This window comes from Ochlerotatus camptorhynchus, unplaced genomic scaffold (assembly GCF_037179485.1).
Source record: "Ochlerotatus camptorhynchus isolate MF236.1 unplaced genomic scaffold, CSIRO-AGI_Acam_v1.1 ptg000323l, whole genome shotgun sequence".
Classification (NCBI taxonomy): Eukaryota; Metazoa; Arthropoda; class Insecta; order Diptera; family Culicidae; genus Ochlerotatus; species Ochlerotatus camptorhynchus.
The window spans coordinates 1,559,448-1,631,212 of record NW_027040811.1 but is presented as its reverse complement, the minus strand read 5'-3'; the positions used below and the strand labels follow the sequence as shown (position 1 = coordinate 1,631,212).

Sequence of the window (71,765 nt, the reverse complement as noted above, 5' to 3'; positions counted from 1 at the left end):
ATGCACGTTCACCAACTCGATGTGAAGACCGCATTCCTCTACGGTGAGCTTGAAGAAGACGTCTACATGGCCATACCCGAAGGAGTTGCAGCACCGCCGAACTTCGTTTGCAAGCTGGATCGATCGCTGTACGGACTCAAGCAAAGCCCCCGCTGTTGGAACAACAAGCTAAACGACCTTCTACTGGATTTCGGCTTTTCCCGTTCCCGGCATGATTACTGTCTATATACCAGGATCGACGATCGAGGGGGGGTATACATAATCATCTACGTGGACGATTTGCTCATTGCTGGCGATCGACTGGACCTGGTGAAGGAGATCAAGCGTGCTCTTTCCAAGAAGCTCCAGATGACGGATTGCGGCGTGGTTAATCATTTCCTTGGAATGAAGATCCGATACGACCGCGCCACCGGATGCATGTACCTGGCGCAAGAAGCTGCTGTGGACCGTGTGCTGACGAAGTTCGGCATGCAAGACTGTAACCATGTCAAAACCCCAATGGAGAAAGGCTGTTTCCTGCCACCACAAGCTGCGAATCCTGTGTCGCATCCATACCATCAATTGCTGGGCAGCCTGATGTATACGATGCTGTGTGTTCGACCGGACATATGCTACGCTGTTGGATACCTAGGGCGCTTCCAAGTTCAACCTGATGAGGCCCACTGGCAAGCCCTGAAGAGAGTGGTCCGTTACGTGAAGGGGACGAAGAACTTGAAGCTCCAGTACAAGCAAAACGACGACGCCGAGGCACTTGTCGGGTACGCAGACGCTGACTGGGCATCGGATGCTGAGGATAGGAAATCCGTTAGTGGCTTCGTCTTTAAGGTCTTTGGGAACACCGTGTCTTGGGCAAGCCGCAAGCAACAAACCGTTGCACTGTCGTCGTGTGAAGCCGAGTATGCAGCTTTAAGTGCCGCGGCCTCCGAAGGGCTGTGGCTGCACGGAATCCTTGAAGACCTGAAGCAAGTTCGACCGGACACGGCATTCAAGGTGTACGAAGACAACCGTGGGTGCATTGCAATGGTCACAAACACCGAAAGCAAGCGTGTCAAGCACATCGATGTAAAGCACCATTTTTTGCGCGACCATGTGGCACAAGGAAGACTTCAAATCGAAGCAATTGATACAGCAAACCAAATAGCGGACACGTTCACCAAGCCCCTGGAACCTGGACGTTTCCGCGAACTGAGGACCCTCCTAGGACTGACCGATTCAGGGGGGGTGTTGGAGTAAATCGGTAACACAGTGTGCTGATCACCTCCTTGGAGACCAAACGTCACCCCTAGCAACCTAAGTTTTCTTAAATAAACAACGGTGAAAAACTTTTCATTCCTGTTCAAGACTCCACTCAAGCTAGTCATTAAATAAAATCCATTCTACTTTTAAACTTTGCTGTTCCGGTTCTTTCTAACCATCAAGAACGTGAAACTCAACTTGGTTTGGTTGTTGGAGGTGTGTGCGGTAGAGTGGTGAATGCGAACTTCACTCATTCACACGCGGTAACATTGGAAGAGTTAAGTGAAACGATCCAACGCTTCTGGGAGTTCGAAGGCCTACCGGAAGACCTGAAGAAAACTAGTGAAGAAGAAGAATGCGAGGCGCACTTCATGGCAACCCATTGGCGTGATGCGTCTGGCAGGTACGTGGTTCAAGTTCCCCTTCGGGATTGTGTGGATAAGCTTGATGACGGTCGAGCTCTTGCGTTGCGAAGATTTCATGCTCTGGAAAGAAAACTCGATCAGCAATTAGATGTCAAGCAACAATATGTGGATTTCATGGAAGAATATCAAAGGCTGGGACATTGCAGAGAAGTCAATGAAGCCGACGATTCGCCTGGTATGTTGAAGTGTTACCTACCCCACCACGCCGTTCTTCGGCCATCGAATACTACAACTAAGTGTCGTGTGGTGTTCGATGCTTCGGCCAAATCGTCCGGCCTCTCGCTGAATGAAGTTCAGAAGGTAGGTTACAACGCACAAAATGACTTGAATTCCATCGCTATGCGCTTTCGCATACCACGATATGCTCTTACGGCAGATGTGCAAAAAATGTTTCGTCAATTTCTGTTGGATAATTTGCACACTCATCTGCACCGTGTATTTTGGAGAAATAATCGCAACGACGTCCTGAAGGTCTTGGAGCTTATCACAGTAACCTATGGTACTGCTTCGGCGCCTTTTCTCGCCACGAGGGCACTCAAGCAATTGGCCAACGACGAAAGAGGAACGTATGCAAGAGCAGCTGAGATTGTCGACAAGGAATTCTACGTTGATAATGCTTTGTTTGGGTGCGATGATTTCGGCGAAGCAGCGGAGCTTCAAAGGCAGCTGGTGGAGCTTCTTGAAAGTGGAAGTCTACACCTGCATAAGTGGGCGTCTAATGACGCGAAGTTATTGGAAGGATTACCTGAAGAAGACAAAGAAGAACTAGTGAGCATTGACGAATCTGGTACAAGTGAGATAGTGAAAACACTTGGCCTGATGTGGGAACCTGCATCGGACTGTTTGTTGTTTGCATCACTGCCCACGTCTGACGTCCAGAATCCAACGAAGAGACAAGTACTGTCCGTTATCTCCAGGATGTTTGATCCTTTAGGAATTGCAGCACCCGTGATATTGATCGGAAAGTTGATGATGCAAAGGATCTCGAAGGAAGATGTTGGGTGGGATGAAGTTATTACTGGACAATTGGAAAAGCAATGGAAAGGCTTTCTGGAGTCCATAAATGGAGTGAATCAGCTTCGAATTCCACGTCGTGTAGTGGCGAATGGTGCCGTTTATTATGAGCTTCATGGGTTCTCGGATGCGTCACGAGATGCATATGGTGCTTGTGTGTACGTAAGGTCGATTATACCTGGACAGTCAGCAGAAGAGAATTTGTTGTGTGCAAAGTCGAAGCTAGTTCCAAAGGCTGTAACCACGATCCCACGAAAGGAGCTATTGGCAGCCGTGTTACTAAAACGGCTGGTGAAGAAAGTTTTGGAAACGATTCAGCTCAACTTTAAGGAAATAGTGTTGTGGTGTGATAGTCAGGTAGTGCTGGCCTGGTTGAAGAAGAGTCCAGAGTCGTTGGAAGTATTCGTCAAGAACAGAGTTTGTGAGATCAACACTACGGGCGAACAATTTGCCTGGAAGTATGTGAATACTTGTGAAAACCCAGCTGATGTAGTATCGCGTGGTCAGTCTGCTGCCATGCTGGCGAATAATGAACTTTGGTGGTCTGGCCCGATCTATTTGAAGTGTGAAGAATATGTGGTTGAAGAGCCGGTACCAATTCCGGATGCAAATGTTCCTGAATTGAAGTGTGCAGTTGTGATCCAACCGGTGATTCAATTTACGGAGCTACCTGTTTTCAAACGCCGACGTGAAAGGTGCATTAAGGCACAGCTAATTAAATTAATTAAATATATGTAGTAAATAGAAGCTTGAGTGTGTTGTCAGATTCGATCCGAAAGATTCCGTTGTGTAACAGTCCACTGATGCAACACTTACATTGCGTTTAATGTGATTTGTAATAAAAAAATTATTAACGTCATGTAGTTTACAGACAATTTTTAATATCTGAAGGTTACGTGTTTTTCCAGTGAAATTTATGTGACAAATTTTTTGAGTGTACTTTTGACACCTATCCTCTTTGCGTTCAGACCTAAGAGGAAGAGGTGACAATTGGCTTTTTCCTCTTTTATTTCTATCTCTATCTTTTTAATTTTCTATCTCTATCTCTATCTCTATCTTACGCACATGAAATCGGCCAATCAGGAGCTGGTTCACGATTGACAGAAAAGTGGTTCATTTTTGCCCCCGGTATTATCACCTCTTCTCTTAGGTTCAGACTCGTATCCCTCTGAAACTTTTTAACGCCACTCACATCACATCCATTCCCTGATCCAGCGGTGCCAGATATACAGATATGTCTGTATTTATACAGATTTTTGAAGTCTCGTACTGACCCAATACAGACTACATACATTATACAGATATTTGAATCTTATAGTACGTTCAGACTACAGAGTTATAACATGTTATAGCGCTATCTTGATGGTGGTTTCTGTGTTGCAATTTTTTGACAACCGTTATAACTTGTTATAACTCTCCAGTCTGGACAGCGTTTTATAGTACGTTCAGACTACAGAGTTATAACATGTTATAGCCCTATCTTGATGGTGGTTTCTGTGTTGCAATTATTTGACAACCGTTATAACATGTTACAACTCTCCAGTCTGTACAGCGTTTTAGGCTGTGTTCCATTTGGTGAATTTTCACTCAAATTTGACGCTTCGAAAATAAATTATAATGTTCGAACATCCCTATGTTGTTTCTCTTCCGAGTTTTTAGAAGGTGTTTGTCAAAATTGATACCTGTTCCATCAGAAATAAGTCTGGTATAATAGCAGGTTTCTTTGAAAATTTTTCATCTGTCAAATTTAAGGGAAAATTCAGCAAATGGAACACAGCCTTAATACAGATTTTTACTTGGTACAAAGTCCGCCATGTTTCACGCACAGTCTGACGTTTGCTAATGGATTTTCTCATAGGAGTAAAGAGCTAAAAAGTCACCGTCAACGCCATTAGCCAAAATACATATGGGAAATACGTACACTCAAAGAATAAATCACATATCCAATGGAAAATATTCATTAGAATTTCACATAACGTTCATGTTTTATCATAATTGGGAATTGCACCACAAAATCACATGAACCCTATGTGTCAAATTAAATTTATGTGGTTTATCATATAGAACTCATGCGATCACATGAATGTTATTGTAAATTAAGATAAATATCATTGGTTTTGTTAATGGAAAAATATTTTGTGCATTCCCATTGGAAAATACATGAAAACTTTTTTCCGTGTAGTCATGCAGCGATTTTTTCTAGTGTACTCGGTGTACAGATAAATACAGACATATTTTTTGACACTCATACAAACTTTTGAAAAAAATATCTGGCATCCCTGATCTATTCCCTGCTCTATTTTCGTCAACACAACACGCTTAAAAAAATCCCATCAATTGGGTTCTTTGATTTTGAAAAATATATCGGTTTTCATGAATCTTCTGAAAGAGCTTCGTTTTCCGAGCACAGCGATATTTTTTTCGAACCCACACACTTTCATCTCGATTTTTAAATCAAGATTTAAAGCAAAATAATAGCTTCACTGTTTGACACTAAACTGACAAACTGACAACTCGCTCCCATACAAAGTGACACCGGGGGACACTAATAAGGTGATGTTTGCAAATGTAATCTAACTTATTTAAAATAGTTCCAGTTTACAAAAATTGATGAAATTTTGGGTATGGGTTCCATTTTTAATGCAGATTACGAATATGCATTTACCTCAATACCCTTAAAGAACCCAATTATGTTTTTTTTCCTGAAAATCCCAAATAATTATTTATTAGACTGAAAAAAATATATCCAAATGAATGTCGTTCCCCCTGGAAAAATGTTAAAGACGCAATTTACAAAAAAAAAATACAACATTCAACAAAGGCGAATTTTCGCTAAATTGTGAATGATTGCCGATAACACACAATTCAAGCGGAACAATGCATTAGGTCCTATGTAACATTGACAGATTCTCTTCGTTGACTTTCTCTTTGCATCTTCACGGCCATGTTAAGACCGAGGTTAAGACATTCTCAGCTATTTTCAGCACACAGATCGATAAAAGAAGCTATTATCTCAAGCTTCTAATTCGACAAACACGACAAGAAACGGTTCTGTACCCAAGTTATTAACGAAAGAGAAAGTCGATGAAGAGAATTTATTTTTTTTTTTTATCCTGGAACTGGTCTGCAGTCTCTTGCAAAGTGACGCTTCTCATCTTGTTTTCCGTGCTGAGCACCAATGCTACCGACGCCCACACCTGGACCCTACCTATCGACCCATCAACTCATGAACCGGGGAACAACTGGGATTGAACCCAGGTCTCCTGGGGTGAAAGGTAATCACGCTTACCACTACACGCTTCTCATCGCATCTTCTGCACATTTTAAATCTGTATAAGCCTTCGCAGTTTCTTGCCTAGTGATCGATGCCCATGTACCTAAAGCATCTCTCCAGTTGCTGGGTAATCCGTGAAGTAGCCACAAACAAACAGACATAACGTATTGAATATTTTTCTCTGTAAAACATATTCTCTAAAATACTAACGCCATCTGCTGAGTACACTGTCACGGGCATTTCGCTCAATATATGGTGGCACCAACCGGTTGAAACTAACGATTTTAAATTGGCTCACTACTTGACTAGCCTATTGGTCCCTAGCAATCGATTAACGTACCCCATTCTAGTCGAAATTCTAGTACTACACTATGTTTGTTTTGATTCGCTATGAGAGTTTAAAAGATAAAATGAGGGGTTCGTGGATTTTCCTATGTTTCAAGGGGTGCATCGATTAGCTTGGAACCGAAGATAGTACCAGAGCTGAGCCAAAAAGTTAAGCACGTTTCTTCTGGAACTTCTGGTCTTAGAGTTACCTCTATAGTATTAAAATCGTTTAACAATCACTTATGAACTCGCTCGTCGGTGCATTGGCGAAGTCACTCGCAAGCAGTTACAAATGCAAATGATGCCAGGATTGCTTTGATGTTTATCTTGTTGCCTAAATCATGTTTTTTTTTCTCCGCTGGTCTCTTGTTCCAGTGTTTCTAGGTTGTACGCAATGGTCACGTAGGCCTACGTGGTCTTATATTATAAATCTTATTTGTTAACTACAGCAGAAGCTGGTGTTTTGTGTAGAAATAGGAATTCGAGCGGGCTTCTCTCTATTTATACTCTTTAGTATGACGCGCTTGAAATGGCCCATACCTACTCACGAAGAGCTACTGATACCGATCAATAGCGGTGCGGCTTCTTCTTCCTCTATGGATGCTCATGTGGTCGGCAACTCGCTGCATGCAGGCAGCATGTCGTTGTGTACTGAAGAACACCACCACTCACCACGCGGTGATTGAATAAACACCGTTTGTTGAGACCGGATGGAATTCAACTTTGAAATCCGTGTTAGGGAAATCGGTTTTCGCAGACAATCTGTGATAATTTTAATTATCCTTATAGCAACAGTTGCACATTCGTGCAATTTTCAATAGCGACATTTTGAAAAATGATAAAGTTTTAATTTTAACAGATTCGTAGAAAAAATCCTATCGATTGGCGAATTAAGAATTAAAATCCATCATCTCTGGATCAAAATCAGACAACTTTCATGCCACGACCGGCTTTGGTTTTTTTTAAATTGCACCCCCAATGTTGCCTTAAAGTACATGGTATGTTAGATTGAAACATATCTAGATAGAGCTGGAATTAGTCGTAATCGCTTTTGTAAACAATGACTTCTCTCGACAATTTTTAGGAATCCAAGACATGCTCACGCAAACCCACGCAAACCAACATTACCGTCGGGTAGGGGAAGTCTTAGCCTACCTGGTGGTGATGTAAAATTTGTGTGGGCAAACCTTGACTTTCAAGACATCATCGAAAAAAGTCATTGTTTACAAAAGCTGTTACGCCCTAATTCCAGCTCTATCTTGATATGAGAACTGACATCCGATTGATGAACTCGACAAATGTCTAAAAAATACTCTTTTAAAAATTTATGGTGGTCCTGAAAAGGACCGCTTTGTCGTGATGGTTGAGTAATATAGATGGCCCACAGCAACTCACGAAGAGCTACTGAATCCGATCAATAGCGGTACGGGTACTTCCTCCTTCTATGGATGCTCATGTGGGCTGCAGCTCACTGTTTGCATGCAGCCTTTCGTTGTGTACTGTCGAACAATGTTCAACGCCACGCGTCGAAAGCACTGCTGCTGATGCCGACGACCGGACACTCCCACACACGGTGATTGGAACTGAATCCGATCCGATAGCTATCTGCTTGCCGGGCCCGGAGCTTATCGTTTACCGTGAGACCGGATGGAATTCAACTTTGAAATCTGTTAGCGAAATCGCTTTTCGCAGGCATTCGTGCAATTTCCAATAGTGACAATTTGAAAAATGATAAACTCTTGAAATTTAACAGATGCGTAGAAATATTTCTAATCGATTGGTGATAAAATTATTGAAATTGGTCCAGGGACAGCTGAGTTATAAACGTTGAAAATCTTTCATATTTTTGTTACATGTTCCATTTTCGGTTTTCACAAAATCACAGATGTAGTCCTACGTCAAAAACATTTACCGGTAAATGCGTGTTTGATGGAAAATATGCTAGTCTGCTATGTCTGTTTGTCTCGAACAGCTTAAGCTGTTAGTTGCATTTTGTCGAAAGTTGTATAGCCGCCATACGCCTTCTTTATCCGGATTGTAACATCTTCCAACCTCCAGATTCCTGTCCCCTGGTATAGAGCCCGCCCTCACGGTTGTCACGGCACCTACCGATTTCTTAATCAACTCTTTGTAGGTTGAGCTCTTGATCGACGGCTTTTTCTTCAACTGAAAGAGCATATCGCCTTTCATGGGTGGCCTGGTTTTGACCACCTTGTCCCCTAGTTTCTTCAACTTTGGATCTTCTCTCACCTTACCGTCGACAATCAGTGCTTTGCTGGGTTTCTTCTTCTACTTCTTCTCTGTTTTTTTTATCCTTTTTGTTCTAATTATAGTTCTAAAATTGTATTCTGTACGCACGCGTCATCGCTGGATAATATAATTAGGGGTTGTGCCCATAACAGGTTGTAGACTACCTCCGGTGTATGCAAATACTTAAAGATGTATACCTAAATTAAGTAAAGCCATCGATAATACTATAGCTACTTACTTCGGACTTAGGAGCAGCAATTTATTCAGAGGATCGTAAAATTCTTATCACCCCAGGGCCGGTCGGTGTCAAACAATTACAACTAGAACCGTTGGTTGGCTGCTTGCCCTCAGCCTCCTCGAAGCAAGTAATTCCCGATCTAATCCTCTCCAATCCCATCCCGCGCGCCTTCGCGCTCATTCATTATTTGAATATGTCATTCTGATCGAGTAAATAAAGAAGCAACGATCCTCTTGCACTTGTATGGGTGCGCGAGAACGATGGGAGTGCCTCTAATGAATGATTCTCGCGCCGGGCCAGGACAAACTCAGAGTCAATCCTACAGTGATCCATTGATAACGTCGTCGCACGACGGTGATGCGATCGCGACCGAATCAAGCTCTCTTGCTCCAGACCGGTTTCGTCGACCGATCAGTCGAGTTGCGGATCTAGTCAGAAGAGGACTTCATAAACGATAGTGCTCCCGCGTGCACACAAGCGTCGCCCTCTAATATAATCAAGTTTTGTGTTTTGCTTCGCTCCGATCAAGAGTCGGCGGCATCAATACCAGTTTTGTGAGCATTTATTGATACTATCTACACACAGTGAGTCGTCGTCGTCGGCCGGTCCACGAGTTCTGAGTCTGGGAAATTCCCATCATCCAGCTTCGGGCAGCTGCACAGTGTAGAGAGTTTTGGCTGAGTTTGGTAATCTTCGATTGGAGACGTTCGCAGCAGGAGTAGTTTTCTTCGAAATGGAGCGTTTGATTTTCGGTGTAGTCGTCGTTATAAGCCTGGCCATATTTGCCAGTGCGGCTCCTCAGCATTCGAATGGCCGTGTTGATCAGCAACAGCAACTGTCGGTTAGCAATGGTAAGTTTAAAAAATTGAACGCCAGAAGATAGGGCCAAAGGTACGCAAAAACGTGCTAAATCAGATCCTTCTTGGGACGGTAGCCTTGAACGGTCAGGTTTTTCCAGTTCTGGGACACCACGACTGATTCTTATTACCGGACCACGGATGTTCTAATTTTAGACGCCTTATCTATGTTAACTTTATTTTAAGGATTGACCTCCGGAAAAACACCCGCTTACAAAAACAACACACGTGAAAATCCACTCGGTGAAGGTGAACTGTTTGGCTATCCGGAAGATCCGTCCAATATCGAATCAAAGCAGAATGCTAGGGTGAGTAGTGACGAATACCTGTACGACCATCAATTACAATGCTTTCCAATGTGACAGAATCGAACGCCGGTGTTCATCCCGAACCGCTGTCAGAAAAACGAGATACTTTACCCGGGCGATCAGGAAACCGACTGGGTCTGTGACTGTAAACCAAGTAAGTAACCCATTAGCTTGCTTTCCACTTGACGGTGATATCGCAAAGTTAGCATTTACGTCAGAGGTATTGATTTTCCCATCTGTTGCATACTGAAAGTTCCGAGGCAATTGATGTTTTAATTTTACACCTGGTTGATCGTGACCAATTCAAACGTACATAATAATAGTCTTTCTACGTCATCGCGTTGCTAATGGTTACACTTTATGACATTAGCGGCACACTGCGATGTCCCTTGCCCTAAACGCTTGATGTTGAATTGTTTTGGCCGGTAAATAATTTGCGCTGCAGATTACTGCTAAATAATATGCAACCTGTTGCGTACTCTTCGTCGCTGATGTCGTTCCAGTTGTCTTATCAACTGTCGAAACAGTCGGGGATTTTTCTTCTCCGTTGATTATCATGCATTCAGTATAGTGTCGCTATTCGCATCACGGTCTCATGTAGGTAGGAAATCCATACAACTTGGGACTGTTATGCGAATAGCGGCAGTATTGCTCTATGTCTATATGCAAAATGCTAAGTAACCTTCGGTTTTGATTCGGCATCGCTGTGTAGCTTAATGTCGTGGAGAAAAGGTCCAGCAATGTGAATTTTTTGCCTCTTTCATTCTTCCGCTATGCTTATGCAGCGGAGGAGTTCGAACGTTTCAACACACACACATGGCCAATGAGAATAACTCAGAGCGAGGTCACTTCTACTCAGAGGTATGGAGCAATATCTAAACACTGCAGGAACTCAGCGCTGTGCATCTTGCAGTTTTTATAAATTTCTCATACAACTGAGTAGAAGTGACCTCGCTCTGAGTTATTCTCATTGCATGAGCATGAGCATGATTGAGCGCCCGACGATGCAACTCTGTTAATGCCAGATGAGTAGGAATATTTTGACGTAATACTTGATTTAATGAAAGCCGAGAACACATCTGGACTTCCGCGAGAAATCATTGGGATGTTGGATAAAAGCGTTGGGATTGCATCAGGATTAACGATATGCTGAATTGATGTCCTAACGATTCCATAGCGTGACCTCGCTCTGAGTTATTCTCATTGGTGAAAAAATCACATTTTATTATCTGGGTTAAAATCTCGAGGCATATTCTTAACACAGTACACGCACACCACCCAACGATATAAAACTGAACTAAACTGTCTATCATCGAGTTGGCCATGTCCATCTGAATCAATTTTGATACAGATTCCAACGATTGTACGTCATTTACCGGAACTTACTTTTTCCCGGAAAGTATGCCGAACATTTTTTCTCAGGATACAAATTCTAATTTTGTCCTCAAATCTTAAAATGACATATTGTCGCTTCTAGCGAAAATCGATCTCGTTCTATACGTTATACATAGTGTCGAAAATAGTGCGCTGTATAGCGCATCATTGTGCTATGTATAACGCTCGGTATAGCGTATATAGAACAAGAGTAAAATCGATTTTTGCTAGTGGGTTATTCCAGTATTCAACTGTAGCGGCAATAATTAAACGTAACATCAAAGTATTGTAAACATACACATGTTTATCAACCCTGTTCGGTGTTTCGTTCGTAAACGGGTTTCCCTCGGAATTTCCAATACAAACATTGTTTGATATTCTATGGGATATCCGTTTTGAACGGAATGGAGCTGTCAAATCCAACAGTTTTTTTACTCTCCCGGTACACAATAGGACAACATTTAAGAAAAGTATAACATGGCTATACTAAATTCTCCCGCAAATCGAGATTATAACCAAATTTGTTCAAATTTTGCACAGTTGTTGGGAACCTCAATACGCATTGAAAGAGCAGTGGGGAACAGGGAGTTGTAAAGTTGAACCACCCTAATGCACAAACTTGGAAAAATGGTCACGATAACAGCAAAACATAACAAAACGTTGAGGTACTTTATTTGAAAATTCATTAGGCATCCCCTTGGATCCTCCTATGAATTGTATATGTAACTATATCAAAGTGAAACTAGATCTTATAGGCTTGACCTTCAGAGGAGCCTGAATTTATAAAGAGACGACATCTTATCCATTTGACAGGTCTTCTGCTTTGATTGGAATGACTTTTCCTATGACTTTGACAGACAAACGAATGTTCTAATTTTGACATGTCGTCTCTTTAATAAATTCAGGCTTTTTAGTTTAACCGTTAGTAGTGGAATGAAAATTTCATTTATCGCGGTAACAAACATCGGTTGCTATGCAAATCGTCGATTACTTGATCGTGAACACTCCTCCCTAATCCTCGATTCCTAGAAACCGCTTCTGGGTCACGATCCCGGCTTTAACTAGTGGCTTGATGTTTGGAGTTAACATAGTTCACCATGACCGACCCATTATCGATTGCTTCGTGGACAAAATGGTATCGTATGTCCACGTGCTAGGTTCTCGGGATGTACTTGTGCTTGTGGTGACATCGATTTGTCCAACCCTTCACTAGCTTCAAATAGTTTAACAGCAGGATCACAGCTCGCCATATGAAACCTGTTTATCACGTCCTCGATGTAGCTTTGTTGGTCGAGGGACAACTCACCATGTTCTCGATCCCTGCTGATTTTAAGTCCTAAGTAGAACTTCTCTGGGTCTATATCCTTCATCTGAAACCGCGAGCACAGTAAAGTAAACACGTCTAGTTTGGTGGGTTGTCTAACAAGTTCTGAATTCGTATATTTCTCTTGTTCCTTTACATACTCAACTTCCCTTTGTGGGACTCATTCTCTTCAGAGCTCTCACTCTCCAAGTGAGGTTTAGACGAGTTCACTACAACTCCTCCTTCCTTAAGTTTGGAATACAAAATACTTTAATTGAATAAATACTTGTAAATTCAATAGCTTTTAATCCACTTAAAAAAACTCATAAATCGAAAACAGAAGGTTCTGTCAAATATTTGAATTGCTTATTCAAAAATTTACTAAATTTGAATTGATTTAAAACAATGTTCGATACTATTAATAATAGTGAAAATATTCTTTTCTTCGCTTCTTATGTTTTCTCTTAGATTTTCTAATCGATTCCACAGGTTGCGAAAATTGTGGTAGTTCAGTCGATTCATTCGATAGGGGTTCTTCCTCGATGTAGATAAACGAATCAGCAGCGAAACCATAAAATTCTGGTTCTGATTCCGCATCTTCCCCGAAGTATTCTTCATCCTGGTTTCGTTTTCTTTTGCTAGTTCTAATGTTACAATCGTTTTGTTGTGCTGGTGCTGGTTCAACTAAATTCTCTCCTTGGAAAACGTCACTTCTCTTCGTTTTCCGGCAAAAATGTATTGGTGCCTTTTTTTTTTTTTTTTTTTTTTTAATAATTCGTTTATTTTTCCAGGCTCATTTGCTGTAGCTTTGCGGAGCCGATATTCATTGTTTCGATAACAAAATTACTTAAAACTAACGTTAGTAAAGCGGGGGCCGATTACTCGCGGCTATCTCGAGGTTAGGGGTAACAAATTGTAACAAATGGATGGCAGGGTAGGGATTGTGAACACAAGGTTTGGAGAGCAATGTGCTCTTGATCTCGAACTAGGCGACACTCTGATGAAAAAGACAAACATGGGGGTACACCGATGGGTAGCTAACAACTTGGGAGAACACAAGATGACACTAACTTCTAAATCCTCAAATCTATCCGTTTTAAAAACACATAAATTAAATTCAAATAGTCAAGGTCTCGGCTCGCCAAGACATCTCTAACGGGTATCGCGGGTTGTTTTCCTCGGGCCCTGAGGGATGTGGATAACTCAGATCTGGCAATACGGTGTAAGGTACACGACCAAACAACATGCTCGATATCGTGATAACCACTGCCACACGCACATAAATTGCTGCCTGAGAGCCCAATTCGATAGAAGTGCGAGTCTAACGAGCAGTGATTGGACATAAGCCTTGAAATAACGCGTATAAAGTCGCGGCTCATGTCCAACCCTTTGAACCATGGTTTGTTCGACACCTGTGGGAGAATAGAATGTAACCATCTTCCCAATTCACCATCATTCCATTTTTGTTGCCAACTGATGAGGACTTGCTGGCGAGCAATGGAGAAAAATTCGTTGAAGGCGATTTGTCGCTCAAAAATATCGCCTTCCATAGCGCCCACCTTAGCCAATGAGTCCGCTTTCTCATTACCCGGAATTGAGCAATGAGATGGGACCCAAGCTAAGGTGATAGTATAGGAGCAGTTAGATAAAGCACTCAGTTTAGATCGTATTTCAGGCAGGAAATACGAGGAGTGCTTCATCGGCCTCATTGAACGAATAGCCTCCAATGAGCTAAGACTATCCGTAAAAATGAAATAATGGTCAGAAGGTAGTGAGGCAATTCGCTCTACTGCGTAAAATATAGCTGCGAGTTCCGCAACGTATACGGAGCATGGTTTCTGCAGTTTATAGGAGGCGCTATGAAATTGATTAAATACACCAAATCCAGTGGAAGCATTTATGGTTGACCCATCTGTGAAAAATCTTTTATCGTTACTTACATGGTGGTACTTGATTGCAAAAATTGAGGGAACAACCATCGACCGATGGTGATCTGGTATTCCATGGATTTCTTGCATCATGGTCAGATCAAAATTTACAGAGGAACTATAGAAGGCTTGGAAGCAATCACGATTGGAGATTAATGAAGAAGGACCAACCTCCAGCGTCATGTACTCATAGTACAAACTCATGAATCTTGTTTGAGGATTTTGGTCGAGCAGCTTCTCAAAGTGTTCTATTACCAAAGGATTCAATACTTCACAACGGATGAGGAACCGGAAAGACAGCTCAGCGAAACGATCTGTCAGTGGGAGAACACCCGCGAGTACTTCGAGGCTCATCGTATGCGTCGAGTGCATACAGCCAAGCGCGATTCGGAGGCAACGGTATTGAACTCGTTGCAGCTTCAAGATATGTGTTTTCGCCGCGGATTGAAAGCAGAAGCTACCGTACTCTAAAACCGAAAGGATGGTTGTTCGGTACAACCTGATCAGATCTTCCGGGTGTGCTCCCCACCAAGTTCCGGTAATTGTACGAAGAAAATTGATTCTTTGTTGGCATTTTTGTTTCAGATACGCAATATGTTTTCCCCATGTGCATTTGGAATCGAACCAGACACCTAAATACTTGAAAGATATACTTTGAGTGATTGTTCTACCCTTTAGTTGAAGCTGTAACTGTGCAGGATGATGCTTCCTAGAAAAAACAACCAACTCAGTTTTCTCCGGAGAGAATTCGATACCCAGCTTCATAGCCCAAGTAGACAAATTGTCTAAGGTATCTTGCAATGGTCCTTGCAGGTCCGGTGCACTTGGCCCTATAACGGACACAACGCCGTCATCTGCAAGCTGCCTTAGCGAGCAATTTTCATCAAGACAACCATCAATGTCTTTAACGTAAAAATTATAAAGAAGGGGGCTTAAACATGAGCCCTGGGGGAGACCCATGTAACTAATTCGTGAAGTTGTCGAGTTTCCATGAGAAAAGCTCATATATTTCTCAGACAACAAGTTGCTCAAATAGTTGTTCATAATTGGTGAAAGCCCACTATCGTGGAGTTTATCCGAAAGGACATCGATACAAACAGAATCAAAAGCCCCCTTAATATCCAAGAAAACTGAACCCATTTGCTGTTTCTGCGCATAGGCCAGTTGAATTTCAGTTGAAAGCAACGCAAGACAGTCGCTCGTTCCTTTGCCTCTCCGAAATCCAAATTGCGTATCTGAAAGTAAACCATTCGACTCGACCCATTTGTCTAGACGAAAAAGAATCATTTTCTCCAACAATTTCCGTATACAGGACAGCATCGCGATGGGACGGTACGAGTTATAATCCGACGCGGGTTTACCGGGTTTTCGAATGGCGATAACTCTTACTTGCCTCCAATCATCCGGAACAATGTTGTGCTCCAGAAATTGATTGAATAAGTTCAACAAGCGTCTCTTCGCGACGTCTGGGAGATTTTTGAGCAAGTTGAACTTGATTCTATCCATTCCTGGAGCTGAGTTGTTACATGAGAGGAGAGCAAGTGAGAATTCCACCATCGAAAACGGAGAATCTATTTCGTTAAGTATTGGTGCTTTGATCTGGCGCCTATGAGCAGAAATGATCCTGCCGCCGAGGGAGACTTTTTATCCCGTCAACTAATTTTTCATCCTTGAGTGCGTTGATTTGTTCTAGCTGAGTAACTGGGCTACTAAAAGTGTTTCTCCATCCAGAGTAAAAAATGTCAAGCCATGTTCGCCCCATAAGCGGCACAAAATCGTTCTCACAACGTAGGATAATCAAATTAAGTTGTTTCGTTCTGTTTCCTAGCTGCACCTGGACTTCCGCTTTCCCAAGAACTTTAAGCTTTTTACCGTCTATCACAACTAGCTTTTTATTGCACTGTTCAATTGCTACGTTTTTAAAGTTTCTCAAGAACAGTTCCTCGGATATTACACTTTCTGCCGATCCACAATCGACCTCCTTAGTCAATCTCTTTCTTTGTATAGTAGCTTCAACATAGCACGGCTCATTTATTCTATTTATTGAGGAGATCATCATGCAATTCATGCTTGTATCCTCCTCACTATCCGAATTCAAATCCTTTTTAAGACGTTTAAAAAGACCTGAAGTTTCTGAAATAGGAAGTTTAGGCGAATCTACAAACTTAACACTCCGGAAATCTTTACGCGGGCTCTTCCCTGTTAATCGGTAGCAATATTTCCTAGTGTGTCCTTTTTTCTTACAAAAAGAACATAAAAATGTCGGCTTCCCAGAATGCGTTCTTCTTCTATCATCGTATCTACTCCTGGATGAAAATGAGCGATTTCTATCATTGCTTCGACTAACACTCCTATCTCTTTGCCTAGAAGCAGACCGATCAGGTCTACGCCTAGAATCAAACCGGTCAGGTCTGCGACCTAATCTTGCAATAACACCAGATCTGTTTTCATTATCATTCTTCACCATTCGAGTTCTGTTAGCTGCCAATTCTTGGCTCAAAATAATCCGCTCTGCTTTTGCAGCCGTCAAATCTTCTTCATCAAACAAACGCTTTTGAAGATTTTGATCATAAACCCCGATCACCAAAACATCTCTGATCGCTCGCTCTTTAAATGTTCCAAAATTGCATAACTCAGCTAAAACTTTGACGTTCAAAACAAATTCTTCAGAAGTTTCATTCCTACCCTGCTTCCTTGTCCAAAAACGGTAACTGTGTATAACGTCGGAGTCGGTCTTATCGTAATGCTTCTTCAGTTCATCAATTATTTGTTTGTAATTCAACTGCTCAAAGTCTTGACCAGGAAAAAGTTTCTTTAAGTCAGAATAAACTTCCCGACCGCAAACAGCTAAAAATTTTGTCTTGTACTTTTCATCTGAATATTCATTCGCTTTAAAAACCCAATGCAGCTGTTCAAGGTATTCAACAAACGGAATAGAACCCGGTAGGTATGGCTCAGTAGCAGCAGTCGACATCCTTTCAATGAAACAGTGAATTTTTTTCACAAAATTTATTTGAGAAAAAAAAAATAAATAAATGTCGCAGTTTAAAAAAAACGATATTTCATTTAAAAAAAAAACACTTCATGAATTAAGTTGTGTAGCAATCAAGGTAGCAATAAACAAGAACAAAATAAAATATAAAAATTAAATCACATACCTGATACGGTTTGGTTTCTAAACCAAACACAAAACACTAACGGTTCCTCCACTCGGCAAAAATAGGCTCCACCAAACGATCCAAATCCAATCCAGCAAACAACACCGTGAATCCAATCAGCCAGCAAGCAACATTCAACAGCAGCGGATCGATCACTGCAATCGAACGACGATCCAGCAATTCCAACCAGCAGCAACAGCAATTCAAGCAGCAACAGCACTTCCAGCAGCAACAGCGGTTCCAGCAAGCAACAACAGCAAGACCAGCGGGCTCTGCAAAACATTCACTGGCGAAATTTCTCAATCTCGCAATTCCTCCTTTCGAAAACCTTCGATTCCTAAGCCGGTCGTAGAGGTCACGCCACCAAATTCCACTGGTGTACGCATGCAGATGCAACAATGATGCTGTTTTCACTTGCACTTGATGAGACTCTCTTCACACGTTCTTCTCACTGACGTCTGACAGCTGAACTGAATCGGGCCAACCGGTTCAATGCAACAGTGGTGGTGAGATCGGTACGAATTTGTGAGAATCGCGATAATAGCAACAATCAATACGAAACTAACGATTTTAAATTGGCTCACCACTTTAGTAGCCTATTGGTCCCAAGCAAACGATTAACGTACCCTATTCTAGTCGAAATTCTAGTACTACGCAATGTTTGTTTTGATTCGCTATGAAAGTTTGACAGATAAAATGAGGGGTGTGTGGATTCATGCACAACATGCAGGGGTGAGTGAAATAGCTTGGGACTGCTTGGGACCGTTGTTCTGGTACTGAGTGAGCCAAAAATAATAATGATTTTCTTCGGGACCCAGTGGTCTTAGAGTTACCTCTATGATAATAGCTTGTGTAGTGTTGGGCGCTTTGTCTTTCTCCAAAAAACAAGGTGCTGTATGATAAAATGAGAGGAAAAATTGTAGAACCTCTAATCACTAAAGATGCTTTGTAACCGTACAAAATGGCGGGAATTTCCCCTTTAAGTGGCGAAATTTAATCATTTAGTAATACAAAATGGCGATTTTTCTTTTGTTCAAAGAAATTCACAAAATGCCGATTAATTTTGTTCTGGATTAAAAATGCAACACAAAAGCTAAACAGCTTGGTCTCAGAACAACATTTAGCGATTAAAAAGGGAAATAGAAAAAGAATGCTCTTGGCACATCAAAATCTTTTGTTCTCCCACACAAAAGAAATAACTTACGCCGAGTTTACATGCAGTTTTACTGGTTTTACTCCAAGCCACACCAAATCTTCACCAGATGGTTCGCAAAATTCACTTCAAAGGTTCAATTTATTCTCATGCACGCAATAAATTAAATACTTTTCCACTTTTTAAACTTATAAAAATACTTGGAAAAAAAAAACTATTTCACCTCGTCGACACTAAAGTAAACACGTCTAGTTTGGTGGGTTGTCTAACAAGTTCTGAATTCGTATATTTCTCTTGTTCCTTTACATACTCAACTTCCCTTTGTGGGACTCATTCTCTTCAGAGCTCTCACTCTCCAAGTGAGGTTTAGACGAGTTCACTACACACAGGAACTTCTTCATCCGTTTCTTCGGCTTTTCCCGACTCGCGTAACGCCTCGTCAAGCTGTTGGTTGCGTCGACATACCTTTTTCCTATCCTTTGCAAATCTCGCTGCTGCTGCAGGGTGAGCCTTATTTTTAAAATGTGTTCGGGAACATGTTTTCCCACGTGGAAAGTCATCATTGGGACTAATTAAGTAACATTTAAAAAAATAGCAAGTTGACATTTGGATGTGAGTGGTCCAAGTCCTAAATGTTCACTTGTTCTCGAAATATATGGCATGGCTTCGATGTATCGCATAGCGTTTTCCCGGAAATGGACTTGCGCTTACGTATTATTCTATCGCAATCAGTGATGTCAGTGATCTCCTCTCGCATAGCCGCCATCCATAGTTCTTGGTCTGGTCTACTCAACGCCTCATTGTACGTGATCGGATCGCTCCGGAACCACAGCACCTCGTGTACAACTCATCGTCGACTGTTGGGAATCAATTTGGCCAGTATACGTACTTGTAGCAATCGTCCTGTTCGTTGACGGCCGGGTGTTTGCTCACCTGTCGAGAGAAGGACCAAAATGTAGCAATCGTCCTGGTTGTTGACGGCCGGGTGTTTGCTCACCTGTCTGCAGAAGTTCGTGTCCTGGCTGTCGAGAGAAGTCCTGCCCAGAATGTTCGTTTGTCGGGGGAAAGAGCGTCAGTTTTGCTCCAATCAGGTTTTCCGCAGTGCGACCAGTGATACGAACACAGAGGATACTTTCGACAAGCAGATCTACCTTTCCACTTCATTCCTACGGTACAAACTCCAACTCTATCTAGAATATAAGGATTAGTAATTTCCATTTCATTCCACTACCTGATTTCCTTGACAGATCCGCGTATTTCGTCTGCAATGTGCAGACTTATTTGAATAGTATTTACAGTAAAGCATAAAGTTATCTGGGAAACGAAGTTTCCGGCAAACTGTACATTCCGGAAAACGGTTTTCCGGGGAACGGCTTTCCGGGAACCGAATTTCCGTTGAAATGACGTACAATTCATGCACGTGACCATCTGATCTAATCCACCCAAATCTAATCCATTCCAGCCTTCATTTACCACCCGCCGACCAGACAGTGCCACCCACTGTTCACCAAAGGGTACTGCACAGGAAACACCATGCTCGTCCTAAGGAAGGAGGCCAAGCAGCCGGAATGCGTTCCGAACAGATGTCACCGAGCGGATGCCCAAATGGTCGAATTTGAGGGAGAATGCGTTAAGTTGAACGATTACCATGACAAGTGCAGACACCACGAACTGAAGCAGCTGATTGGCGTCCGGGAAGATACGAACGAGCTGGGATGCGTCAACATTTCCGACGTGGCCGGGAAATATACCTATCCCGGCCACGGGTCGATCGTCAACGTGACGCAACAGCGTGGACACTGAATTGGAGGAAATTGGCTTTGTGTGTGTTTTTTTTTTATGATTTAATAATATGAAATACAGCTTCGATTGATTTGTGTGGAAGAGTGCTTTCTTTTTCATTCGGGTTGATTCCCCAATCACGTGACTCATATTAGGAAGATAATGCAATTATATCATAGAGGTAACTCTAATAGCGAATTCGTTTATTATCGGGGTTGGAACCACTTCCAACCCAGTGCGAAACCGAACTTTTTGTCAGTGCGAACCTCAACCTGAGCTAGGTTTTAAAAACAAAGGAACAAACTGACGTTTGTCAGAAAACAAGCAGACCCAATCTTGATACCCGATCCAGGTTGGAACTGAATAATAAACGAATTCGCTATAAGACTAGAAGGTCCCGAAATAACGTGCTCAACTTTTCGGCTCAGCTCTGGTACTCTCTTCGGTCCCAAGCTAATCGATTCACCCCTCATTTTATCTGTCAAACTTTCATAGTGAATCAAAACAAACATTGCGTAGTACTAGAATTTCGACTAGAATAGGGTACGTTAATCGTTTGCTTGGGACCAATAGGCTACTAAAGTGGTGAGCCAATTTAAAATCGTTAGTTTCGTATTGATTGTTGATTATATACTGTAGTAGAGAAAGTTAGTGTGGAAGAAAGAATGAGTAGAATCGAGTGAGCGTGATAGACCGTATGTAAACTGTATACCCGCATAAACGCGAACCATCACATGACCTTACCGATAATGGTTATAAATTGTTTATAATCCTTGCTAAACTTCAACTGAAATGGTTATGGAACTTTACATGAACGTTTGTGTGATAAAGTTTTAACCTTATGTATTATGGTTTTTTGGAAGCGGACCTTACAAATAATGGGTTGTTAAGAACCATTAACATTCCAAATTATTGTTTTCTCCATACATTTTCGGAAAGAGAACTATATATTAGAACGTTTTTACTTATGGTTTGAGAACATTAATGGTTATGGTTATGGTAGTCAGTAAGGTCCATTAATGGTTTTGTATTATCACTCAACTTTACGTGAAATATATCGTGAATAATTGGTAATCAGTAATTTACAGGCAACCAATTCGCGATATATTCCACATAAAGTTGATCGATGTTACAAAACCATTCATGGACCTTACTGGTTACCATAACCATTACCATTAATGTTCTCAAACCATAAGTTAAAAGGTTTAAGTATAGTTTTCTTTCCGAAAATGTATGGAGAAAACAAGAATTTTGAATGGTAATGGTTCTTAACAACCCATTATTTGTAAGGTCCACTTCCAAAAAACTATAATACTTAAGGTTAAAACTTTATCATTAAACGTTCATGTAAAGTTCCATAACCATTTCAGTTGAAGTTTAGCAGGGATTATAAACAATTTTAACCATTTTAGGTAAGGTAAATTTATGGTTTGCGCTTATGCGGGTATCAAGGCCGGCGCACAATAGATACGTTTTCAGGTTTTTTGACAGTTAGCCCATGGATTATCTGTCAAAAAACCCGAAAACGTATCTATTGTGCGCCGGCCTTCACTGGTTCGAGAATTTTGATAAGCTAGCAGGTATAAATCTAGATAAACATTTCAAAAGGTCATATCTGCATTGATCAATTCTCTTCATCGACTTTCTCTTTCGTCAATAACACCAGCTGCAAAACCTTTCCCTGATGTATTTGACGTTTTGGGCGCTAGATAAGAACCTCCTTTATCAAACTATGTGGTAGAATTAGCGCGAAATCTGTTTGCATAGCAGTGGTTATGAAAAGAGAAAGTCGATGAAGAGAATCGATCAAAGCAGATAGGACCATTTGAAATGTTCATCGAGATATGAGGTCCCTAAGCTCGTTGACGAGATTCTTGTAACGAATTTTGGAGACGGAGAAAGAACAGCAGCAACAATAGCAGCAGGATTGGAAGCTGCCGCAGCCGTGGGAGCTGCACCATTAATTCGTGTGGCCGAGGCTGGAAACCTCGGTCCGGTCACGACAATGGCGCAGTTGGTACGATAGTGTAAGTATAGTGGAATGACTGAAGAACTGAAGAATTTTTTTGAAAAATAATTGCCATGACCTGATGGATGGTAGATAGAATTATCATGACTTGATGGATGGTACATAGAATTACCAACAATCAATACGAAACTAACGATTTTAAATTGGCTCACCACTTTAGTAGCCTATTGGTCCCAAGCAAACGATTAACGTACCCTATTCTAGTCGAAATTCTAGTACTACGCAATGTTTGTTTTGATTCGCTATGAAAGTTTGACAGATAAAATGAGAGGTTATTGGTTTTTCTTATGTTTCGAGGGGTGATTCGACAAGCTTGGGACCGAAGATAGTACCATCAGAGGTAAGCCAAAAAGTTGAGCACGTTTCTTCGGGATCTCTATGGAATTACCATGACCTGATGGATGGTAAATAAGAATTGCCATGATGACTGAAGAAATTTTGTAAAATGATTGCCATGACCTGATGGATGGTAGAGTATGCAAACAAAATTGTTAGAATTACCTGATGCCATTCCTAGTTGAACAATCAGTCGGTTAACAACGTTCCGGTCTCAGTCGCGCGGCATCTAGTTTTTTCGGTGTTTTTTCCGCCCGAGCGGTTTTTTCACCCCCCCATTGGGTGCCCCAAGTGACCAGTGTGCAACAGAGGAAGTGGAATTCCATGGGCCGAGCCCCTTGGAGTTGCCATCTAGCTTTTATCCACCCCGGTAACCCATCCGGTCGTCAAGCCATTTTTTCACATCATCGTGCCGACCCACCAACACCAACCATCACCACCAGCAGCAGCAAACGGACCATCTAGCTGCAACGGCTGATAGGTTGTTTACAACCGGCATAAGTATTAGACAATACATTTTGCAAGTCCATTGCCTCCCTATTGTAGTTTAATTTTGCCTCGTGGCGCGTGACTCTGTCTCTCACCCCTGGTAGGGGAGTATGGGTCATAGTGAGACAACTTTTTGCAAGTAGATATAAGTTTTTGTTTTGTTTCGATTTTTTTTTCTTTTTGATTTGTTCGTACGTCGGGCAAAAAATTTAATTACTAGTAATTAAAATTAATTAATTAGTGAAGGTTTTATTTTTTTTCCTTCTTAAGTGGTTGCGCACCGCTTTTGCGCAACACTTATGGCATCTTCCGATGCCTACGTTATGCGAACCAGATACTATGAACCGTCTTCGAAAGGACCATGGGTTGTCTTTTTTCGGCCCAAAAATAAACCTTTGAAAACTCTCGACATAACGAGAGATTTGCTGCGTAAGTATCCGGGAATCTTGGTACACATAGAAAGATTCAACAAACTGCGTGTAGAAGCACCGACTTATGATGTGGCAAATAAAATTGCTGAACACGAGCTTTTTAGTGTTGAGTATAACATCTACATCCCTTCTCGAGATGTGGAGATAGAAGGCGTGGTCTCCGACGCGAGTCTGACTGTCGAGGACTTGAAACATGCCTCGGGAACTTTTAAAAACTCGACATTCGCTACCGCGCTAGTGAAGATACTGGATGTAAGGCAACTGCATTCAGCATCTTTGCTAGACGGTAAAAAAGTTTATAAACATTCAGACTCGTTCCGGGTGACTTTCGCAGGTTCAGTTCTCCCAAACTTTGTTAAAATTGATGGTGCTTTTTTCCGGTGCGACTGTTTGTACAGAGGGTATATAATTGTACCAACTGCAAAAGGCTGGGACACTCGGCCAGCCATTGCGGCAACAAAACTCGTTGTGGCAAATGTGGTGAAAACCACAAAGAGGATTCTTGCCACAAAGAATCAGTAAAATGCGCTTACTGTGGCGAGAATCCTCACCCCTTGCAGGAGTGCCCGATGTACAAACAGCACTCCGATAAAGTGCAGCGTTCAATCTCTGGACGCTCCAAGCAGACATATGCTCAAATGTTGAAGGCTGCATCAGCCGTCCAAGATGCAAACCAATTTTCGGTTTTGTCAGTTGAAGAATCGGACTCTGACTCATCCGATGAAGGTGATTCTACGGTGGTACACGCACCTTCAAAAATAGACGGTTCCTCAAAAAGAAAATGCCCCTCCCCGAAAGTGCGCCGTAAGAAAACTAAAGTCACCTCCAGACGATTGCCAAATTCCCAGGGTAATGGGGATGAAAAAATAAAACCGAAGGCTCCTGTTGATCCAATCCCTGGATGCAGCAAGAATTTTCCGCCATTACCCAACAAAGAAAAGAAAAACAAAAAAGCTGCTCCTCAAACTTCTCAAAAGAAATCCAAGTCCGAACGAGGTTTGCTAGCTTTTTCGGACATTGTGGAATTCATATTAAATATGTTCAACATACAAGACCCTCTTAGAAGCTTAGTTTCTGCCTTGCTTCCAACACTAGAATCATATCTTAAGCAATTGACTGTTTCATGGCCCCTCCTTGCATCAATCATATCTTTCGATGGATAATTCGTCGAACGAGGTTGAAGATATGATCACGATGCTACAGTGGAACTGCCGTAGTCTAGTGCCTAAGCTAGACTCGTTCAAATTTTTACTTCACAATTATGATTGTGATATATTTGCTCTCTGTGAAACATGGCTTTCTTCCGATAAAGAACTCAACTTCCACGATTTTAACATTATACGCCTGGATAGAGACGATTCTTATGGAGGAGTACTTTTAGGGATCAAAAAGTGCTACCCTTTCTACAAAATTTCCCTTCCTGCTCTATCAGGCGTCGAAATCGTCGCTTGCCAAATAAATGTGAAGAACAAAGATCTTTGCATAGCTTCAGTATACGTTCCACCAAGAACCTCCATTAGCCGTAGTCAACTCTGGAATCTAGTTTCGATTCTTCCATCCCCAGTATTAATTCTGGGTGATATGAACTCCCATGGTACTGGGTGGGGCGATCTATATGATGACAATAGAGCGGCTATTTTTTACGATTTATGTGACGACTTCAATTTGACTATTTTGAACACTGGTGAAGCGACACGTATAGCAAAACCTCCGGCTCGAGAAAGCCGACTCGACCTATCTTTGTGTTCAAGATCGCTAGCATTGGATTGTCAGTGGAAGGTTATCAATGATCCCCATGGTAGCGATCATTTGCCAATCATCATTTCAATAAAGTGTGGCCCTCACTCTGCAGAACCATCTCGGGTTCCATTTGATCTTACAAGGAACATCGACTGGCAGAAATATGCAACGGCGGTGACAATCGGTGTCGAATCAATAGATGCGCTTCCACCATTGGAAGAATATCGATTCCTAGCCGATTTGATTTACAAAAGCTCACTGGAAGCACAAAAAAGAAAAGTTCCAAATGCACCCTTTAAGAGGAGACCAGCCACACCTGGTTGGGACGAAGAATGCACAAAATTGTATGTAGAAAAATCTGATGCTTTCAAAGCTTTTCGTACACAGCAAAAAAAGTTGTTGAATATTACATCGAAACTGCTGCAACCAGGTCAATCCATCGGTTGTGTAATATCACATTGTACGATGTACATCGATTTTGCGAACAAAATTACATCCATTGATGTAATATTGTATCTGCGTTTTGCTATTACATCATTATTTCATACATCAGCTTGAATTACGTTGATCGATATTACATTTTTTTTTGCTGTGTAGACACAAAACCTCCACTTACTTCGAGGAATATTCAAAGCTTGAGACAAAGCTGAAACAATTAATCAAAGCAAAAAAACGCGGTTATTGGCTCAATTTCGTCGAGGGACTCTCACGAGAAACCTCAATGAACACCTTGTGGAGGGTGGCTCGCAACATGCGTAACCGCTCATCTTTCAATGAGAGTGAAGAATACTCCAACCGATGGATATTCGATTTTGCTAAAAAGGTCTGTCCGGACTCAGTTCCAGCACAAAATATTCTTCGAGAAGCGTCTCCTAGCGGCGGCTCTCTGGATAGACCATTCTCAATGCTGGATTTCTCTATGGCTCTTCTTTCATCGAACAACTCCTCACCGGGAAGCGATATGATTAAATTCAATCTTCTGAAAAATCTCCCAGATATCGCTAAAAGACGCTTGCTAGATTTATTCAATTCCTTGCTAGAAAACAACATTGTACCGCCTGAATGGAGACAGGTCAAAGTAATAGCCATTAAAAAACCTGGCAAATCAGCGTCTGACCATAACTCATACCGTCCGATTGCTATGCTTTCGTGCATTAGGAAATTGTTGGAGAAAATGATCCTTCGGAGACTCGATCACTGGGTCGAATCAAATAACTTGCTATCAAATACACAATTTGGGTTCCGCAAGAGCAAAGGAACAAACGATTGTCTAGCGCTGCTTTCCACAGATATTCAACTGGCCTTTGCGCACAAGGAGCAATTGGCTTCAGTATTCTTGGACATTAAGGGGGCTTTTGATTCAGTTTCCATTGAAATTCTGTCAGACAATCTGCACAGATGTGGACTTTCTGGAATTTTAAATAATTTCTTGTACAATTTGTTGTCAGAAAAGCAAATGAACTTTTCTCTTGGAAAACTGACAACTTCCAGAATTAGTTACATGGGCCTGCCCCAAGGCTCATGTCTCAGCCCTCTTCTTTATAACTTTTATGTCAAAGATATCGACAACTGTTTGGCAGAACAATGCACGCTAAGACAACTTGCAGATGACGGTGTGGTTTCCGTAAGAGGTCCACATGCCGTGGACTTGCAAGGACCATTGCAAAATTCCTTAGATAACTTGTCTTCTTGGGCTATGAATCTAGGGATCGAATTCTCGCCGCAGAAAACTGAACTGGTAGTGTTTACTCGAAAGCGGTACCCAGCCCAAATGCATCTTATAGCGAATTCGTTTATTATTCAGTTCCAACCTGGATCGGGTATCAGGATTGGGTCTGCTTGTTTTCTGACAAACGTCAGTTTGCTCGTTTGTTTTTAAAACCTAGCTCAGGTTGAGGTTCGCACTGACAAAAAGTTCGGTTTCGCACTGGGTTGGAACTGGTTCCAACCCCGATAATAAACGAATTCGCTATTAATCTTTTGGGCAGAAAAATTACTCAATCATTGTCTTTCAAGTACCTTGGGGTCTGGTTTGATTCAAAGTGCACTTGGAATGCCCATATTACGTATTTGAAGCGAAAATGTCAGCAGAGGATCAACTTTCTCCGTTCAATTTGCGGCACATGGTGGGGTGCTCATCCGGGAGACCTCATAACGCTTTATAAAACAACTGCAAGAACAACATGTGAAAAGGGCATACAAGCTTTTTGTAAACAAACATTCTTATACCCTTTTCTCGCCACCCATATGACACCAACGCAAACCATCAACATCGCCGAATAGGGGAAGGTTTCGCCTTCCCGATGATGTTGTTAGTTTGCGTGGGCGACCCTCGGTTGGCGAGAAGAGGACCTACAAAGGTTTGTTTACAAAAAGCTTGTATGCCCTTTTCACATGTGGCTCTTGAACTATTCTCTCTGTTCTAGAGTACGGCTCTTTCTGCTTTCTCTCGGCAAGAAAAAGTCACCTAATAAAATTGGAACGAATTCAATATCGTTGTCTGCGTATTGCTCTAGGCTGTATGCACTCAACGCATAACATGAGTCTCGAGGTTCTGGCAGGAGTAACACCCCTCCAGAACCGTTTCTGGGAGCTCTCTCTCAGAATACTAATCAAATGCGGAGTGACAAACACACTTATAATTGCTAATTTTGAAGAAATTCTTGGGCTGAACACACAATCTCGATTTATGAGAATCTACCACCACTACATATCGTCAGATATGTGTCTTCCTTGTTATACTCCAGACCGTGCTCACTTCACCAATCGCAGTTCCTCAATTGAATATGATCTGACCATGAAACAAGCAACTCATGGGATTCCCGATCAACTTCGACCTATTATTATTCCGCGTATTTTTACTGAAAAGTACCAACAAGTCAATTCCCTAATAAAAATTGTATGGTAAATTTGCTTAACGACGTGTTCTGGGTATCATCCAAACCATTTGTGGAATAGTTCAATGATTTGGGTTATCGTTCGTTTATGGTTATTTTTTATTAGGGTCTCTCGCAAAGGTGGGCGCGCAGGAAGGCGAATTGTATGACAGGCAAATTTCACACGATGAATTTTACCATTTAGTGCGTCAGAGTACCTTTTCGAGTTGGCAAACCGATTGGGACACTGGAAATCTTGGACGGTGGTTACATTCAATTATTCCTAATGTTTCTTCGAGAGCGTGGTTTAAAGGCTTGGGCTTAAGTCGTGACTTCATTCGCGTGATGAGTAGACTTATGTCCAACCACTACTCGCTAGATGCTCATCTCAATAGAATAAACCTCGTGGACAGCAACATCTGTCGGTGTGGAAACGGTTACGATGACATCGAACACGCAGTTTGGCAATGTACGGATAATGACGCCGCCAGAGACCGACTTTTGAATACCCTCGAGGCCCAAGGAAGACAACCCTATGTTCCTATCAGAGACGTGTTGGCAACCCGTGATCTCTGCTATATGCAGTCCGTTTATGTTTTTCTTCAAATGTCTAGTATAAGAATTTAATTCCTTTTGTCTTTTGTCTCTCTTTATTAGTTTTTGTTTGTCTTGTCCCCCCATCTCGATGAGTCTCATCGTCGCCCACTGGTCACCCACCATAGCCGGTCGAACTCCGGACGAAGCTAGAACAGCACTACCGTTCATACTGGCGACAACTCTCTGATGAGACAACGAAACCCTACCCCAAGCTCCTCCCCTGATCCTATCCTTCGAAAATGTACCCTTCTAACCTCGAGTAAGCCGCGAGTAATCGGCCCAACTCCTACTAGACATAGAATTAAGTGAATTTTGTTACACACAGTGAACAATGAATTATCGGCTCCGTAAAGCTAACGCGATTGAGCCTTCCAAATAAACGAACTAGATAAAAAAAAATTACCTGATGAATGGTAAATAATAATTGCCATGACCTAATGGATGGTAGAATTTTCATTAATGGATGGACTGAAGAAATTTTAAAATAATTAGAACTGCCATGACCTGATGGATGGACTGAGGATTTTTTTTTAAATAGTTAGAATTGAGTTGTTCAACTTTGAAAAAGATACCGATTTGTATACATCATCTGATAGAGCAGTGTTGGAAAAGTTCGCGATATTTCCCAAGGGAAAAGTTCGCGAGTCATAGTGAGTTTTCGCGGACTTTTCCATCACTGTGATAGAGATTCATTTTCTGAGCACAACGATATTTTTATCGATCCCGTAGACATTAATCTCGATTTTTTAATCAAGATTTAAATTTTTGATCATTGACATTAAATCTATTCGTTGGTAGCTCGCTCCCATACAAAGTCCAACCGACGGGTGCTTAGGTGGTGATTTTTGCTAATGTAATCGTACTTATTTAAAATAGTTCCAGTGTACCAAAATTGAAGAAATTTTGAATTTCGGTTCCATTTTTAATGCAGATAACGAATATATATTTACCTCAATACCCCTACACAACCCAAATGGGACATAATCTAAAAGAGCTTCGTTTTCTGAGCACAACGATATTTTTTTCAAACCCATAGAATTTCATCTCGATGCTTAAATCAAGATTTAAAGCAAAATCATAACTACACTGTTTGACACTAAACTAACAAATTGACTTCTCGCTCCCAACGTCCAACAGAGGGGCGCTAATATGATGATTTTTGCAAATGTAATCGCACTTATTTAAAATAGTTCCAATGCACCAAAATATTGGAAATGTTGGATATCAGTTCCATTTTAGGAGTAATTTTTAAATTTGACAAAATTAAAGAACCCAATTAAAAACAAAATAAAACTCCATCTTCCGATTCGACCAAACCGAACCGATACCGCTCTTTGTTGATGTTTTTGCGTCGAAACATTCAGCGCGGGCAGCCTGTCGCTGTCAAATCACAACAACACCATACAAAAGTCAGTCAAATTTTTCGCGAGCAGATCATCAGACGCACAGACACACGCGAAAGGTGGAAGACGTTCTTCGTCATCACCGTCATCGTCCGCAGCGCAGCATATAGAGAAAAACGCAAAGTGAAACTTTTTCCTGCCACACTCGCGAGTTCGGTTCGGTTTCAAGTGCTTTTTCGTGAAATTCCAGTGCCCCGTTCCGTGGCAGCTCATCAAAATGTCGATCACGTCACCCCGGTGGTGTTAGGTGCGGTGTTATCGAATGGAAGAAACTTCGGGAATAGAGCGTGATCAAGGTGTGAAGAGAAAATCCCGTAATATTTGGTGTTAAACAGGCACGGTTCTCTTGCACTATCCCACCCGCACCCCGCTGCATACCGTCGTACCGTTTGTGGGTTCCGCAGAAGAGTGCAACATTTTATTAGCTGGCAGCAGCACCCAGCAAGCTGTGTGTGTTGTGTTCAATTGGTGAAAATGTAGAAAAACAATCGCTTCCACTTGGATTTTCCGGAAGCTGGTGGCGTTAGAATAATCCGGAAAAGTCGAAAAATTGTCGTGATTTTCCACCTGCACTAGAAAGGCTATCAAAATGTTCACCAAAAAGTCCAGCATCGATTTGAAGAAATCGACGGCCAAGATCCAGGACAGCAAGAAAGATTCCACCGCTCGGTTGCGACACCTGAAGACCATCCTCGGTAAGTGTTTCGGTTCTGGACGATTGGGACCGGGTGGGTGTTCTGGGGGAAAATGTCCACATTTGGTGTGTGTGTGGGAGATTGTTTGGACGAAAGTGGACGAATTTACATATTGTGGTTCAGCGCACCCTTCCCTCCCTTGGGTTCGGTTCCGTCCCCACGAACCAGGCAGGCCCGTCTTGTCGTCGTGTTTTATGTTGTGTTGTGGCTGTGCCGTGGGGTTTTTCACTTTGGGGGGGATCTCACACATACACATGGGGAAAAATGATGCATGTGTACAACCGGAGACAGGGCTGCCATAAAGAGCAAATTGAAATCTGTTTTGACGTTAAATTCAAGCTGATTGTATCAAAATTTAATATTATTAATGTTAATGCAAAAATACTGATACAATATCAAATCGGTTGATGTAAATGTGTCCACAAATTCTGTGTTCATCGTACAACGTAATCACCGCGTTTCTCTTTGCACCATTTCATATTGGTCACCTTCACACGTTACCATAACTATTTGGATTAAATTGCATCTGCTTTTGGGATATGCATTTTGATCCAGCTTAGGAAACACGAGAAGGCGGGCTAACTACAGACTATGTTTTTTTTTTATTTTTCACATTATATTTCAATCAGTATTTGTAAAAACTTCACTAAATAAGGTCCCAACATTTAAATTGAGGAGCTCGGCTAGCTTGGTGGTGCCGCTTTTGCTTACTGAGTAGAAGATCGTGGGTTTACACACAAGCTCCTCCAAAAACAACACAATTAGTATGGTCGCATTGCCTGCTTAAGCGAATCCTAACCCATCCCTACCCAACTATCCAACTCCGTAGCATCCATGGTGGCGTTCCTTTCCCCGTAACGGAGAAGATGGGCGTGGCCGGAAATGGTGATTGTCATGTTTTTCCTGTTCTGAATTTTGATTGGAGAGCTATTCACTCCCAAATAGTTTACCTTAAGCAGAAGTGCGTTGAGAGTGCACTATGATCTGGGAGATGTACCGATGTCAATCCGGATGAGGAAGGCGTATGGTGGCATGCAAACGGCGGTGATACGGCTTTCAACAGTTGCAGCAACCAAGCTGTTGGAGAATGGCAAGATCAAGGCTGGGGTTGTGAGTGTGCTCGCTGAAAGCCACTCCTCGGGCTACCAAGCAACTGTAGCGATGCTTCAAGTGCAAGGCTTTCGGTCACCAGGCGAGGAGCTGTAATGGCCCTGACAGATCTGATCTGTGCAGGAAACGCGGGGAGAAAGGTCACATTGCAAGAGGCTGCACGAAGCAACCGAGGTGCATGCTCTGCAAAAAAGAGCACGGATACGATCATACGACGGGAGGCTTCAAATGCCCAGCATACAAAAAGGCGATGGCAGGCCAATAATAATGGAGGCAACCCAAATAAACCTCCATTGCGTCGACAGCAACTGCTCTGGCAAACAGAAACGAAATGCGACGTTGCAATCAGTGCGGAACCGTATCGAGTGTGCGAAGGATATACCTATAGCGACCATCAGGCGATCCGATATGGCATCGGCCAACGGAATACTGTGGCAGTACCGAGGGGGACGACTCTATCTACGATGCAGGAAAGATTGTGGTTTGCTGTGGCTAGCTGCGCGTACGCTGAGTAGATAGAAAGAGGATTGATGACGATTCTGAAGCTTTCCTGCAAAAAGATGATGCGCGATGTAAGTAGATGCGAGAAATGAAAGAAGATTTTTAGAAGATTGATTCGCTAGTGTGAGATTTTTCGAGCATCATTGAGATTTAGATGCGTCGCCGCCCTCGGTAAGTACGGAGGACGAGAATTTGCGACCGGAAGTGGAAGACGAAGGCTTTCGACAATGAACTTTTCCTTGAAGCACTCCGTGTTGGCAGGGGTTTCGCGGATCTGAACACAGACGAGCTGACAGAAATGTTAGTGAGAGCATGTGACACGATCATGCCGAGGAAATTCGAACCAAATAACAGACGGCGTTCAGCTTAGTAGTGGCAGTTAACATCCTCCGCGCTAGTTGTCTCTAGAGCCAGAAGACGTGTCCAGAGAGCAACAACAGCAAGAACGCAGGGCCAGGGCCTCACTTAAGCGAGAGATAAAGCAGAGTAATTCAAACTGTTTTAAGGAGCTGTGTCGAGACGCTGATGCTAACCCCTGGGGCAACGCATACCGTGTCGTGATCAAAGGTCCAACGATGCCCGCTGAAATGTGTTCAGAGAAGTTGAAAGTTATCGTAGAAGGACTTTTCGCGAAGCACAACCCGCCACCTAAATCTTACGGAGAGGAAGACGTCACCAACTAGAAACTCGTAGCAGTGGCGAACAGGTGAAGAAAGTCGGTTCGGATGGAATCCCCAATGTGGCGTTGAAGGCAGCGATCGAGGCGTGTCCGGACATGTTCAGGTTGGTGCTGCAGAAATGCCTGGACGAGGGTCATTTCCCTGACTTGTGGAAAATATAGCAATTAGTATATTATATGCCTGCTGGATACACTTGAAAAACTCTTGAAGTGGATCATCCTAAACAGTCTGACGAAATGCACGGAGAGGGAGCACGGAGTTCGGATTCCGGAAAGGGAGATCAACGGTGGACGCAATTCGGACAGTGGTCGAGAGAGCCGAGAAGGCGCCCAAACAGAAGCGGAGAGGAGGTCGGTATTGCGCCGTGATTGCGGTCATCGCCGAAGCGCTCCATAGAATTTGGGCTCCTGACTACCTGTGAAGGAACCGGGTACTGGTTTGCGAGACAGCCATACGACAAAGAACGATTAGGATCACAGCAGAAGTTCCACAATGCTCCAGTCTTGATCCAACGCTCTGGAATGGGATGTAACGGCGTGCTAACGCTGAAGCTAAGATCGTTGACTTTGCAGACGACGCCGTCTTGACGGTAACAGGCGAGACGCTGGAAGAAATGGAAATGTTGGTGTAGTAGGCCTAGATGTAGTAGGCCTTGCCTGACTGTCATAAGTTAGAGATTGATTCTTTATCCGACTACCAACCAAGATAGACATAATAAATAGTAGCTCTTAACAACAGCTTGTTTTACTTGTTGGCCTTGGTTACGGATATAACAATTGGCGACGAGAAATTTTTTGGAAGCACCTTGAACCTCGAAGCAAGAAACCTCATGTAAGAAAATGTCTGACGAGGATCTTCGGAACGCCATCCTGCAGCTAACGAATCTCATCACGAGGCAGCAGCAGCAGATTGAAAACCTGGAAAATCGGGGAAATCCGACTGCTGGCAGTGAGAAGATTATTGAGTCCTTGGCAACCGGGATCCAGGATTTCCAGTACGATCCGGACGGAGGAGTTTTCTTCGATGGCTGGTATGCGAGGTACGAGGATGTCTTTACAAAGGATGGCCAATCCCTGGATGACGCCGCTGCACGAGAAGTACGTCAACACCATTCTTCCCAAGCATCCCCGGGACTTCACCCTGGACGAAACCGTCACAGAACTGAAGAAACTGTTCGGTCGACAGAAGTCGGTTTTTCATTCCCGTTACCAGTGCCTCCAGTATGCAAAAAGTGACGCGGATGACTTCACATCGTATGCTGCCATGGTGAACAAACACTGTGAAGCGTTTCAGCTGTCGAAGCTCACACCGGACCAATTTAAAGCTCTCCGTTTCGTCTGTGGACTCCAATCGTCACGGGATGCGGACATACGAGCTAGGTTGATCTCGAAATTGGAAGCCGACGAAACCGCAGTCAACGAATTGGGAGAAGCCACCAGCAAGGTAACCCTGGAGAACCTCGTGGAAGAATGCCATCGCGTGGCCAATCTCAAGCAGGACACATTGATGGTGGAGAACAAAGAAGCACGCAACGTCAACATTGTTTCTCGCAACCAGAATAATCCTGCCTCAAAAAAGAACCAAAATGTGCCGAAAACGCCATGTTGGAAGTGTGGCGACCAGCACTATGTTCGTGAGTGTCCGTTCGCTTCGCACACCTGTTCAAGATGCAAGCAACACAAGGAAGGTTATTGCAACAGCAACAAGAATGCGCCGTCGAAACCGTTCAAACAGGCCAAATCCAAAGAGAACGTGAAGACAAAAAAGCATCTACACGGTTCGCAACATCGGAAGCAAGCAGAAGTTCATCCCGCCGAAGAAACATGGATCATCATTGGACAGCCACCCACTCAACCGACGAAAGAATCTGCAGTTACAGCTTCTGGTGGCAATCTCAACCTTCTCGCTGAGTTCCAGAACGAGATCAAGAATGTTACCAAGACTGGTAGCATTTTCATCTCAAGCAGCACTGAACTCAACGTTCTAGGAATCGAGACTATGGATCTGTTCGATTTGTGGTCTGTGCCGATAAGCAGCTTGGTCAACGTCGTACACCAACGTTCTGATCAGTTCACCAATCAACTCAAGCAACAGTTTCCGGAAGTTTTTCGAAGCACGCTGGGTAGATGCACAAAAGCGCAAGTGAAGTTGTACCTCAAGCCTGACGCACGTCCTGCATATTGCCCGAAACGACGCAGAACTTGAGAGGCTCCAGCAAAACGGTATAATTTCTCCAGTTCAATTCTCGGACTGGGCAGCACCAATAGTCGTTGTACGCAAGTCGGACAATGTATCAGTCCGTGTATGTGGCGATTATTCGACGGGGTTAAACAACGCGCTAGAATGTGACCATCATCCACTGCCTCATCCTGACGACCTCTTTGCGGAACTAGCTGGAGCACGTTACTTCACTCATCTCGATTTGTCTGACGCTTACCTACAGGTCGAGGTCGAGGAGGAATCGCGAAAGCTACTCACGGTCAACACGCATCGTGGACTGTTCCAGTATAACCGACTACCCCCCGGAGTCAAGTCGGCACCCGGCGCTTTCCAGCGCATCATCGACAGCATGGTGGCTGGCATCCCTGGAGTCAAGCCGTATTTGGACGACATCTTCATCGCTGGTCGCACCAAGCAGGAACACGATCGCAGTCTCTACGCTGTTCTCGAGCAGATCCGTGAGTATGGCTTTCACCTACGCCTCGAAAAATGTCGTTTCGCACTCTCCCAGTTCAAGTTTCTCGGACACATCGTGGATAAGGACGTTATTCGGTCTGACCCTTCAAAAACAGAAGCCATTTCCAAGATGCAGTCTCCGAAGGATGTCCAGCAACTCCGTTCCTACCTCGGTGCTGTCAACTACTATGGTAGATTCGTTAAGCAGATGAAGCAACTGTCCACCACAAAACGGACGTGCTATTGGTCAGTAGCTGTAAAGCGATGCAGTGGGCAGAAATCACCGTCGGGTAGCGCACCATAGCCTCGAAGCGTGTGTTGGAATACCTGGGAGTGATGATCGATGATCGGCTAATCTTCAACAGCCACGTTGAATATGCCTGTGAGAAGGCTTCGAAGGCTATCCAAGGGATAGCTTGAATCATGCCGAAAAACTCTGGTTCCAGCAGTAACAAGAGGCGTCGTCTCGTCGTCGATATTGAGGTATGGATGTCCAGCCTGGGTTGCAGCGCTGGAAACCAAGCAGAACCAAAGGAAATTGAGCAGTACGTTCCGGCGCATGACTATGCGAGTTGTGTCGGAAGTAGTGTGTATCGACATCACCCTGGTGGAGGATAGCGAGTGCTACAGGCGGAGAGAAGCCGGAACAGTACGGAAAGCGGTGAGAGCGGAGTCTTTGGTTAAGTGACAACAGGAGTGGAACGCGGCGGAGAACAGAAAACACGGAGAAGTCAAGTTCCATCTAACGCAGTTCCTGTCTGGCCACGGCTGCTTCAGGAAATACCTGCATCGGTTCGGACACGAAGCGTCACCGCTCTGTCCGGAGTGTTTCAACGTGGATGAAACGCCGCAGCATGTGGTCTTCGACTGTCCAAAGTTCTTTGCAGTCACGTAGATTATGTCGGAGCTTCAGCATGAATCTAGAGAGGAGCAGCGATCTAGCAACGACAGTTAGCGCTGAGAGTATGAGCTGGCTGGTAGGAATGTTCATCGATTTACAATCTTAAGTTTCGAAAGAAGATCGATTTAATAAATGATGCTGAATGTAGCTTCACATTTCCAAATGGTTGAAGATAAAGCCGTAGTCTGGCAACTCTGTTGCATTGATTTCTGCTGTAAGTGAATGCCACTTCCATGCTTATGTGTATTAGTAACAATTTGCGTACACTACTTCTAAACTTGAATGGAACTAAACTGCGATTGCACTGCCGTCGGGTCAATCGCCGAAAGGTAGTAGTCAGAATAAAACACTGAAAACTAGAACCACAACATTCCTTTGATGGTTGTTTCCTTATTGTTACACACTGCTCTACCTAGGTGGTGTTGGTGTGAGTTTCGCGTGGGGGAGGTTTACACAAAGAATAACATTGAAACACAAGAATAGAGTCAACCGAGAAGTAAGATAAAAAAAACTGCACAAGGAGAGTCTGCGTAATCGAGATGAAGCTACCAAAACAGAAAAAAAGTAAACAACCGAATGCATAGCACACATAGCGCGTTTGTTTACGATGCACTCTCTCTCTCTCTCTTGCTCTGCATTGAAAAATTCGCTTGCTGCCTGGATATGCAAATGTGTCCATTGTTGTATGCTGCTACCACCATCCTAACCAAGTAGGCCATTTGACCTATTTTGATCCGCTGTGGAAAAGTGTTGATCGACAGTTCTACCACTTCTACCGATCATTTCACAGATCATTTGCTTGGTTGCATGCGCTGGTTCCGAGCTTGAACCATTTAATAACCGTTTAACTTGAGCCATCAGAAATCCGACAAGTGCTACACTGATGGGGGAGCCACGAATTGTACAGTTAGATCTTCTTGCTACTGATTATTGAAAACCAGCCTACTACACAGTCTATATGCCTCTTTACTGCACATATCGTATGCTTCTTGAGGTTTTAAGTTTTAACGATTTCAAAGGTGGGCGCAGACAGAGGAAAAGTAGGCGCAATAATCGTAAGGAATGGAAGAATGTGAAATATGAGAGTTTGTTAGAGGTATAGTTAGAGTGTGGTGTGTTGATTCGTGTTAAAATTCAACGCAGGCATCGGGAAAAATATCGGTGGAAGGAATTTTTGCCGCGATGATGTCTGCAAACTGATTGGGTGTTAGATATTTACGCTGTCGTTTGATTGATTGCGTGTGGATTTGTGGAGTACCGACAACGTGTAAATTTGTTCAAACAAAGCGGGGAATTATGAACTAACTCAAAGTCGATACTTGAACAGAGCTTCGATAGCGATAATCAATCTTGACTGTAGGTTTGGTTGCGCGTCATTTGCGCTGAACGTCCGTTGGTTATGTAAACACGGAAGGCAAGGTCCGACTGGTTGGTCAATTTAACCCATTCAGGTTAACTGAAACGGAATTATTTGAGGTATAATTGATAGGAGGACCAAACCAAAGAGCACTGGCAGTACTTAGCACTTAGCACCTTCCTATGTAAAATTTCCATTACTGCCAAATGCCGGTCCAGTGTTGCCAACAAACTTAGTGTTCACCTGTGAAAACCTGTCGTTCTAACATGAAAGTTCATAGAACCGCCGCACAGTAGCTGGCCAAAAATATTTAACCACTCTAACTTGTCGCATATATATTTTTATTCAAGGATAAAACATTTTTTTGGTAAAAAAAAAGGTGGAGTCGTATTTTGGAGGGGGGTGGGTCATGTTATAATGATGTCTTTTTTTTAATTTGTAAGTCGTTAAGCATTTTGTAAATTTAGTTATCGTCAAAGGATGAAATGTTGGGAACAAATAATACTTTAAATATAAAATATAAAAAAACACTTACACCTGCGGTCAATAAAAAAGCACCAAAGGGCAAATTTTGTTAATGTAACCAAATTTGACATGCTGTAACTTTGTTCTGTTATGATCAATTGAACTGAAATTTGGCACAGAACCACAAATATGCTAAATTTAGCGCGAACAAAAGCCTTTTTGTAACTTTTTTGAAACTCCTGCCGGAAATTGACAATATGGTTAAAAATGCTTAAAATAATAGCATTTTTTAAATTAGAGATATTTCAAGATTCTCATTTTAAATTATTTTTCGTACACGCAAACTTCACCATAGTTTGGTTCTTCATAACAATTTCAGCTTAATTGATTATAACAAAACGAAATTAAATCATGTAAAAGTTGGCTAATTAAAATTAAAATCCGCCTATGGTGCTATTTTCTTGGCCGCAGGTGTAAACATTTATAAGAATATAAAAAATTGAAGATTTTTTTTTACGTTTTAAAATCAGTCTTTGTGAACTGAGTTCAGCAAAAAAAGAACAAGATATTTATATTTTGATTTTGAGATTTAAGGTGAAAATTAATGGAATCCACAAATGGCCGCTAATTTTTGGCGGCACAAATTTAAGAAACTAAAAGGATTTCGTGTGCCAAATTATAATCGCTCTTTTCCTGCACTAGAGCATACATGTCATTACAGTTTCATGCACGAAAACTTTGAAGTTTATGAGATTCGTGCCGCCAAAAACTCGAAGTGATAAGGCAAAATAAACAAAATGGCGGCCATTCATGGATTCCATCATCTTTTACCTTAAGAAAATGCTTATATTAAACCGAGTATTACACAGCAACAGCATATTTAACAATTCAAAAACAAAAACAAAACAACTAAAAAAAAAAACAAATGAAATTAAGGGGGTATTCCCAATCTTTTGCCTTTTTTCGGCCTGTTTTTCAATTAATTTTTTTTCAAGGAAAATGAATAGTAATGCGCCTAACTCTTTGGGATTCTTGTTTATTGAACATTAAAGTTTACAAATAAATTTTTTTCGACTTAAAAAGAGACATTATTGACGTCACAAAATGGCGGCAAACAGCAGACCCCTGTTCGCCGCAAACGCCTGGACGGGCGAAGACTTTTCTCTGGAACGGCTTCATCTGAAACAGATTTCGTGATGAAATTAATAATCTGCATAAGATTCTCTGGAGCTTCTCCCGTTGGCAGCAAAAAATCTTGCAAATTAACAAAATGGCGGTCATATGAAAAAACAGGCGATTTTTAGCCCGCTTTTTTGCAGCTTTAAGGTGCTTCAAACAATGTTAAATGTTAATATTTTTGGCTGAAAGTGGGAGAAGCTCCAAAAAATTTAATAAGGAACAAAATGCGCAAAGATTCAAGTCAATATCTCTTATAGTTTCTGAGAAAAATCTTCGCCCGATAAAAAAAATGTGGTTTCGAGAAAAACGCGTTTAAAGTTTTGACTTTAGTTAAAACCATTTGGAGGTTCTTACCATTAGTCAGCTATGCCTAGACACCGAATTCGCTGATCGGAAAACGGCTTGGGGGGATGAAAGTATATAGTCTAAAGTACAAAAAAACGTGAAAAAAAAAAGATCGGGAATACCCCCTTAAACGAAAAAAAAAATGTCATTCCGAATTTGAGAACACATTTTCTTGTTCACTAGAAACGTCTGTTTCATATGTTTCTTCCATCTCTAATTTTTCCAGCCGATCTTCGCTTTCTCGGATGAGATCCTCTGGGAGTAACATTTGAAATGTTTCTGTCGTCAATGCCTTTGACTTTTTTTTGCGGGATTTTTCTTAATCCTAAAAGAATATTTATTTACTTTCACGTATGATAATCATAACGTTGTTTGCCTGTGATTTCAGGATCAGAACTAAGCAGCAGTCTATTCAGTACATCCATGTTGCAAGCCTGTCTTGAGAACTTTCTGGAAAAATTTTGGCGGTATAATCTTAAATATTTGTTTCTCGATTCTATAGCTTCTTCTGACAGCTGCCCTATTGGTAGCAGTGCATGTTCTATAACAATGGTACTGTGGATTAAAATTTTATGCAGAGTTGGAGTCATTGGATACCACGGATACAGTCGAACGTATATCTCCGCTGTTTCTTGAGTAAATTTTCCAAATTTTTTCGTATCAATTTTAAAACCCGGTAGATCAAATTAAAATCAACACCTGTTATTTGAGCAGCGGTTTCCGGATCAGCAAAGAATCTTCGACTAGTGTTGCCATCATTCGAATTTCCAAAGCCTGGTTTTGGAAAATCCACAAGGAGTCCCAATGTCTGTCTGAAGTTTTCTTGAATGTGCTCTTTTCTTTCTTTGACGATTTCCTTTTCATTGCCAGTTAATCGCCATTTTTTGATCGGCAACTTGTAAGAAACATGTAAAATTGTCTCAAAAATACGAATCCTGGCATGAAGAATAGAGAATCCGAATTTAAGCGAATTTGTGTTGATTTCCTTTTTAACGCCAAGATTATTGAATTCCTTTGAACTTGCGCCACATAGGGGAATTTACGTATTCTCGTCAATCTAAGCAGCTTCCGCACTTCTATAAGCATTTTCTCAGTGTCACGACCACATATGACGTGTCTGTTTGTTTACATTCATCTGCTGCTAGCTATTCTATCCATTCCAATCAACAAAACTGTCCAAAACGGTTTGAAAACGTTTTTAACGCGCTCCAAACTTCTCAGGTGAGTGTGACTATTGTCGGCAGCCTCTTTTACTTCGGCAACCTTTCCGTTTAAACTGCGTGTTAACCAGCTGTTCTATTATCGGCAACTCGAAATCAGCCGTATTTTGATGTGCTTATGTTTCTTTTGAAGAAACACCTAGCATAACAGGTTTGCTCAGTCGTAAAAATGTATTAGGATTGAAGCTGAAAGACTAAGGAATCGTTTAAATACATTCAGCGAAGTATTTTAGTGAGAAAATACATCGAAATTAACGTTTAAATTGTGGTTGCCGAAAACAGTCGATGGCTGCCGAAGCCATCATTTACCCTATATAACATTTCATTGTTGATGTTGTTTCAGTTGCAGCATAACACACTTTCCCATCAACCATAGTGAGCATAAAAGTATGTCTAATAGTGAACTGCTTGCCATTTAATGCAACGTTTGTCGGACGTAGCGAATTAATTGCTTTTTCAATATATCTGATCTCTTCATTAATTACCTCAGATGATTCCTTGATAAACCTAATGCGGATTGGGCGACAGTAACGAGGTGAAGATGGAGTTGGGTTTTGCCAAACTATTTTTGCATTGGATCCACAAACTATTCTTAACGGTACAAACGAACTTTGGAACATACTCTTATCCTGGGACCTCGTATCAGAATCCATATCGTTTTCAAATTTTTGTTTGTATTGAGCTTGGTGTGACCCATCACATCCCCATTTGCAAATAAGAACAAGTGATCCACGTTCTTGTTCATCTAACGGTTCCAAAACTTCGTCCAAATATCGAAAGATGCGACTTGTAGTGAGATCCAGGTTGCTTTGTAATGTAATTTCTGCGTCTAATTATGCAGAAAAGGAAAACAAAAATTTCATATAATAAAACAAGATAGGGTAAATGTCGGCTTCGGCACTCATTGACTGTTTTCGGCAACCAAAATTTAAACGTTAATTTCACTATGTTTTCCCATCAACACACTTCCCTGAATGCATCCAAACGATTCTTTAGTCTTTCAGCTTCAATCTGATTGTATGTGTACGTCTGAGCAGTCCTGTTATGGCAGATTTTTATTCAAATGAAGCATACGTACTCTAAAATGGGGTTGATTTCAAGTTGCCGATAATAGAACAGCTGGTTAACACGCAGTTCTAATGGGAAGGTTGCCGAAGAAAACGAGGCTGCCGACAATAGTCACACTCACCTGAGAAGTTTGGAGCGTTGTAAAAACGCTTTCAAACAGTTTTGAAGAATTCTGTCGATTAAAATGGATAGAGAAGCAAGCAGCAGATGAATGTAAACCAACAGACACGTCATATATCCGGAGTGATTTAAGATTTGGGCGTAATTGCATTTGTAAACAAACACGTCAATCACCGATTTCTCACAAATAAAAGCTCAAACTCGAAAAGTAATAATACTATGAGGAAGAGGAATGATTCCTCTATCATTTGGTATAGTTTGTTTGTGAGATTAAGCTTTTATTCAAGAGAAATCAGTGATTGACGTGTTTGTTTACAAAAGCATTTACGCCCAAATCTCAGATCACTCCGGATATGTGCGTGACGCTGAGAAAATGCTAATAGAAGTGTGGACACTGCTTAGATTGACGAGAATACGTAAATTCCCCTATACCAACAAACTCACCTGTTTCAGTGACAGTATATTCTTCTTTTGCTGGGTAGCATTCACGTTTTGCTTTTTGGATCAAACTGTAGCATGGATACAAAGTTTTATTGGTGTTACGAATAATTTCATATTGTTTGCGTGTAAGATCAGCCTCGACAAACATGGCTAGAGCTTGGAGTGGAGATAACCGATTTGCAGCTTTTTTCGGATTCCTGTAAAATGCTTGCCTGTATTTGGTAGCCCGCTTAGGTGAAGCCATAATATCTCCTAAAACTTTAGAAGCATCTTTCTTTTCAGATGAGTATAACGCTATACGAGTAGCGTAGCTCAGTTCAGCAGGACTAACGGTTCTTCTCAAACCTTCTGTTTTTCTTCTTTTACAGCGTTCACTTGATTCATCGAAAGATATTTGAGGACGACCGGGTCGTTTCAGTGGTCGTGGAATCTCAAATGTACCTTGTAACCAATCATTGTTATCATGCAGGAACTTATCGACCTTCCTGGAAGCAGACATCCATCTTTGCTTGAATTGTGTTTTCAATTTTACAATCTTTAGCGTCAATGCGCGTCTTTCTTCTTCCGAATAATCATAAAAATTCAATAGATAGTTCTCTATATATATCAATTTCGAATTAAAATCCAGCTCCTGTCCTTGCATTTTGTCAAACAAGTGGCGACGAGAAAACATGTTTATACCAGATGAGCCTACGATAATGATGCAAATAATTAACTTGGAACATATTGATTTTTATTTTATAATGGATGATTTCTGGTTTATTTTAGGCTCATGCACCATTTCACTTGAACATGTGACAAGAAGGAACCATAATACCCTTTATCTGGTTCTTGTTGAATCCAATTCGATCCAGTGGTTGCTGAGAAGCACGTTGCCAAAAATTGTGACACACACACACACACACACACACACACACACACACACACACACACACACACACACACACACACACACACACACACACACACACACACACACACACACACACACACAAACACACAAACGCGTGCGCACCTGGTGCAAATATGAAACAAGAAAGAACTTGCTTAAAAATATACCTGAAAGGCAGCCCATGACCCCCCCGTCCCCCCGCCCCTCCCTCTCACAAAACAAGGCCTTGACCGTCTAGGTTACCGCCATACAATGAATGAAAATGTCGATAACTGCATTTGTGTCCATTTTTGATAAATTTACCTATATGGACACGTCATCTTCATTTTCCAATTTCTCGAAAGATCGCAAATAATCGCAGCTAAATTTTTGCTATAATCTACTATACACATGTACATATAATGCCTCATATACGACTTCACAGGATACTACAGGATAAGCCAACTTTTTTATCACAATATATTTATTTTATAGTTTAAATAACACTTAAAGACAAGATTTTCATAAACTGCTTCTACGAAGTCAACACTAATAGAAATAAGCTGATGTCATGTGGAATGAATATTCCAATACCTGCTTGATCACTATCCATTTTTGCAAATTAATATGATTATCCCAACAACAAGTAGAGACACGAAAACAATGGCACTGTGGAACGATTTTTTCTAACAAGTTTGAACTGATGCCACAACGCGGTCAGTTTAGAAAGAGAAATAATGAGTACAGGGCATTGTTACCCTACTTCTGAAGTATACAATGCATGCATTCAGAATTTGTTTTGGCTTATTTTGAGAAATCGACTTTTGGCCAGCTAGCGTAGAACAAATACCCCTCCGTGCGCCGATTCGTGCTGAGTTTGAAACGTGAAACAAAGCTAAAATGAGTTTAAAAACTTCCAAATGGTCACAAAAATACTGAATTCGTATTTAATAATTGTAAATAATTAAATTAAATGAAGACCACCCTAATCAATATTTTCATAAAATGAGGAACCGTTTAATTATAAATAACTTCTACAAATACACCAGCACCATGAAATGAACATAGACGGAGTAAATATTTGTTTCCGCTAATTTGCCGTTTCGGACCACAGTGCATTGTGCATTGCGCTAGATCTGAAAAATTCTGAACAAGATTTCATAAAATTAAGTGATGTACTAGCCTACTGTAGTCTGCCGTGGTTGATCAGTTTACTATTAGATTCCATTTGATCTTATTCCACAAATTTATTACATGAACTAAATTTAATCCAGTTCTTTTCTCTCTTCCAGAACACGTCGACAGCGAAGAGGCGAAGAACCTTTTCGAAGCCAACTACAGCCATGTGTACTACATCCTGTACGACACGTTCGTCCAAGCCGAGACTAACCTACGCCAGCGAGGTAAGAAATCAGATACCCATGATTCTCAAAACCCCTCCCATACCAAATCTTCACCAAACGTGTAGCCCCCCCTAGTAGTACAATCAGCTTTCAATGTCAAGTCCAGTGAGCGCCCACACTCGATGTAGACCGAAAATATCGGTGTCATAACTAAGCTACCACCACCCACTCTCCATAACAACCTCAACCATCACCGTTCGACTGAAGTTTGACTTCTTAGAAACAACCGATCACACATTTCACACATCCTAATACTTCAGCTTCAGCACTGAAAGGTGACGGTCGTTGTGATGGTAAACAGAAAATCAATTACGTCTTTCTACTCTTTCCTTCCCGTCGTTGCTGTGTTGCTCACGCTGTTGCTAATTGCTGGGGATCTCTTGCTTTGACTAAATTGATATTGGTGACGAATGGATGATCAATCGTAAATTTTGATTCACACCTTTTCGCTGATTTTTCCACCTCATTACTATGCACAACAGAACTGTCGTTCCATATCGGTAAGTGTGTGCAGAATGTTTGAATTCGATTTCAGTTTATTCTTGGTTTTCCGAATCCAATTTTGATTTGCCGATTGTTTTGCAATTTTTGCCGTTTGACACATCTCTCATGATTGCACAATTTTACCATGTTTCATCAGAAAATCTCACGAATCAGTTGGAAGCTTAATTTTTGAATGCGTTTGAAAGCGACATCTATGATCGAGCAACTCGGTTCTTCTTGCATGCAAACTTGTACGGAAGTGACTCACCGCGAATATGAATTGCTTTTTACACTTTTAATTGGCCCGGCTTTGAGCATGTAATCTAAAGTTGATATGTATCATTTAACAATATAATCCGCACTGTTCCGTTAAGCTGGCGAACTGACTTCATGGTGATGAGAGCGCCTCTTGTGGCAAAAACGCTACTAATGCATTTATTCACCTACACGAGGGGTGAACTCAGTATTAATTTGCGAATTCGTTTTAAATGATCGTGTCGTGGTTTCTGTTCAGTGTCAACTAGGACAAGCCTTACTAATTTTTATGTGAAAAATGGCAATGCAATTAAGAGACACATTGTATTCTCTATTCGTGTAATAGAATATTTTCATCGCACCCCTCGATTGTAGTTAAATTTTTGTTATTTACCTTTTTCGACACTAGGTGGCGTAATAAGCAGTATTTTTTGGGTCGCCATTGAGATATTTGGAAGCGGTAAGAGTGGGTTATATTGTTAATATAATATATTTGCTAACACAGCACTACCTTCCCTGATCATTGCATTCACTGCATGCCACAACTTGACGCCCTCAAAAGCAAAATGATCACTGAATTTCCAACACTCCTGCAAACCATTTTGCTTTTGAGGAAACGGTCCTTAAAACTACTTCTCACCCAAACGTCCATCTCTCCCAGTTCACAAAACCCATCGCGAAGAACTGGACGGGTCGCTGTGGTTGCTGAGTAAGATCCTGACCCTGCTGCCGGAGCTGATCGCCCGTCGCTGGCAGGTCCACTCGCTGGGTCGCATCCTAGCCAAACTGCTCCACTATGGCAACAGTGTCAAGCTGCGCCGGGAGGGTGTCCGATACTTTCTCCTATGGTATCAAGCCCTCGGTGACAATGCTCCGCCCTTTGTCGACGGAATGTTCACCGAACTGGTCCCCGGGTTGACCGTTCCCCAGAAAGGCAAAGCAGGCCCTACGCTGTCCGACTCGGAATACGTTGCCACCAACGATATCCTGAACCATCCTAACATGAAAGGCGAACTCGGCGGGTCGGTATTCCACGACACCGGAGCTCATCCGGTCAAGTCGCCGGAGATTCAACCGCTGATCCCTCCCAGCTCCAGCGAACGTACGGCAGCTCCCGACCCGAGGGATGGTCTGGAAATCCTACTGGACTGCATGGTCCAGTCCAGCGGATGTCTGAAGTGGCGAGACAACAACCCCCAGAAGCACGTCCGCACCCTGAATTTCCTACTGACCAAGTTCCGGGAACAGTACCTTCCAGTATTCTGCCCCAACTTCGACTACTCCACTTCGATCTACGAACCCAAACTGGACCTACCGGCGATGCGAAACATCTCCAAGCGAGAAGAAGTGATGAGTTCATGCATCGTAGTCCTGGTCATCTGGATCGCCAAGTACACCCACGAAAGGCACGCCAGTTCCAAGCTGGACAACCTGCAAATCGACGAAGAAGTCGTTGGAGAAAACGCTTCACTCCTGTCCAACCTCCGTCACATGGGCTACACCCAGACGCAGTTGGTTCGGGACGTTCTGTACTCCAGCCGGGAGACAATCAACTTCGTACACGAGATCTACCGGCAGGCATTCCTGATGTCCTTTACCTCCAAGAGTCAGATTGAAGCCATGCGGATTGCAATTTCCGTCTATCGGGATTGGATGAGCACGATTCCGCCTCCGCCGTTCCTGCTGGAACCGGACACTAGCGAATCGTCACTCTCCGGAAGCGCGCTGGACGTTCAGCAGCCGGGTGCGAGGCCAACCAGTCAACGGCTCCGGACCGATTCCTATCTGGGGGCGATCTCCAAGGAAAACGTGATGATCCGAGCCGGATTGCAGAACGTCCTGCAAGTGTTCGTAACGAATGCGGTCAACGTGTTTATGGTAAACACGGCTCATTTGAACATCCATTTCCAATCGAAGACCAACAGCGATGGGTTCGCAACGCCCTTGGACGAGCAGACAGACATCTGCAAGCGAGTGTTGAACATCTACCGAACAATGGTCATGAAAACGCGGATGGAGGCGAAAACGTGGGAACAACTACTATTGGTACTGCTGCAGGTAAGTTCCTTCACTCTGAACAAAAATCATTTCAGCATTCAACACTGGACTTTTTCCTTCTAGGTAACTTCCGTCATCCTTCAGAATTCCCAGCCGAACGCCAAGAAGAACAATCTAGGCGGTCGACTTGCTCAACCCATCTTCCAAACCCTCATCGTCACCTGGATCCGCGCCCACACGAACGTCGTCGTAAACCCCGGCCTTTGGGATAAATTTCTCAAAGTACTATCTTCGCTAACTCACCGGGAAGAATTGATCGTCGAGTGGGACAAAACCATGCAAACTCTGACGCGGGTCCTAGCTCGGCAGGTTTACAACATAAACCTCTCGGATCTTCCGTTGGATCGACTGGCCGAACAGAAGGGTAAACGAAAGCGCGGAACGCCTTCCAACTGGACCCAGAACTCGACGATCAGTCAGGGTGACAAGCCGGACAACATCATCGCGCAGTGCATCAATAATGGAAAATCGTCCGCCGATGAAGCGGCAGGGGAAGATGCTAGAGTTCATGGACCGGGTCACGCGGTTAGATCCATCCCGGGAACGCCTTCCCTCAATCGAAGCTACAGCGAAGGTAGCTTGGCTCCATTCCGGAAATCCCGCAATCGTCGAAGAATCCGCAATAAACATCAAGTGCAGAATTCGCACCAGCACGTATCCGCCCTCCCGATGGCAGTCGAACACTCGTTGAACCGCATGATTTCGAACGTTTCCGGCGGAGGGTTAAGTATCAGCAATGAGAACCTCGATCTTTCCAGGTTTTCGCAATGCGACGAATCGCTTGTAATGGGCGTTCCTACTCTGCGGAGAGCTCTGTCCTTGGATTCGATCCGACCTTCACCGGGGAAGAACAGGGGAAACGACACCGATAGCTACAGATGTGGATCGCGCAGCCCATCACCTACGGCATCTAGCGGAATTGAAAGTGGCTCAATCAAGGATTCACCGATGCAGATTGACGTGCTCACTGCTGATAGCTCCAGTATCGATACGCAAGACGAAAACAGTTCTTTATCGGCTGACAGAAGATCGATCCTGGCCGGCGGAACGGCTCGCGGTTGGCTACCGGATGTTGCGGCGGTTATGTGGAGAAGAATGCTCGGTGCTTTGGGCGATGTCAACAAGATCCTGAACCCGAAGTTGCATGCGCAAGTTTTCCAATACCTGGTTAACATGACGGAAAGCTTGATAAAAATCCGGATGAATCAAGGAATCTCACCGGATGGCCAACCGATTCCTATGCCGTTGAATCTCGTTCCGCCAATCGCTCTGGTAGCTCCCTGGTGCTACGGAGCACTTACACTAGATGGCCAATACAGTCAGGGGAAGCTCTACGCTATGCAGTTGCTTTGCACGATCGTCAAAAGTGGAGCTTCGCTAGGAAATAACCAACTTCCGTTGTTCTATCACGCTCTTCATCAAGCCCTCTCCGGAGAGGATCGTGCAATGGCATACACCGCGCTAAGATATCTCGGTGGACCTAGATTCCTTAGTTTGCTCCTTCCCGGCCACAGTCTCCTGCTTCTTGATTTAGTACATGCCTCAACCATTGTCCTGACATCTTCCGAAACTGGATCACATGCTCCCAGAGCACACGTTGCTGGTCTTCTCGGTTCCCTTCTCTGTTTTCCCAAAACCTCCCTGCCCGGGCCGGTCCTACAACCTTCCGAACCCAATATCGACCTTATGGAATGTCCGGATCTCCAGGAGCACGTTCTGAACATAGTGCTCCGCTGTGCTCGTCGTGAACCCACAGCCAAAGCACGATCAATCGCCATTTCATCTCTCGGTCAGTGGGTCCTTCAAAACCTCACCAATCCGTCCGCCTCACAACCGCAAGCAGCCACTGCCGAGCCTACTTTCAAGCAGCGCATCCCTCTGCACCATTCCAGCGCAGCTTCCCATTGCGTTCGCGAAGAGCTGCCCATCAATCCACGTATCCGCGAAGCCTTTCAAGTGATCCTGCAAGCACTTCAGTTCAAACACCGAACCATAGCACGACTCGCGTCGGACACTCTGAAGCTTTGCGCCGAACAGGGTCATCGAATCGAACGAATAGATCGTCTGCCCCAGCTCATCATCGACACCATCTGTCTGTCTCTCGAAATCCAGAACGTTCCTCACCCCAAAGAATCCGACAAAACCGTACTGACATCGTTGCTCCTGACGCTCGGCGAATTCTGCATGTCCTTCTCGGTGGAAACCCTTCAACGACCGAAGAGTTCCGAATCTGACGAAGCGCTGATCCAGGTGGTGTTCAAAGTCCTGCACAAGATCGCTATGGGCATCCACAACGGTGAACGGATCAAGCTGTTCACGACGGACGAAGACTTCGATATGACCATTACCGTAGACGACGTACGGGAGCAGAGCTCACCGATGGAACCCACTTACCAGACGTCCGAGTCGATCGCCAACTGCCAATCGGCGATTCGGCTCTGTGCCAAAACCGTGGCAATGCATTTAATCACCAATTTGGGTCACTTCCCAATGGGCATCGGAGCAACCAGACTCAGTTCACTGGTTGATGAACAGGACGATTTGACAGGCGGCAGTACGACTACGCTGCAGCGAGAGAACTCCGTTGTGAGTAATCGCGATTCTTTGGAGTTGGGAGCCTCTCAAGTGTTGGTTTCGCCAAATTTGCAACTGCTGATGCTGAGTCCGGAGCTAGTGGCCAGCTTTATTGAGTTATCTGCGCTCAAATTACCTGGAGGCGGAGCCACCGCTGGGCTTATCACCGCAAACAGACAGGTTCGATTGTTGCTCCGAGATTTGAATGGTAAAGCATGTTGGGATGCATCGATCTTGTACAAAGAGCCAAGTCCAACGGGCGAAGATACCAGCAGACAGCTGAAAGACAATTCGCCATCTGATGAAAAGCATAACTCTACATTCCAATTCCGAAGTGGTGGCAACGGATCGTCGCGGATGTTCGCCGGTGCTGCCGCTTCCCTTGATCCCATGATGTCTACCGTGGGCCTTCCGATGGCTCCTCTGCGACATACTCTCAGACATCGACCTGTTCATCAGTTACCCGTCGCCAAGGACTTGGCTCCCGACTTGGACCAACTGGACGACCTTCTGCAATACATCGGCTATACGAGTCCCGAGTGTCTGGACGTAAATGGTTCCTTATTGAATACGGCTGGTCCGTCACCTCTGGGTCCCCCCCTGGAAGCACAAACTATTTCCATAATCCTGAATCAACGAGCTATCGAAACCGAGTACATCGCTCGGCAAAATGCTGCGGTTGGTAATTTCGGAGAATCTCCGGCCTACAGCTTCGGTGGTTCCGTCGGTTACACGTCCTTCATTGATGACAATGCTCCGCCGGCTGCTGTGGGATCCAGCGGAACACTTGTGACCAACAGGTTCAACGCTTTCCAGTCCGGAAGCGACCGAACAGGCACGTCAACCGGCGGCAGCTCCCATCTCGATACGAAACCATTCCAGTTCGGGCGGATCCTGTTCAGTCAACTTGGCTTGGCCGGCTGGGAACGTCGGAAGCGAACGCATCTGCTGCAGCGTACTGATAAGCTGCTTCGGGAGCTACGCAATTTGGACAACCAAAAATGTCGCGAAACGCACAAAATGGCTGTGATCTACGTCGCCAACGGACAGGAGGATAAGAACAGTATTCTGCGCAATTCCTGCGGTAGTAGTACTTATGAGATGTTTGTCTCGGCTCTGGGCTGGGAAGTGGAACTGGAGTCACACAATGGGTTCCTGGGTGGACTACCGCGGCAGGGTTGTGGTCAAACGGCTCCGTACTATGCGACGCCCTTCCTGGAGGTGATCTTTCACGTATCGACCCGGATGCCAACTGATACTCCGGAGACAATTTTAAACAAGACCCGGCACTTGGGCAATGACGAGGTGCATATTGTTTGGAGTGAGCATAACCGAGACTACCGGAGGGACATCCTGCCGACGGAGTTCTGTGATGTGCTGATCGTGATCTATCCGTTGAAGAGCGGTCTGTTCAGGGTGACGGTCAGCAAGAAGCCGGATGTTTCGTGGTTTGGCCCGCTGTCCGACGAGGTGGTAGTAGGAGGATCGTGCCTAGCCAGCTTGGTGCGGGCTTCGGCGATCAACGCGAGCCGTGCGAAGAGGACCGCGCTGTCACTGTATCAGCAGTAGTAAGTTTGATGACGGAAGATTTTTTGGAAGTTGTGATGGATTTGTTTGTTTGTTTTTTTTTAGTTATGAGGAGCGTAACCGCTCTCTGGAAACGGTAGCGGGGCGTCACAAGGAGAACAACACCTTCGAGGACTTTACGGCGAGGATATTCAGTCCGATACCATCGCAGGGCACGGTTACCGGCGGGATGATCATCGGTGGTGGATCGACGACTGGTAGCGCTCCGCTGGCGGCGGCTCTTATCGATCATCACAGCCGGACGATGTCGAAGAGTAAGTAGAGAGCTGCATGGTGTTTGGGAATGGGAATAAGTTTTTTTTTCGGAGGTGACTGGAAGTTAGTGGGTGGTAAGTGTGGATTTCTAGAGAAGGTTGTCCTATACATTTTCCGCAGATCCTTGCCTAGGATTCTGTAAGTCGTAACACACTCGAACTCGGTTCTTTGGAATCCTGGAGGATTCTAACGAACTTCTTGGGTATACTGAAAATTTTTCAAGGCAAATAATCTCAGAGGATTATCTAGTGTAGTTGGTCATCTACGAATTCAAGATAACGACTTCCGGTCTCTGAAAATGTGTCAAATATCCTACAATATGAAGGGTCGAAAATGGATGGCCAACGTCACTCTGGACTCCTTTGCCTAGATTTTTTCTGAAGTACTCTGACCTTATTTTTGTAGATAAGCGGCTGTTTAGAGTGCCTCCCCTTGCGCGGACAATCGTTCGGACAATTGTTTTCTGAAATTCGTATGGACCGTAGACCAGAGCATTAATGATTAGGTTCCTCAATGAATAATTAATTTGCCTATGCTTAAAATTTGATATTCTATGATTAATGAATATTATTCCATGTTTTTTTCGACGCACCATTTCAGGCTGCAAAAAGCTCTCTCCTTTTACTATTTTACATAAAATGACGCGAGCTTTTTGAAATCTGAAATGATGCGTCGATGAAAACTGAGGGGATTAAAAGGAAAGGGGTGTAAGTGACTTTGATCGATTCTCTTCACCGACTTTCTCTTTCGTTAATAATTCAGCTGCAAACACATTTCTTGATTCGCGTAATAAGAACCTCCTTCATCAAACTATGTGGCAGAAATAGCACAGCTTTATAAACAGAGCTGTGACTATCAAAAGAGAAAGTCGATGAAGAGAATCGATCAAAGTCACTTACACCCTTTCCTTCTAACCCCCTCAACTGGGATTGAATTTTTCGAAAATGCAGCAAAGTAAATTGTACCTTAATGAATATGATTAATGATTAAAAACTATTCTGGAATTTTTGGGTTTCGGGACAAAAGGTCAAAAGGGAAAAAGGACAAAAGATCGATAGATAAAAGTTCGAAGGAAAAAAGGTTTTCGCCAAAACCAACGTTGGTCAAAAGTTTGGTCGAAAGTAAGAAAGTTCGAAAAGCTAAAAGCTGATGTATATATTCAGCCATTCCATGGAAATGGTCACCCTAATGACAAAATAAAAAAATATATATGGCTCAAATATGTTGCGATAAGGAACAAAACTACCAATTTCTGAGAACCACTACATATATCGTTTTGCTATGGAATGGCTGCTTATTCTGAATCTGATTTTCAATGCCATCAATCAAATTCTCAAAAATGAAATATGATTTTATACTGTTTTCCCTTCTTTGAAATCTATTTGTTCTTTAACATTTGGTTTTCAGATGACTTGTCAGAGCTTTAATTTTATACGTCACCCTTCAATCTTATCAAAACAAAACACATATTCTCCCCTTCAACTTCTCAATGCAGCTTGGATCCACCACCCGGAAATGGTAGCCACGGCCCGCGAGGTCACCCAGCAAACGGTCATGGCATCCAGCGGCAGCTCACTGGATCAGCCTTCGCCACGTCCATTGCGAAAACTCCACCACACGTTCAAACCGACCACCACGAAGCAACCCAAGGTGACGGCCGTTACGACGGGGCCCACCGTTGGTGCCGGTGGTTTGCCGCCTCTTGGACTTCACCACTATCCTTCTACGCCTCCGGACAGCCCCACCCTACCCGGTCGCACCAAGTTCAAATGAGACTGGTGGTAGCTCCTGGCCAGTACCAGTAGCAGCGAGGAAGACCTGTACAGTCCGGACAGTTCGGATCACCAGCGGCAGCAGCAGCAACAGCAGCACCATCCCCACCACCATCAGTATCAACCGGTGCGGGGCGCCATGGAAAAGGTGGGTATTTCCGGCTGCTTCTGCGGCAAGTGAATCGCGCGCATTGTAGCTTTAAACACAGAAAGGAAATCAAAAATCAAGTATCAAAACTAAACACACGATTGTGAGATGAATGCGTCCATTTAATTTTACTATTATTACCTTTAGTTCTTTACTATTTAACATTATTGAAACTGATTTTTTTTTGTCCCGTTTATGTTTGATTTTATGACCCATCTTTTAAGTTTCGTTGTATTTAATTTAACCTATATATTTGACGCGTTACAAAGAGAAGTTTATATACCTAACATCCTTTTGGTTAGATGGTAGCTAGCTTAAAGGGGAAACACAATATTCTACGAATAAAGTTCTTGCACACTCCAAAATAATAAAAAAAAGTACTCCACTTTGAAAAGTATTGTAGAGGTTATGTAATGTGTATAAGGTTAAGCCGGAATTTTGATGATCGAAGGGCGGCGGATTCACCCTTTTTCCGTCCCGGATTGTATTCGACGTATTTATTGCTTGAGGCAACTGTTTTCCGTTCTTTTTCCCTCCCTCTGATCGTTATTTATTAATACAATTTAACAAGTGAATGCAACAAAAGCCCACAAACTGACGTTAAACCTTTTCTAATTGAAGTAAATTTAACATAATTAAAACACGTAATTTAGGGTTATTAATATATATGAAAAAAAGAAAACTTATTTAATTGAAAATGAAACAAAGAAACGGTGACTGGAAGATTTACAGCTGTTTAGTAGTAGGTATGAGTATTTTTTGATAGAAATCTTTGACACGGAAGTACGAGCTCGAATGGAGGGTTATTTAAGTAGCCACGTTATGACAAAACAGGAAGGACAGAAGAACTGCAAGTGTTTTTTGCTTTCGTTTTTAGCCCCTCCTCCCCCTGGCGCTGATAGAGGAACAGCAGCAGCTAAAATTCCCTGAGTTATATTTTACAGACTAATCGCGTTCGATGAGAAAAAAAAACTGTTCGATAATTTATTAACATTCAGAAGAGAAGCAAAGAAAAAACATTAACTTAATAAAGAAGCAAGTGATTATGCTGCTAAATCAAATGACCCAGTGCTGTTTTTGTCTTTGTATTTTTGCAGGTCGCATCGAGCATGGAAAGAAAGCCCATTCAAACGATGATGACAATCTGGAGTGAGGTATCACAAGTGTCCTGGAAGGTAAGTGTTGATTTTTGAAACTGAAACCCCTTCATGAGGTTAAGTAGGGTAACAATCCTGTTTTCTTTGGCGCTATTAAGTCCCAACAAAATCTTTACACCAACCTTCAACTTAGTGTTCTTTGAGCACTTCCACAGTCGTTGAGGCTCAAATGTCAATCATTCACGCGTTTACTTGCATTTGTTTGTTTGGTGTTGTCGAGAATATCATCAATCACGAAAAACTAGTACAGCTACTTATACATAGTATTGAAATCGTACTGCTTAATTGGAAAAAGTTATTTCAATATTTAAATCCAACTTTCTAAGCATGAGTTGCTACTCTCTTATTGCCAGATCAGCTGTAATAACATTGAGAACCAATAGACGATGCTTGGGACTAGCAATCATCCTCAATGTGTAAACACTGATGATCTCAAACTAGGCAATACCAGCGCCGGCCGCGCCCGAACACAAGTCAAGAAAGGAATGGGTAGGAATGTGTTGACGTGACACTCGTATTGATGGAAGCCGAGAACACCTCGGCACTTCCACGAGGAATCACTGGGATATTGGGTAAGACGGTTGGGTTTGCAGGGATTGATTGTTCTGCTCAGTAAGCAATAACGGTCGCTCTAAGGCCACCGAACCCCTCATATCACATCATACCGTTACTCGAGTTGTTGTAAACATCCAAACCCAGCACCGACGACGACGAAGTTCCACAAAATACACGATAAACAGGCGATTTGACCATAAATCTCTTTAATATGAATGGTCCTGGGACCTGGGACCACGTTTTTTTGCTCAGTAAGCAAGCCGCTGCAAGCGACGATCTTTCAAATCCGAAAACTAAATGCTACGAAAAAGTACTTAGGCCTTCATTAAGTTCCACTTTCACGCGACGGGAGTCGAGTTTCGAACGCCCTTGGATACGGTTTGTTCTCTGTTTTGTGCGTGCATTCGCTTTCTTAGTTTTTGACTGCATTTGCCGGATTAGCGCTGGCACTCTGCCTCCCGGACGGTTATACGTGTGTGAGTGGTCATTTTCTCGCTTTCCGAGAAGTTATAGAATCGAGAAAGAAAACATGATTCATGATGTTTGCTAGCAACAGAAGATTTGAAGCTATCTGCGTTTGATTTTTTTTTCTCCCGGTCCAGAAATTTGTGGCATCGCGAGTGATAATTTTAATTTTAGTTTATTTACACGGTGATGATGTTGGTTCACTCACAACTATTTTTGAAAAAAATAGTGTTTTCGAACGAAAGTGTACCAAAAGTGCTTCTGAACGTGTTTCGCAGTTGGGTGTGGTGAAATTCGTGCATTCCCGGTTGATTGTCGAATCCGTATCACAAAATTGCCCACCGATTCCTTTACGTTTATTGGATCAGTTTCTTTGCACGGGTGATTTTTTTTTATAACTAGCGTAAGTGTGCCTGCGATTTGCATTGAGTGTCGGAGATTGTGAGTAAGCTGAAGGATGTCTCGCTGGATATGCCCAAGTCTGAACGGGCGGTAGCTGGTGGCCGTGAACGGTTCCTGGGGAAAGCACTAGATGCGACCCTCCTCCCAGATGGCCATGGCAATACAGGAAGTATTACAACAAAGGTAATTGCTATTAGATATTTTGCAAACAGTGACAGATAGCGGACATGAAGAACCATTGGAGGTGCGGACACAATGCTAAGTTACAAATTCGCTGTAATCGTTGTCGTAGGCGCCGTGGTAGTCGTAGGCAGTACCGTTAGTATATTTAAAATTAACCATCAACCACTGAACATATGAATTATCGCGTATTTCTGTTGTTCATTGCATGCCAAGTGAAATTCGAGAACGTAATTTCATTTGAATAGCTTGTTTAACCAGGTCTTAAACAATCGTCACGTCGGTCATAGCTTGTTATGATTGTCTGAACCATGCGTAAAGAGAAAATCGAAACATTGAACGTCGCTTGAAAGTGGATCTTAATGAAGGCCTAAGTACTCTTTCGTAGCTTTTAGTTTTAGGATTTCAAAGATCGTCGGTTGCAGTGGCTTGCTTACTGAGCAGGTCGGTCCCAGGTCCTTTCATATTAAAAATTTATGGTAAGATCACTTGTTTATCGTTATTTTGTAAATCTTTTCGTTGTCGTCGGTGCCGGGTTTGAATAGTTATAAAAACTTGAGTAACGCTATAATGTGATATGAGGGGCTCGGTGGCCTTAGAGCAACCGGTTTTGCTTACTGAGCAGAACATCATGAGCCTAATCTCAAGCCCATCCACATTCAAGATTCGTCAATCGTTTTATTTGTTAACATGACTACATGGTAATAACAGCAACTCGATGATTAAAAAGGAGCTCGTCTGCCTAGTGGCAAACGTTTTTGCTTACTGAGCAGAAGACCGTGGGTTCAATCCCAAGCTCCTTCGCGTTATATGATTGTTAGGACATCAATTCAGCTTATCGTTTACCAAAACGAACCCTGCTGCAAACCCAACCCAACCCTTTTACCCAACATCCCAGTGATTCCTCGTGGAAGTGCAGAGGTGTTCTCGGCTTCCATCAAAGCGAGTGTCACGTCAACACATTCCTACCCCTTCCTTTCTTGAGCTGTGTTCGGGCGCGGCCGGCGCTGGTATTGCCTAGTTTTAGATCATCAGTATTTACACATTGAGGATGACCCTCCAACTCCGTAGCACTTATGAGGGTGTCGCTAAGTCGGTGGCCTCTCGTTAAGTAAGTACTACATCAACATTTCCTTCCCTATCCCTAGTTATGGTAAAGATGGGCGTGGCCGGGAATAGCTGCAGTCATGCTTCTGTTACTCTTGTTTGGATTGGAACCAATGTTTACTCCCCAGCATTATTCCTGAAAGTAGTCTAACTGAGAATTTCAGAAGAGAAGTGATTGTCGCTAGTATCCAATCTACGAAGTATATCATAACAACGCTAACGCTAACGCTAACCAGTATTTACACATTGAGGATGATTGCTAGTCCCAAGCATCGTCTATTGGTTCTCTGTGTAATTACAGCTGGTCTGGCAATAACAGAGTAGCAACCGTGGGCGGTCAATCATGCTCATGCTCATGCATTAAGTTCCACTTTCATGCGACGTTCAATGTTTCGATTTGCTTTTTAAGCATTGTTCAGGCTATCATAACAAGTAATGACCGACGTGACGATTGTTTAAACAATCTATTCAAATGCAATTACTTTTTCGAAAGCAGTCAATAATGTATCCCAAACTGGATGTTTTAAATCCTACTTTCTAAGCAAGATTATCAATTCTTCAATCAATGATATAAATAAAGTGAGAGAATAAGAAAAAGTCCGCCATGTTTCACACATAGAGGTTTTCACGTCTGGTTGTATTGGTCGAGGGGGACGACACATCTAAATCTCAATTCCAGATGCTCAAAAAATCTCACACTAGCGAATAAATCTTCGAAAAATCTTCTTTCATTCCTCGCATCTACTTGCACCGCACATCATCTTTTTGCAGGAAACCTTTAAAATCGTGATAAATCTTCTTTCTATTAACTCAGCGTACGCGCAGCTAGCCACAGCAAAACACAATATTTCCTGCATCGTAGATAGAGTCGTCCCCCTCGGTATTGGTAGGATATATGAGAGCGTGTTAAAGAATATCCGAGAAAAATACATAACAAATCGATGTCAAACTCATTTTGACGGATCTACTTTCCTACATTTTTTAGGTTAGCCAGAGGAAAATAATAAACAACTTTACACGGCGTTGCTCCCGCTAGTGTGCGTGCGTTAAACGTCACTAATCTCTATAGACTGACAGTTACATGTAAGATTTCTCCATAGGAGTAAAGAGTTACAGAGCTCTCGTCAACACCATCTAGAAGTCACGGGTCGTGAAAGAAAGGTGAGAAAGAGAGAACCTATCGATCAGATAAATGTTGGTTATCTCGTGTGATTCGATAATCCAACGAACATTGGAGTTCGTCATTCAGTTGGCAATAGTTACCGCGATTGGTCGTGCATTCACTGCAAGCAGCAAGCATTTTGAAAATGGCCGGAAAGCGTCACTACAATGGCGTCGGTAGGATACGAACCTACGCTCCCATTCTACTGGAAAAATTCTACGTCGTTAAGGAATTCCGCTCCCTTCTAGGTCGAGTGACTGCCACACGATACAGGGTTTTATTACTATGACTGAAAGTGGCCTTGATTCGCGAGGAGTTACCACCACGATCCACTCTAATGAAATTGCAACGGTTTCAATTGATGAAATCTTTCCGAGATTTAATATCCCACCCGTGGAGATATGCTACGACAAAACAAGACCACCATGTCGAAACATCTTTATGAACATCCCGATTGCCGTCAAGCCCATCGTTGAACAACGGCTTAATCTACTCCTTTCAGCATACATAATTGAACGGGTAACGGATGGCTCATCAATGTTACTAAAGGAAAGGATGATATAAGGCTGGTGATCGATCTCAGAGGGCCCAACAGGTACGTTCAAAGGTCACCATGGAGCAAATCCTGATTGATTTGGATGGAGCCCAATGGTTTTCGACTATAGATTTGTCTTATGCGTTATTCCATATTAAGCTGAATGAGAACGGTCGTCACCTTACGAACTTCTGCACGGAGTTTGGTATGTTCCGGTACGGACAATTTTTGGAGGATGTAAGGGAACAAAGAACTATTTGGACGACATTTTGATCTTCGGAAGAACCCTGGATGAGCATGATTAATATCTGAGGGCTGTGTTAGATCGTCTTCATCAGCACAATGTTCGGAACAATACTGATGAGTGCACCTTCCGTAGCGTATCCGTCAAGTTCCTGGGGTATACGCTCACCTCAAATGGCTGGCAAATAAAAGACGATAAATTGAGTGCCATATGAGACTTTCGCCGGGCGGAAACAATTTCGGAAGTGAAGAGTTTCTTAGGGTTAATGACGTTTGTAGACAAGTCAACATCGGGCTACTAGGACCGAGAAGATACGAGCACTTGCCAACGCAGAGAAAAAAATGATGAGGATGCCGAGTTCTTGTCAGTTCTTGAAGCGTTAAATCTGGTCCGAACGCTTGGGTATTTCAATATTACGGACAGAACGGAATTGTTCGTCGATGACACTCTACGATTGATTAAAGCAAGAAAGGTATAGAAGTCACGGGTCGTGAAAGGTGAGAAAAAGAGGACCTATCGATCAGATAAACGTTGATTCTCTCGTGTGATCCGATAATCCGACGCGAGATAGAAAATGACAGGAGGGCAGAAACTCACGGTCTCCCAGTGTTGGTGAGTTCTTTGCCGTTAATGTTGACGAAAAGTTCACTAGTTTCCCATACAGAAATTCAAAACAAAATTTTTTTTGGGTGAATTTGGACGGTTTTTGACGGATATGACCGGAAGGTGTACGATGGTCACAAATGCCGTGCCAAACTGATTTCCTACGCAATTAATCAATCTTTGATGTGAATTTCGCTAATAAACACGAGGATCATTTCTTATAGCAAACTTGCCATAACAAAATGGGCATAGTTCATTTTGGTAAACAAACTTACACCAACAATCAATACGAAACTAACGATTTAAAATTGGCTCACTACTTGACTAGCCTATTGGTCCCAAGCAAACGATTAACGTACCCCATGCTAGTAGAAATTCTAGTACTACGCAATGTTTGTTTTGATTCGCTATGAAAGTTTGACAGATAAAATGAGGGGTTATTGATTTTTCCTATTTTTCGAGGGGTGAATTGATTAGCTTGGGACCGAAGAGAGTACCAGAGCTGAGCCAAAAAGTTGAGCACGTTATTTCGGGACCTTCTAGTCTTAGAGTTACCTCTATGCTTACACTTCTTCCGACTGTGTTAGTTACCGTGATTGGCCGTGCATTCACTGCAAGCAGCAAGCATTTTGAAAATGACCGGAAAGCGTCACGACACTTTCCTCTGCTTTTCTTACGGAGCGAGTAAAGTAAACTATTTTATTCATATGACCAAATTACACATTTAGGTTAGCGACTGAAAGTCAATTTTTATTTGTTATATGCGACAGTTAGAAGATACTGAGAGGTTAGCACATATCATCGGCAAGAGACGTGCGTGTGAGAAAATTTGCGAAAAAATCTAAGGGCACCTGTTTGAGAATGACACTTGGAATACACTAAAATTCCATTTGATTTTCTAAATAATCGCACTTGAGGTTCTTGGTTATCCCCCTTGGAATTCTAAAGAATTCTTCTTTGGCTCTCCAGACCAGCGTTACCGAATTGTTTTCTAGCTCGGTATCGAATATTAAAAAAAAATCGGTATTTATCGGTATTTACTAATATATATACGGTAAAATTTTGGACTAATAACGGAACATTTCTTTCCAGGAGAAGTCTGAAGAAATTTCCGGGAATTGTTTGAATTAGCTTTTGAAAGAAGCCGAAAAAACTTCAAGAGAAAGTATAAAGAAGCTCTTCTTGAGGAAGTTTGAAGAAAGCTCTAAGAAAAGTCGGATAAACATCACGGTCACGATTCTGAGTCATCAAAAACAGAATTACTCTGGCGTCATCTAACAAGTTAATTCGCAACTAAACTGTTTACTGCCTTAATGGTCTTGTTATTAAAAAAAACTTTGCTGGAGGCAAACAAAATCGATCGTAAAAAACGCTCCTGATTTATCATCAAAAGAATAAATTCTTCCTAACTCTCTCTGTCTCACTCTAACCAGTCAATTCCCAATTAAAATGTTAACTACTGAACGGTTCTTATCCATTTGAACAACTTTGCTGAAAACAAGAAACTTCTATCTGGTCTTATTTGTACTCTGAAGCCACCACCACTCTAACCAGTCAATTCCCAATTAAACATTCCACCACTGCACGTGTCTTGTCCATTTGAACAACTTTGCTCAAGACAGGAAGCTTCTAACTGGTCTCGATCCTGAGTTATTATCTAAAGAAGGAAAGTTGGTTGGAAATGCTATCTAACATAAAGCTTTAGTGTGATAATTTATTAGCTAGAGAATGGTCTTAGAAGAGGGTAGGTAGATAGTTCCGTTAGAGCACGGCAGTATGAAAATTGAAAAGAAGTTGAAAATGAGCGAAGGGCCATTGATGCGAATGTCCAAATCGTTGGATTGTGCCAGCATTTGGATGGTTTTGCCACTTCAAGTTTACTGGACTCGAGGATCTTGCCGAACAGTTCGACTATCACATCGAACATAATCAAGGACGGGCAGGAACAAATTTGCGCCAACGAAAAGGAAATTCGGATTGTAAAAGAGCTGAAAAGTAAACCAGTATACTACTATGTGTAAGCAGACAAAGGCAACGCGGTCGTTATCATGACAACGAAGATTAACAACGGACCGTACTTCGAGTAGACCCCTTACAGAACATAGTGCAACGCGTGGAGAAAGCACTGAAGGAGTGCAAATGAATATTAGGAGATGTAGCAGGTCATTTCCGGGAATCCTATCCTATTCTACCCAGGATCAAAGGTCTCCCCAAAATCCACAAACCGGGGAATGAAATGAGAGAGATCGTGTCTGCAGTTGGTTCCCCTCCGCACAAACTAGCGAAGTGGCTAGTCACAGAGTTCCAGAGTATGCCGAATCAGTTCCAGAGTAAAGCAGTTAGTAACACCCAGGACTTCGCCCAGCAACTACAATCTTCAGGAGACATCAACGAGGACGAGATTATGGTATCTTTCGACGTCACAGCTCTTTTTCCCAGCGTACCGATCAAGGAAGCGATCAACCATTTGTATGAGTACCTATTAACCCAACGAGAGGATGCAGCATGGAGAAACAAGGTTCGGACGTACCTTAAGCTGACTCGCCTTTGTATGGAAGAAAACTACTTCTCTTTCCGATGTAACTTCTACAAGCAGACGAAAGGAGCCCCAATGGGAAACCCCCTATCCCCCTTCCTGTGTGAACTTTTCATGGCCAACTTGGAGACAATCCTGAAGGAGAAAGGACTATTACCAAACTGTTGATGGAGGTTTGTTGACGATATCTTCAGCGTAGTTAAACAATCAGGGAATCGTCAACATCTTCTTCGCTTCAATACGAAATTTACAGGAAATCAACAAGCACTTCCAACCATTCGTTCCAGCAGAAAATGGCCGCCTTCCACCACATCATTCATCGGATGCAGACTCTTCCACTCATCTACATCTACAGTAGATAAAAAAGCGAGAATTCTACAAAGGAGATAATTTACAACCTGGAGGCGAACCAGCCCAAGGCTGAAAGCCTCCTTAATAAAGCTAAATAATAATAATAATAATTTACAACCCTCACCGCAGCACCTGAACCCTTGAAACGAGTGATTTGATTAAGATATTACTTGTAAGCTAAGATCACAGTTAAAATAATTCGGATTAGATTAAGTTTTCACCAGTAGACATAACCAGTTGAAATCATTGTTAGAATCCACTTAAGACCCAGTTAATGTTTTAGGTAAAGCAGGTGTATATAAAATAAGCTGTAACCATTGTAACAAAGTATACGTACGACAAACCAAGAGAACATTAGCAACTAGATTTAAAGAACATATAGCGGAGGTTAATAAGGCCGAAAAACAAGAGGAAAAAGGCCTTACATATGATTTCAAATCAAAAGTTGCAGAACACATCTTCACAGAGGACCCCCAACTATCGACGGAGGACATCACGATTTTACGAACCGTATCTACACCATGGAAATTGGATGTTGCAGAGAGCTTCGAGATCAACAAACAACGTAATTCAACTTTACTCAACAGGGATCAAGGAAACGGACACACATGGCTTTTCAAGTTACTACCTAGGACACAATAACGAGCAAGCAGCGGAGTACCTGTTAGTTTTTCTTCTGTCGAGCATTAGTACAAGTAACTGAAGAAGTCTGCCCATTGTAGACGAAATACGCGTATCTGTCAAGAATAAGCAATTAAGGTAGTGGAATTAAATGGAAATTACCAATGCTTCTCTCACTCTTTATAAGCAATTCTCTGCCCTGAGGAACACACATTTTGAAAATAATGTGTCGACATTAGTCATAAGCTCTAAACCCTTTTGGAAACTCATAAACATTTTGAAAAAAAAACCTCTTAAACCTATTCCAGCGCATTCGTTAAAAGCTCAGCAACTTTCTAAACAATTCGAGAGTTCCCATAATTTCAGTTTGGGTCTTACTAGTCCTATTGAGGATCAGGTTGCTCGGGATTATCTGAATATTTTCTCTGGGGAAAATATGTTTGATAATTCCTGGGGACTGATTTGGACGAAGTAAGATCTATAACTAAAAAGCATTTTCCGCTGAGATCTCAGTAAAACAGATTGCCGAGCACTCGGATGTGCAAATTTCGGCAAAAAAATAAGTGCGAAGCTCTAGGCTTGTGTTGTGGGCAAGGAATCAAAAATATCTCCGAATGAAAAAAGGACAAGCGATCAACGAACCGAATAATAACGCTATGTCAGAAGTGGAAAGCAATTGGCGTTGACGGCGACTCTGTAGCTCTTTACTCCTATGAGAAAATCCATAAGCAAACGTCAGACTGTGCGTGAAACATGGCGGACTTTGTACTATCCTTTCACTCCACCGAAAATTCCCATAAGAAACTGTCTATATTTGGTGCAAGAGCAAATTTTTCGACGGTGCCGTCAACGCCAATAATGATATAATCTTCTTTGTACTTTTTCATGACAAGCAGCCCGTGCGACACAACTCATTCGGGGCGGTAGAAGGAAACGAGCAAATTGTTGGCAAGCTGCTTCACGAAGTAAAGCCGAAGATGATACACGTGTGTTAATGGGAATTTTTTTGTTATGTCTTTTCCCGATTCATATCAAGCTATGTCCTCATCCGTGTATATTGCAACAAAGTAGACAAGCAATATATCATTATCCTTCTACTACTCGGATCGAGCTTTGTTACAGAGCGAGTTTGTCATGGTAGTCGTAGCAACCGTTTTGTCTGTATCGTTGGTTGCTTTATGTGTTTGGATTCGCTGGTTGTGGCTTCCTTTAACGGAAATGCCTGTGTCTGGGCGAACAAAAATTTGTGGCAACCCTGAGGCAAATCAGCGAGGTCCGAAGTGAAAATGTTATGCAATATTGGCAAAAGAATGCTGCCCTGAGGAACTCCTGCTCTAACATGTAGTCTTGATATAAACAAAAAAAAAATGAATATATATAAATAAAATAAAGTTGCATGGTTTTATTTGAGTAGATATATGGCAAAATCTATGTTCTAGCCTTGCACTGAATTAAATTTGGTGAAGAATGAATAAAAATTTAAATTTAAGATGAGACCCATTAGGGAACCACTAGGGCCAAAAACTGGCACACTTACCCTACTTAAAATAAATAAAAAAATATGTTTATTTTCCTCAGAAAGACATTATTTTCCTCTACAAGTTTGTCTCAGACGTTATTTCGACCAGAAATGCCGTTTCTGTGCTACAATTTGTTGAAGAATTTCAAAGACGCCATTTTGAAAATTTCACAAGATCCAAAATGGCTGAATGTTAGTAAAAATGTTAATCATTATCCATGACAAACAATTATGCAAAGTTTCACACAAATCGGAGCAGGTCAATTTTATACATTTTTTCGCTAAATTTGGTCTGAAACTGCTCATTTGGAACCACAGAGTGCGGTGGGATCCGTCTTTATTTTTAGCAATTATTTAAAAGCAGGGCATAACGTACAACAAACTGGCTCTAAAGCAGTTTGTTGTACGGCTACAAAAAAGGTAAACATTTCACAGATATGTATGAAAAATACTAAACGCAATTGCATGGGAAGCGTCTATTTTTCAACCCGCCGTAGAACATCTTTCCCCGACGATGGAAGAATAGTTGCAAGCTTTCTTTCAACCCCACTTGAAGAGGATGAGACTCGATACTAAATCCTTAAATCGAATAATTTTAGGAACCACTGTATTTCGCTTCCGAAACTACCCCGAGCCTGACCTAACCCCCTTTCGGATGTTTGGAATAAAGAACGATAGCAGCCCGCAAACAATCAGCAGCACCGATGGGATGACGAACGTGAGCTCACAGTAATTCTCCAGCAAAACTCCCAACATGTTCGAACCCACAACTGTCCCCAAGCGACCGAACATCAGCGCAATACAGACGGCCATCGCCCTGGAGGAAAAAGAGAAGTTCCACTCACTATCTCATCGCACATTTGTTCAAACGAAACCAATCTCACCTCAAACTGGTCGGATACAGGTCCACAACGACGGCATTGACTACGCTAGCGGTAAAGCCGCTCATTAGCAGTACTACGTACAATGCCATTACCACCGTCGGTTCGCTCACGAATATCAGCAGGACTCCTGCCACTCCACAACCGACGAAGACCGACACCAAAATCGACAACCGCCCAACGGTGTTGATGATCACTGCGATTACTGCGAATCCCACCGCGTACAGTATCTCGATCAGCAGCGACAGTTTGAACACCATATCGTGCAGCGTTTGATTGGCTGTATCCGGATGGACATCCTCTGCCACCGCACCGAAATTCATCCGATCGTTCACGATCTGGCAAACGTTGATACTTTGGACTCCGGAGTCTTTGACCGTTGCTAGTTGATCCACAATCTGCGGTAGGAACATGAACAATCCATGGGCGGTCAAGTACGTGCCGAACTGTAGCACACAAACAATGATCGTCACCCGTAGATGGGTTCCCATGAAAAGCGGAGCCGTCTGGTTCCAGATCAGCTTCGACAGAGCTGAGCAACCATTAGACGTGCCAAGCCCACGCTTTCCCAGTTGATCTTCTGCGTCACATTCGAGGTATTCTATTTTCAGCGTACGATCTCTACAGTTGGAATTAAATCGATAAACCCACTGGATGGCCTCGATGGCTTTCTGCATGTCACCCTGGTTCAGGGTGAACTTGGGACTCTCTGGAAACATGAGCAGTATTATGGCACATACTACTCCGGGTAGACTGCTCACAAGTAGATACAGTCGCCACGGGCGGTAGATGATTCCCAGTACCGGGATCGGCAGTTGCCAGTCCTGGCTGAGCACGATGTAAGCGATTGCAGGCAACAGGATACCACCCAGTCCGTACACGAAGGAAACTGCCATGATCGCACGGGACCCATTTTTGCGGCTGTGGAACTCGCCCACGTAAGCGTAGATGGTGGCCGACGGGCCGGAGATGCTGTAAAATTGTGGATTGATCATTGGTCATCTACAGGGGTTTGCTTGGCTACATACAAAAATCCTGCCATAAACCGAAGAAGCGTGATCGACCAGAAGCTTATGGTGAAGCTGGAGATCGCGCTGATGACAAAGGTGATGAACAGCGTCGGGACGATCACCCTCCGTCGGCCGTAGGTATCGGCTAGGAATCCCCACAGGTGAGAACTTACGATTACTCCTATGAAACCCACTGCCGTCAGGATTCCCTTCTCCTTGGTCGTGATCAGAAGATCTTGATCCGCCACTGCAACTACGTAGCTTATTCCCATGACTTCCAGTAGGAACGCCGTCAGGATTGTCCCAGCAAGTAGGAAAAGTACGATGTTGAATGTTCCGAATTCTGCAATAAATCTTGATGAGAGGTGAATTCGGGTAATTAAGTGAACCAACCGATTCTAGAACCATACTTGCCATCGAGAGAGCATCGTCATAGGTGACACGGGTTGGCTTGTCCTCTGAAATCGATCTGTTAATTCGTGCTTGTAAATGCATTCAACAAACACTTACCCGGCCCATTTTCTGCGAGCTCCATTTTGAACCGAGTCCTGCTGCTTACCGACTACCGTACATAGCTATGCGACAGGCTTTAAGCGATTGCTGCCAAGCGCTACCGTTTGTTATGCAGATTTATGATCACAAGATAGCTTTCTGAAATTTTCCACATCTACGCTCACCGGTGAACACGAATCAGCTGTATTTACGTGTAGCTGCACAGTAGTGCATACAGCTTATAATTCATCTTCAATGGTTTTAGCTGGGTTTGGTGGGGATGCTGACTTTGTTCTTATCTAGTAGAAGCAAATAGACTTTACTTTGGGTCGTCGTCATCGTCGGCGAATGGCTTGGCAACCAACCGATTCGTAAAACTTGGTTTACTAGATCCTAGGTCAGTGAATGAGTCCGACTGCTGGAATATAGTTGTAAACTTGCAACGGAAACATTTCTACTGCTGTACATCGTAAGTTCTTTTCTGAAGAGTATAAATATATGCTGGAAATGGGAAATTCAAGAAAGTTGTCGTGTCAAACACTGTCGAATGCTTTGTCTATGTCTAGAAGAGCAACTCCAATTGAGCAGCCTTCAGATTTATGTTTGAAAGAATTAAATTGGTAGCTCTTAAGAGTTGATGAGTAGTTGAATGCCCATAGCAAAATCAAAACTGCTCATCTGCAAAAATTGAGTTCGTATTGATGTGAAGCATCATTCTATTTTAAATTATCTTTTCAAAAAGTTTACTCATTGAAGAAAGCAAACTTGTTGGACGGTAGCTAGATGCTTCTGCTGGATTTTTATCCAGCTTCATAATTGGAACAACTTTTGCATTTTTCCATTTATCATTTGCGTCCATTTTAACCTTATGGTCAGGTTTAAGGAACGTTTCAGTTATAACGGTAATACGCACATTATGAACGCTCATAGATCGAGCATTCCAATTCAGCATATTTAACACGCAGAGAAATGATTCTTAAATTCAAATGGATATATTTTTGGCTCAGGGCCTAATATATTTTTGGCATAGATTCAAATATATTATTCGGTTAATTCAAAGAAAAATATTTTTGAATCAACAAACCGGTTGTAGAGTTAATAATCTGTTTGTTGATTCTGCAAACTATTTTGTTGATTCAAAAATATGTATTGTTGAAATAGTGATACAATATGTTTGAATCAAGAACAAAATACATTAGGCCCTGAAACAAAAATCCATTTTTCTGCGTGAATGATATAAAATCCTTTACTGAATCTCAAGGTCATGACGATATTTAAAAGCACTTCGGTCTTCCGGAGCACAGAAAAAACTAACACGTGGAATTAAACGTAACTTAAAAGGTTTATTATAACGAATTAAAAAGTGGCCGTTCGCGTCTAGTGATTATTAACGACTAACGACCAATAGAATTTTCACCCAGCAGGTGCCAAGGCGATCGATTCAAATAAAAAAAAGCCTACTGTGTTTTCACCCCCTCTCGATCGTCTACTCCAATCTTCCTTCTTAGGGCTTCAAATCGACCAGCATCCAATGCTTCGGTGAAGATATCTGCTAGTTGATCCAAAATCGAAATGACTTCCACATTCACACTTCCAGCTGCAATGTGGTCTCACACAAGGTGCTGTTTAATGTCAATGTGCTTGGCCCGTTTGCACTCGAGGTTTTTCGTCATTCCGATGCATCCTCGGTTGTCCTCGAAAATAGGACCAGGTTCGACGGTCTTAAAACCAAGATCGCCTAATAATCCTGTAAGCAAGATAGCTTCAGTCGCTGCAGCACTCAATGCCACGTATTCCGCCTCGCTCGATGATGTGGCCACAGTAGTCTGCTTCTTACTGGACAACGAAACGGTGTTTCCGTACAATTGGAACAAGTAACCGCTTACTGATTTCCGGTCGGTAGTGTCACCGGCCCAATCTGTGTATCCGACGAGTGGTTTGGTTTGCTCGTTCCTCTTCAGCTGCAGATAATGCACTACACGCTTCAGTGCGATCCAATGTTGTTGGCCGGGTTGTTGTTGAAATCGGCCCAAATAGCCAACCGGGTAACACATGTCAGGACGGGTGGACATCATAACATACATGAGGCTTCCAAACAGCTCGCGGTAAGGTTCTGCAGTTGTTTGTCCTTCATTCACCACAAGTTCCAATCCTTATTCCATAGGTGTCGTTGACGGATTGCAAGCAGCCATGCCAAACTTCGCAAGGAGATCTGTGATGTTTACTGCCTGCGACAGTTGCATGGTCCCGGCGTTGCGATCGTAGTTGATCCTAATCCCTAGGAAATGCTTCAACATACCGCAGTCCGTAATCTCGAACACATGAGATAGTCGTTTCTTCAGCGCCTGGTTCGTCTTCAGATTCGTGCCTACTATCAATAAATCATCGACGTACAGCACAATAAACACTGCATCTTTGCCGCCCTCGCTGTACCATATGTACAGGCGAAACCAAGCTTCAAAAGCACATCGTTGAACTTGTCATTCCAGCAGGGACGCCACCGGGGACTTCCATATAAATTTCCTCACGCAACATGAAGAAATGTCACATTGACGTCCATCTGGTGGAAGAAACAGCGCCGTTCGAATGGTGGTTAACTTCCCAACCGGAGCGTATGTTTCCTGGTAGTTCATTCCAGGCTTTTGCAGATAACCCATGACGACCAACCGAACCTTGCACTTGATAGCGTTGCCATGTTCATCCTCCTTCACACGGAAAATTCACTTGGACTGACGCCGGACGCTTCACCAACTGTCATACTTCGTTGGATTTTCGCGAAGCCTGTCCTTGACTGCTTCCAACCAGGACTCACGATCGTCGCGACAATGGATTTCGTCGGTGGTTCCGTGAAAGGAACTTACTTGGGAGCTTGCGTTCCCGTTCGCTGAGCCCCGTGATTGACTCCTCACAGTCTCCACTTCTTTGATGCGAAGAGAGCGCGCCAGGATTTTCAACACCGGATGGTGTATCGCTGGATTCGATGTCGCTTCCATTGCTTACGCCGTAGAATTCTTCCTCGAAGCCGGATTCCAAATCGGATTTCAGCATCTTCATAGCATCATCATCTTCATCTTATCCCATCTTGCTGGTAACGTAGGGAAATAAGCAGCGGTACATTTTTCTCGGCGTATTTTGACTCATGAAACGTCAAACTTGACGTCACGCGCAATGAATACCTTCTTCGTTGTCTGATCCCAGAGCCGGTATCCGTTCGAGGCATAACCGATCATCACCGCCTCACAACCTTTTTGTC

General features: G+C 42.8%; 4 protein-coding genes across 5 annotated transcripts; 2 read left to right on the top strand and 2 right to left on the bottom strand.

Annotated features, from left to right (window-relative positions):
• Window positions 1–9,169: 9,169 nt before the first annotated feature.
• On the top strand, window positions 9,170–20,709 carry LOC135707914 (uncharacterized). Its single transcript, XM_065229833.1, has 4 exons — window positions 9,170–9,615; window positions 9,808–9,929; window positions 9,987–10,083; window positions 20,308–20,709. Exons 1-4 carry the CDS (start codon window positions 9,498–9,500, stop codon window positions 20,646–20,648), a joined length of 678 nt encoding a protein of 225 aa, XP_065085905.1. The 5' UTR covers window positions 9,170–9,497; the 3' UTR covers window positions 20,649–20,709.
• Window positions 20,710–30,576: 9,867 nt separating this feature from the next.
• On the top strand, window positions 30,577–55,756 carry LOC135707913 (probable Rho GTPase-activating protein CG5521). Of its 2 annotated transcripts, XM_065229831.1 has the most exons (7): window positions 30,577–31,223; window positions 45,450–45,560; window positions 46,043–46,060; window positions 46,960–48,356; window positions 48,420–52,498; window positions 52,563–52,771; window positions 54,268–55,756. In XM_065229831.1, exons 1-7 carry the CDS (start codon window positions 31,118–31,120, stop codon window positions 54,543–54,545), a joined length of 6,198 nt encoding a protein of 2,065 aa, XP_065085903.1. In that variant the 5' UTR covers window positions 30,577–31,117; the 3' UTR covers window positions 54,546–55,756. The 2 variants fall into 2 exon arrangements, with proteins under 2 accessions (XP_065085903.1, XP_065085904.1); XM_065229832.1 differs by lacking the exon at window positions 46,043–46,060.
• A 10,953-nt stretch (window positions 55,757–66,709) lies between these two features.
• Window positions 66,710–68,606, bottom strand: LOC135707960 (synaptic vesicle 2-related protein-like). The gene is made up of 5 exons (XM_065229874.1): window positions 68,531–68,606; window positions 68,431–68,478; window positions 68,039–68,363; window positions 67,014–67,982; window positions 66,710–66,946 (listed from the first exon to the last, which is right to left on the bottom strand). Exons 1-5 carry the CDS (start codon window positions 68,553–68,555, stop codon window positions 66,754–66,756), a joined length of 1,560 nt encoding a protein of 519 aa, XP_065085946.1. The 5' UTR covers window positions 68,556–68,606; the 3' UTR covers window positions 66,710–66,753.
• A 2,059-nt stretch (window positions 68,607–70,665) lies between these two features.
• On the bottom strand, window positions 70,666–71,560 carry LOC135707943 (uncharacterized). Its single transcript, XM_065229863.1, has 2 exons — window positions 71,374–71,560; window positions 70,666–70,967 (listed from the first exon to the last, which is right to left on the bottom strand). The coding sequence occupies exons 1-2, from the start codon at window positions 71,558–71,560 to the stop codon at window positions 70,666–70,668; spliced, it is 489 nt and encodes a 162-aa protein (XP_065085935.1).
• Between the last annotated feature and the right edge of the window lie 205 nt (window positions 71,561–71,765).

Excerpts from the sequence above, each read along its gene's own strand:
- LOC135707943 (XM_065229863.1), bottom strand. The coding sequence starts at position 71,560 with ATGCTGAAATCCGATTTGGAATCCGGCTTCGAGGAAGAATTCTACGGC. Across the intron at positions 70,968-71,373 it reads ACGGGAACGCAAGCTCCCAA|CTTGGTTTCGCCTGTACATA; the intron begins GTAAGTTCCTTT and ends GTGCTTTTGAAG.
- LOC135707960 (XM_065229874.1), bottom strand. The coding sequence starts at position 68,555 with ATGGAGCTCGCAGAAAATGGGCCGG. Across the intron at positions 67,983-68,038 it reads CGGTTTATGGCAGGATTTTT|CATCTCCGGCCCGTCGGCCA; the intron begins GTATGTAGCCAA and ends ACAATTTTACAG. Across the intron at positions 66,947-67,013 it reads CTGTATCCGACCAGTTTGAG|GGCGATGGCCGTCTGTATTG; the intron begins GTGAGATTGGTT and ends TTTTTCCTCCAG.
- LOC135707914 (XM_065229833.1), top strand. The coding sequence starts at position 9,498 with ATGGAGCGTTTGATTTTCGGTGTAGTCGTCGTTATAAGCCTGGCCATA. Across the intron at positions 9,616-9,807 it reads GCAACTGTCGGTTAGCAATG|GATTGACCTCCGGAAAAACA; the intron begins GTAAGTTTAAAA and ends CTTTATTTTAAG. Across the intron at positions 9,930-9,986 it reads AATCAAAGCAGAATGCTAGG|AATCGAACGCCGGTGTTCAT; the intron begins GTGAGTAGTGAC and ends CCAATGTGACAG.
- LOC135707913 (XM_065229831.1), top strand. The coding sequence starts at position 31,118 with ATGTTCACCAAAAAGTCCAGCATCGATTTGAAGAAATCGACGGCCAAG. Across the intron at positions 31,224-45,449 it reads ACACCTGAAGACCATCCTCG|AACACGTCGACAGCGAAGAG; the intron begins GTAAGTGTTTCG and ends TCTCTCTTCCAG. Across the intron at positions 48,357-48,419 it reads TACTATTGGTACTGCTGCAG|GTAACTTCCGTCATCCTTCA; the intron begins GTAAGTTCCTTC and ends TTTTCCTTCTAG.